The sequence below is a fragment of the Myripristis murdjan genome, chromosome 10 (assembly GCF_902150065.1).
Source record: "Myripristis murdjan chromosome 10, fMyrMur1.1, whole genome shotgun sequence".
Taxonomy (NCBI): Eukaryota; Metazoa; Chordata; class Actinopteri; order Holocentriformes; family Holocentridae; genus Myripristis; species Myripristis murdjan.
The window spans coordinates 27,123,142-27,195,230 of record NC_043989.1 but is presented as its reverse complement, the minus strand read 5'-3'; the positions used below and the strand labels follow the sequence as shown (position 1 = coordinate 27,195,230).

The following is a 72,089-nucleotide window of genomic DNA, read 5'->3' as shown; positions in this document are numbered from 1 at the left end:
AGGCCAGTCTAGCAAGAAGAACAAGATAATCTCAGCTGACACCATGTTAATAATCAGTGTTTCCTAGTCCTGATGCATACTGTTCTCCTGGCATCACTTTTTGGCATCTTTAAATCACTTGGCATCTTTTTTCCCCACCCGGTAACTTCTGTGGAAATTTGAAATGCCTCTAGTAATAAAGGTTTACGCTAACCAACAAAAGTCTGATTACCAAGAGAGAGCGCGAGCGAGAGAAGAGAGAGGAAGGGAGTTTTTCTGTTTGTTTGGTTTTTTTAAACTTCATGTTTAATTAAATGAGATGTCTTTTGGCTGAGGCCTGGTGAGTCAACTGTCCTCCGTTGCTCGTCCTTCACCCTGTCTAACCCTTTGCTTCCTCTCTCCTTCCCTTCTGTCTTTCTGCTCCTCCTCATCCATTTAATTCTCCAATGTCCCTACTTCTTCCCCTTCCTTTTCTGTACCTTATTTGCTCTCCGTTGTCCTCTCTCCCACTTGCCCATCTCTGTTCGTCCTCCCCTCTCCTCTTCCACTTCTATCTTCCTTTCCAATGACTGCACTCCTCTTCTTTCTGCTCTCCTCATTTGCCTTTCGTGCACTGTCCTTTGTTTTCTGTTTCTGCCTTTCTCTTCCTCCTTTCCTCTACTTTCTTTCCTCTTCTGCACTCTGTTTTCCTTCTGTCTTTTTACTTATGCATCTCGCCTCTTTGGCTTTGCTGTGATCACCACCCACTCTTTTACCCGCTTCCGCCGCAGAGCAATGAAGTGGAAGTGGATTTCCGCCGAAAACTGTCTGCCCAGTTACTGCACTTGGGGAACAAACAATATTTGTCTTGTCTTGCACTCTCCTTCCCACTCTCCCAGCTCTTTCCCTGAGTTTTATAACACCAGGAGTCTTAAACTTACCAAATCATTCTGGATTCCCAGCTGGGACAGCAGTTGAGTTTCTGGTCATTGACTGATGAGCTGGAAATACATAAGCCAGACCTAATTTTCTTAGCTGCTTTTGCAGCTCAGATGTAGCTTTTCATTTCATAACAGTAGCAGATGTCATTGCAGTCTTCTGAACTGATTAGGATTTTTTTTTTTTTTTTTTTTTTTTTTTTTTTTACTGTGACCCCATGTTCATATCCGCGGAATCCACTTTGGATCCCTTCCCCAATGTTATGGAAAGCTGCTTAATGGGATTGCACTTTTTCTGAACTCAATCTTCAATATTACTTTCTGCTGAAACTTTTCTGGAGACCCTGTCATCTTTTACCACACAGAGACATTTTGCCAAATAATTGCTTACAGCGACACAGTAGCTCCACATGAGAAGTGCGACTGGTAAACATTCAGTTAGTTGTTCCTGATTAGTTGTACCCCAGATGCTCGTCCCTAATTGGCTGTTTTGTCCTCAAACTGTCCCATGACTGGTGATATGTCCCAGAGCATCTTGACACAATGTCTGAGAGGAAGAGGAACTTTATAAAACTCTTGTCAGTGTCAAGGTGAAAACTGACCTTTAAAGCCCTATGAAGAAGGAGTAGAAGAAGAAGAAAAAGAAGAGGAAGAAGAAGTCTGTCTCATTTGGAGGAGGCTTCTCATCACCTTGCTGAAAGGAATATTCCTTATTTCACTTATTTGTGAAAATACCTCCTTAACTGAATCTATACTGACAAATTTACATTGTAACACAAGAACAATAGCTGGTCTCATGTATGTACATTTCATAAACTTTAATTCCTGACTTTTCTTTTAGTGACGTTTCTGTCCACCATCACAACAACAGGCTGTAATGACTTTTGGCTCACCACATGCTCTCTTATGGGATATCCTACACGGCAATAGAACCACCTGATGTTTCTACATAATGCATGTTTTTTTTTTTTTTGTTTTGTTTTTTTTTTCACAGTAAAATGACACCTTGTGATGTGAGAGCCATCACTGTGGGTCTTCTTTCTACCATACAATTTACAGCCACCATGTTGTCATTTCCTGGTTTTAGCTTTCTAAATTTCTGTAACAGTCTCAGGAATCGCCCTCTGCCCTCCACTTGACCCCCTGGCCGCTTCAGCTTCATTCAAAGTGTCTCTGAACCCGCACATTCTGCAGATAAACATATCCAAATTTCAGATCAGTTGCAGTGCTGATGAAAAAGTACATTCAAAGTAGCTTACCTTGCGGATGAAAGTCTGCAACTTCACCACTTTTTCAAATTGGAGGTCAGAGAGAAATCAATCAGTGACAAATGCATCCCTCATTTCCATCCCAAATCACATTTTTTCATCTCTACTCTTTTGTTTTGTACATGTGATCTGCCATGAACCCAGAAGCAGGACTGATTCTGTTTGATTACAAAAAGAGTTTGAGCTCTCAACACCCTCTAGTGGTCAGAAATCGCTTACTGCAGCTTTAAAACTTTGCCAAATCAAAGAATCTTGCTAAGACATGTCCTATGCCTCCTGCTGTAATGAAACCTGAGGCGGATCTATGGGTGGGCCTGGATGGGTGTAGGCCCACCCAGATTGACAGCTTGCCCACCCTATCAGATTCAAGACCAAAAAATAACTAAATAAATAAATAAATGTTTTAATGTCCTTTTTCCAACGTGTATTTTATGCTCGTTTACAACCTCTCGGCTCGTTTACTGAGAGTTTTTCTTTTCTTTCATCATATCATTTTATGCATGTCTATCTAAAAAAATAAACAAAATGAAATAACAGGCCTATCCAGATTTTTTTAGGCCCACCCATTAGCCATGTTCTGTATCCGCCACTGAATGAAACAGTCCCAAAGCTGCCATGATTTTTGTGGCTTTAAACATAAAATAACTTAATGATCAAAAGACCACTCTCTGTGTGTGTGTACACTATGGCTGCTTTCACACAGTGTTATTTATTTATTTATTTATTTTACTGAACTCAGCATGGACGAGAGGGCTATGGAAGAGATGAAGCATGAAAGGATCAGTTCATGTGTTTAAGGTAAATTGGTGCCAGATTAGTACTGTTCTTGCAACATTATTTAGATTTATTAATTTGCATAAATTAACCTAAGGCTTTTGTCTTGCAAAATACTTACTATAACTTATTTTTTTGCCTGCTGCATAATTTCACATAGTTTCATCTGTAAGATTTGATTAAAATGACTCCCACCTTCAAATCAGACTCTGTGTGCACTCAGTTTACAAGCAGGGTAATGTGGAGTAAAGGACATCCTACTCTTGATAAAAAAACAAAAAAAAAAAGTCATGATGGCACTTTCCTCCTCCTGAGGTACTATTCGTCCACCTGTGTGTGTGTGTGTGTGTGTGTGTGTGTGTGTGTGTGTGCATAAGTGTGCAGTCACAAAACAAACTTCAAACTTCAGTGATAAGAGGTATTACACATGACTGGATATGTACGCTGGTTTGAGCTATGCTTTCCTAGGTTGCATTTGTCTTTTGGGACAAAACTAAGGTGGTCTCACGAAAACCAGGATTATGATGAGCCACTCCATCTCTTAAGCAAACCACATCCCTTTGTTAAAAAGAAAAATGCCCGAATTCAAGAGAATTATCCTTTCTTCTCTTTCGTCATTTCATCTCCCAGCTTGCTTTCCCTGTTTAACTCTCATCTCTACTGCATCTGATATTTAACAAACAGAACGGAGGCTCATACACCTCTGCAGTCTCTGCCCCGCCCTCCCAGAGCATTCCACACTTTAATGTGCAAGTGTGTGTCTGTGTGTGTGTGTGTGTGTCCCGAGTTGACAGGGTACATGGATTCTCCATCGTGGCCTCATAAAAGGAACTGAAGGCAACAAGCTCTGCCTGCTTCACTTATATTCACACACACACACACACACACACACACACACACACGCATATGAACACACCAGCGCTCACTGTATTTTCTTCTCTATGCCTCTTTCTCACTTTTCAGCACACACACACACACACACACACACACACATATGCTCATACACACTTGGCAGTGTGAGGGTTAAATGCGAATGTGTCATCAGGGCAAATCTAGGAGGGTTGTTACTCCCTGCCTGTCTCAGCTGGGAGTTCACCTCCTCAAGTGAACTGAGCCTGTTGGCGAGCGTGTGTGTGTGTGTGTGTGTGTGTGTGCATGTGCGTGCATGCATATGTGTATGTGTGTGTGAGAGATATTTATTTCATGGGGATTTCCCCCTTTGCATGCTTGGTGACTGTTGGCCATGTCATCATGTTCTGAGCTGTCAGAGGCCATCACTGTCACCCGTGGGACCTGAAGTGTGCGCATGTGTGTGTGACAGAGAGAAAGATAGTGAAAGAGAGCGACAGAGACATAGAACTGCTGCGTGTGTGTGTCTGTGTGTGTGGACAGGCGGAGTGGAAATAGCGCAGCATCGGGGTCTCCGAGGGAGTGGGAGCGTCAGGCGAAGACTTTCCATTTGACACATTTAGGCACAACTGAGGAGAGGCAAGCCGGGAGGCAGAGTGCATCACATGGAAGTGTGTGTGATATATACACACTGTGTGATATATGCACACTGTACATGGACAGTAGGGGCCTCTGGTCCTCCTCCCAGTCTGCTGGATAATTCCCTCTCCGGGGAGCCAGTGTGAGCCATGAAACAAGGAACAAAGTTGATGAATTCACTCCCCAAACTAGAAACATTGTCATTGCTGTCATCAACTTATGTGGCATGCAGCTTCAGTCCAAAACAGAGAAATGAGAAAAAAACATGCTACTTACTGAAACAAAGTGAAACCTAATGAATTCTTTTGAGTTCATTTTTCAATTGAAAAACTCGCACTAGTAAACATCTTAGGCAACCTTAAAGCCACGTCCTGTAGGATTATCTATCTTCAAATATTGAACGACGGAATTCAAAATGTGGATTATGAGAGGATGCAGGTGTTGTGCTTTCTGCTGTTTTCCCCACACAGTGCTGTACTAAAGCTCCTGCATCGTGCAACATTTTGAAGGGTTGGTGAAGATCGATCTGTCGCTGAAGTCAGTGTCACAGCCACAGACTACTATTCCAACATGCCACACTGTCAAAGTTGTTTTGAGGGTTTTAACAAGCAACCTGCATGGTTTGGTTGTAAATGAACTCCTGCTTTATGATTTAGAATTAAAGACATTATTTATTGTGTTCTCTGTTTATACTGAGCCGCTGGAAAGAGGTAATGGCAGCCAAAGCTAGCAAAGCTTTCATCAGTTTAATCCCTGTTTTATTTGAAGAAAAAAATAAGTTTAAGTGAGTTATGTAGATAATATCTGTAAACTAATAGTTAGGGTGCCTTCAGACGCTCAAGGAAGAGTAAAAAAAAGTATGGAGTGCATCTGCACTATGGTAATAAGTAACATTAACTTTCGGCAACTGTTGGAGTTTAAATTAAGTTAAGGAAAACATGGACTAAATCAAATCAGCTCTAACTCACATGATGAATGCTATGGCTCTAAATCCTTGCCATTTTTAACCGGAACAATCTTAATAAACGATCTAAGTTGTAGTGAAGTTGTTAGTTTAGTTAGCAGTTATGTTCGCCTCAATAGTCATTGCAGTCATTTTTAACATGAAATAGCAGGGTAAACACTGATGATATAAACTAAGGTTTAGAGCCAGTGTCCTACTATTGTTCATGTTGGTTCACTGGAGAGGCTCTGCTAAACTTAGCTGGAATAAATTCTTAATTAATGTCATTAGTTGCAAGTATTTACCCTGCCATTTCATGTCAAAATGGCTGCTGTGAAAAGTCTGTTGGGACAACAAACTGGCAGCACTTCCCCACTACTGATTCCAATGCCATTATTCAGTAAATTAATAATAATAATAAACAAGGCGTCTAGCACTGATGTGGTCTTGCTGGAGTTGCTAAACCCTCTCCTGGTTTTCCCATGCTGTATCCAAATCTGCCTGTGGACACAGAGGAGAACTAAAAAAAAAAAAAAAAAAAAAAAATTACCGTAATCCTGACCCTACCACTTCTACCCTTACCACTAGGATGGTTGTTCATTCCAACTCTCTAAAATGACGAACAGGGGTGTTTCCTAAATTTGTAGTGCATACAACCCACAGGACCGTCTCTAATACGACCCACGTGAGCTACAGAGCTAACGTTTCCTAACGAACATAAACCTAGCTGGCTGGTTCACTAACCACTAAAGGTACTTGGTTAACGTTAGGCAAAGGATCATCATAATGGTTAAGGTTAGGAAAAGGTCAGGGTTAGGGTTACGAAATGTTGGATAATGTCGGCTGAGTGGAAGTGATGTTGATTGATTCATCTGCCACTCCACCAACCTCCTTACACAGACTTTGCTGCTTCTGTAATACTACATCACAGTGTCATTATTTACAGGACCACTAGAGGTCACTTAACTTTCAAACGTACCTATAGGTCATACTGTATTTCACCAATTAATCGCCAGGCTGCAAATAGCCGCCTGGTTCTTATAAACGCCTGGGCTCTGCACCCATTTTGCATATTAAACGCCCACCCAAATAACCGCTGGAGCGATTATTTGCATTATATTGAGGTAAACCCAAAGTAAGGCTATTCACCTTATTTTGCAGAAGTAAACAGTTAGCCACATAATAACTGTGTGGCATTTCCGTATTCTGTCAAAATAAGAGCGCTAGCTAACGTTAGAAAAAAGGGTGTACCATATTGTACCATACTGTTAGTACTTTTGTACTAAAAAATATGTTGGACAGTAACTGTCATCACAATAATGGCCTGGTGCAGGTCTGTGTAAAAATAAATAAAGGCCTGCAGCAAATAGCCGCCTGGTTCTTTTAAACGCCTGGGGTCCAAGTTGATTTTGCGTATTAAACGCCCGGGCTATTAATTGGTGAAATAAGGTAATTGGCTGATGTACAAATACCATATGGGGTCATTTTTGTCGGGGGACAGTCTTAATAGCTAACTCTGCAGCCTGGCTTAATGCAGCAAAATTGAGGCTATTGTTTTTATTTTTCTTTCTTTTGCAATTAGTGCCATGTAAAATGTAGCTGTGGCCTTGTGCTGTGTTTACGTCAAATGGTATTTATCCTACTGTAAGTACTATCCTCTAACATCAACATCCAACTCGTAATTACACAGAGGAATTTTTTCTTTTTTTTTTCTCTCTTCTGAAAGTGCCGATATATCTGACTAGCCGGTAAATAACATCAATGTATATGGAAAAGGACCACCATAAGCCTGCATAAGTGCAGGTTTATGGCAGCTGCCTATTTCTGCCTATCATTACTGAGCAGTTTTTCTTAAATGAATGGTTTAATAGTGTTACCTATTGATTTAGAGGAACTGCAACATTATGTTAGTTTATGTTCCAACAGACTTGCATATTATATTGATGAAAGTCTACTTTTCTTCCAATATGAGGCGAATGCGATATTTTTTTAACCAACATTGTGACACTGCTACCATGTCAGCTACTGTGTATGCTGTCTTGCTGTTGGACAGTCAAAAACACTAAGTATTTGCCTATCTTCAAGAAGATATATGTTTTTTACAACACCCTTACACACAGTCTTTAGGTAAGGCAAAAATAGCACCTAGATGCTTTATACAACCAGGCACAGGTCAATTCCCCTTTCTGCCCCGCTTTTGTTCTCACCCGCTTTTGCCTCCTGTATTTTCAGGTAAGCACCGACCATATTAGAAGGACAATAGACCTGCTGCTTCCTCCCATAATCCTATTCTCCTGCACTGCTTTGTGTTAATCTTTTTGTAAAGGCTCTGTGTATGTATATGTGTGTGTGTTTGTGTGTATTGGAGTGTCTGATGAGTGTGTTGCCCTACAATTTGATGAGCGTGTGTGCTGTTTCTGTCCCTCATGCTGGATGCCACTCTCTCCCTCTTATGAAAGCTCTTGTGATGTGATTGGTCAGCACGCATATGGGCCTGCCGAGAGGGCAAAAGGGCCCCCTGCTGCACCAGTGCACACAAATACTGACACGCAAGGACACACACACACACGCAAATAAACATACAAACAAATGAATCAACATAAATGCACACACATACATGTCAGTATATGTCTTTGCTGTGGCAACGCCAAACATGTGTTTGTGATTCATGCTGCAATAGAACGGTAATCTAATCCTACCAGAATCATCAGCAGTGTTTTTCTTTATATCATATTGTCCCCTTCCCCGTCCCTTTGGCCCCTGGCTATCTTTTCAAAACCTCCCCAAACCTCCCTGTATATCTCCACTGATATAATATAATTGTGTATTTGTGCTGTTCTTTATCGATTTCATAATATATTGTACACTAAAGACAATCTGGCTTGGCAATATATGTGGGCCTCATTTTTGGTTGTGGTTACTGTTGCTCTGCTAAAGTGATTGACCTGGGTAACTGTCAGCAACAATGACAAAGGGTAAAATATTCTCTTTGTCAGGAGGGGGATTGGCAAACAGGATAATGTGTGGATCAATATGGCTGAGACGGTAAACTATGAAGATGGCAATCTAATCAAAATATATTGCTGGTCATGCCTGCTGGCAAACCTGCCCACTAGCAGTGATGTTGCCCCGTTGCAGTTTGTGTCTTACCTTGAGTGAGAACCATGAGGCAGTTTTCAAGGTAGGGTCCGGGGACCCTCAGGGGTCTGTCAGGGGCTTACATGGGTCCCCCAGCAATATGAAGACTCACCATAATGTATTTTACTAAATTGTTAAATATACAAACATGTATGAGTATGACTGTATTCATCAGTTTAAGTAAACAATTATATTTCACACAGAGCAATACATCTTTTCATTTCAGAGTTCACAGGGCAAGATCACTTCAATTTGGGATCTGCAGTGTACTGAAAGTTAATGTGGGGGTCTGGAACATGCATGAAAAGGTTTGAAAACCCCTCGGGCTAAGGGACAAAGAGCACAAAAAGCTGTATGTACAGTGCACAAAGTCACTTGTGAGTGTGTGTGTGTGTGTGTGTGTGTGTGTGTGTGTGTGTGTGTGTGTGTGTGTGTGTGTGTGTGTGTTGGTGTGTTAAGCAATGTGACAGCCAGAGCCAGATGGATCTTGGAAAGTCTCAACTGGCCTTAGTGACAGAAGGCTGTACAGGTCTGTCATTTGCACATGAATACAAGTGCACACACACAGACACACACACACACACACACACACACACACACTCTGTTCCTCCCCATATCCCGCTCTCTCCTTCCTACCGTCTCCTCCCTTTTCCTCTGGAGGCTATTTGTAATGTGTTTTAGCTTGAAACAGGCAAGAAGAGACACACTCACCTCACACCTGAGGCAGAGACATACACTGACATTCAGTGTGTGTGTGTGTGTATATGTGTGTGTGCATGTGTGTCTGTGTGTGTCTGTGTGTGAGTACATGCAGAGCGAGACTATTTGCTTGTGTGAGCATTCGCGTCTGGACAAGCCTCTAGCTGAGCCTCTCTGCGTGCTGATTCACAAGTGTGGACTGAGGAGGAAGATGAAGACGAGCAGAAAGATGATGGTGATGAAAAGCAGGAGAGACCCAGCCTCATCATCGATTATGGCTCAGCATGAGGTGGTTGTGTAACAAAACTTAAAATACAGGAGATCCTGTAAAAGTTACGTAAGAGGAATGAGTTTCCACTTTGTTGAATTCAGAGAACATACTGTCCCTCCTAAACGGTGAAGCTTTGAATAATGGAAGGCTCCACTATAACATTACACCATATTGTCTTGTGAACCTGAACAAGCCCTCCTGTACGTTTACTGCATGTGCTCTCAGATAACAACATTTAGTGGTGTGCTAATTGCATGGACAAGAGCTCAACAAGCTCTCAAGAAGCACATTTAGAGCCATAACACAATTAATTCTAATACCATTCATTCTCCTGACCCTCTTATTCTTATTCAAAATCACTAAGCTGCAGCCCTTTGCTGGCATGGCACTGGAGGGCAGGGACGAGGGTTTATTCAGATATATGTCATATAACGTCTGAGTCAGTAGTGCATATTGTGTGTTTGTATGCAGTGTATGTAACACAACAATGTCCTCCTCCAGACCCCACACTATCTAACACGTAAACAATCCCTCACTTAACCTTGAGGATCATGTTCGGAGTTGACGTCCCTCCCTCTCACACACACATATACACACATACGCAGGCTGAAGGCGGTGTGTAGAGCACATACAGTTGCCTTCTCCGGTGTTTCAGTGTGGGTTTGAGTCACAGTTTGAGTATTACAGTTGTCTCATTGTCCTGATGTTCATGTCTAAAATCTGCCTCTAAGCGCTGTGATGCCGGGGACTCCCAGGATAATTGGTCCATTTGATCCCATCGAGAGGGCAGTAAACAAGGCAGCCTGATGAGGATGATGATGATGATGATGATTATGGTGATGCCAGTGGGCTTATACACTACCACCACAACACACACACACAGTGAAAAGAAATGTTGAGAAAGGAAAGTTATAAATAATTGTAAGCAGGAGGAGAGAGCTTGGCTGTTTCTGATGCATGTCAAGAGTTTTGAGCAAAACAGGCTGAAGTGACCTTTTCTAGATATTTAGAGAAGAGCAAAAATAAAATCTCTCTCTCTATATTATATATCCATCTATGTATCTCTGCCCTCTCTCTCTCTCTCTCTCTCTCTCTCTCTCTCTCTCTCTCTCTCGAATTGGGGCTGGAAGTCCCAGGGGAAAAATGGAAGACACTTCCAAAGGTGTTTGAGAACGAGAGTCAAGATCCTGTGGGACTTCCAGATCCAGATGGATAAGCTGGTGGTGGCTAATCAACCAGGCACTGTGGTGGTCGACAAACAGCAGAAGAAGACAGTAGTGATAGACAGTAGTGATAGCGATCCTGAGCAGCAGCAACATCAGGAAGAAGGAACACAAGAAGCTCAAAAAACACCAAGGGCTGAGAGAGGAGCAGGAGAAGATGTGGGGAGTGAAGGCAGCAGTGGTGGTGGAGATAGTCGGAGCTCTCGAGGCTGTGACCCCCAGACTGGGAGAGCGGCTCCAGCAGATTCGAGGGGCGGCTTAGCTCAATATATCACAACAATTGTTCATTTTGTGATAAAAGCATGTGTTGGTGGATATATTTCAAACAAATCTTGATATTGGGCCATCACAAAATCGCCCCCTAGTGGCTATAGCACGCATTTGATTTGCTAAAATGAATAAAAATATTAAAATGATTCATTATTTTAAAAATGTAAATACACATTAAATTAAAAAAAAAAAAAAAAAAGTTATACACACTCAGTTTCTCAAACACTTTCTGCCCCACCACCACAACCACCGCTGCAAGCCAGCTAGCCAACGAGCTAGCTGGCTTATGCTTCCTGTGACAAGCAGTGCAGTGGACAGTCCATCAAGGTAGGCCTAAACATTTTATTTCAACTGTAATAATTACATTTTTATAGATAGTAGGGGTATAATAAAATACTGATATTCTTTGAAATGCTGTACTGATAATGCTAAAAAAAAAAAAAAAAAGCCATGTCGTTAGTGACAGCAAACAAGCCATATTTATTTTACTGTAGCTTTGTGACTGTTTGAGCTAAAAACAAATATTGAAAAAAAAAAAAAAAAAAAAACAGTTCCTGAAAGCAAGAAACTTAATTTACTTTCATTATGCTTTTTTAGAACTTAAACATCTCCTTTACCCATGTGGTTCTTTTTTATTTATTTATTTTATCACTCCATCACTGTCACACACCTCAGGACAAGGATTTTGCCCTTGTAGAATTTTTTAAAATACAAGATTCATAGACTGTGAAGGGGAATGTGAGAGCCTATTAAAGTTTATGTTCTGTTCTGTTACATTGTAATAAAGATTTTTCCCACTTTAAAATGTCTCTAAATTATATTTGTGGTGCTGAAAACATGAAACAGCAGCTGTAGGATAGGCAAAGCATTCCATGCCAGTAACCACTGGTGGCCAGTTTTGAAAATGGCTGCCACAGTCATCAGAATAAAAAATTGCAGTGGCCCAATATCCAGATTCATTCAACATATATTCAGCAATGAGTGTACCAAATTTGGTGCTTTTATCACAAAATGAACGATAGTTTAGCGATGCCGATCTCAGATCTCTGTCCAGCGCAGTCCTTGGAACAGCTAAGATACTGCGCCCTTGTGCTCAGTCTATTAGGTTTCCCTTTTATTTGATTTTATTTATTTACAAATGTGCTCCTTTAACCAGCAGATAAAGTTGAACTACAAATTTCCAATGAAACATATTATAATGAACTCACTTTCAGCCAAAAACACACTCATGACCCTTTCACACCAAACTCCAGATATGTGTGTGTGTGTGTGTGTGTGTGTGTTTGTTCCCCCAGGCTGTGTACAGCTAGCATATGCATGCCCTTCTGACAGAAATAACAGTTTGTGCTCCCGTTTCTCTGTTTGTATGTCTGTTTATGTATGTGTCCTCACCTGTGTGTAAGTGCGTATCTGTCCATCTGTCTTTGTGTGTGTGTGTGTGTGTGTGTGTGTGTGTGTGTGTGTGTGTGAATGTGTTTGATTACGTCCATATCCGACCCTGTGGGTTTAGGCTATTTGTGCATCTGTTTGCCTTTTTCTGTGTGTGTGCATGTGTTTTGGGTGTGTCATCTGAGGACGAGGCGTTAGCTGCAGGCCATGGTGCAGTGCGAGTCAGGTGTGCTGTGGATGTCTTCAGCCACAGTCTGCGTCAGGGTGACATAACACTGTACTCAGTCTGCACTGTAACTGAACACACCCACATACATAGACACACACACACACACACACACACACACACACACACACACACAGAGTTACACACACACACTTCAACTACACATTCCATCTGACCAATTCTTCCTTTAAGGCTAGAGTTCTTAATTTCTGAATTTTCCAGCCGTCCCCACTGACCTAGTCTCTTTTTTTTTTTTTTTTTTTTTTTTTGCTGCAGTTTCCTGAAGTAGCAAAAAGAAAGAGGGCAGAGTGAGTTGTCTTCTTGCTCTAGGTTCACTGAATTGTGTTTGATTTGCCGGCAAAGAGAGGACTAATTCAACCTCTGACTGTGTTTTAACAATGTTCTCTACACAGCCAACACACAGCCAACAAAACTATATTTTCAGGACAAAAATCTATTTTATCGAGCCTTAAATGTCTCTGAACCAAAATTTGAGTTTTTCTTTATGTATTCCAGATTTTCAATTTATTTCTCCTCCAACAACTCACTCGCATGAATATATTTTTTTCCAAAGCGTACTGAAAACAATGGCATAACTGTACACTGGAGCGACCAGCCAGCTGATATTGCATATGTGTGATCATATGCCAAAACGGGATAACTTTTTCATGGATCATCTACATCCTAATTCCTCAACCACCCTAAAGCAAAGCGCCATAAGTCTGCCATGCTGCCTTTCTACCATAACTTGGACTACGGCTGCAACCTTTTCATGCTACAGCTCTGACCTATTCAATGGGACTCATGTGTGCTACAACATGCTGTATGTTCTGCCCTAGATAATTACTTCACATCCTGTTCCTTACGCTGTAGAGCAAGCTAAGCTCAACCTATATGAACGGTACTGATTTGTTTACAAATGCCCTGGCTAACATTTAAGGTTTTATCTAGGCCAGTGCCATGTATCTCACATTCATGTCAGATTTGGGCTTAATTCAAGAGGATCGATGGCAAGAGGATCAATGAGTGAAAAGATGCACAGTGTTGCATCCCATCCCAAATTTATGATGAAAAATTTAGTTTCTTGACTCAACTCAGTTTAAGTCTAAAACAGCTGACTGTCAAGCCTCTCTACCCTACAAAAAGCAATGGCAATGTCATACCAGTGAAAATGACTTAACAACCTAGGAACAACTTAATAACTTAGGAAGTTTCTAGTTATTTCTTTGTAAGGCAGTACTCACAGAAAACCTTTGCTACTGCACTCATCCAAGGATCCCTTTTCTCCCCTTAGACCGCCTCTACTGCTGTTTTGACCAGCTGCCAGATGTTACCTCCTCTCGGTGTCTCCCGTCAACCTCCGATTTCCAATCCAAGCATTGAAAACAGGAGGTGAAAATGTTGCTTTGGGCCTTTTGAATCCACTCACCTACCACTTAACTCAATTAGCTATGAGTGAGTAACCAATCCAGTAATGGAGATGGATCCACCTGTGCTGTGGCTCAGTGTTATTGAATCTAACAGTCTGGTGTTATAAAAGGACAGGAGTCACTCCAGGAATGAAAAAAAGCTGTAAAGAGCTCTGTATTTATTATTCATGGGTGCTCATGTTCATATGAGTGCACGTGATGATCTGGAAATCTAAAATGTATGGTGACACCTCCTACACAAGGCAGCTATGGCACAAGCGCACACAAATTTGTGCATGTAGACACACACACACACACACACACACACACACACACACACACACACACACACACACACGCACACATGCACATATTACCCATTGTTGTCCCCTCAAAGTCTGCTTGTGTTCATCTTCCTCCCGGTTGTCTCTGGGTGTTTCAGGGAGCGTGACTGTGTCGTGGGAACATGCTGGATTGTGTAATGCTATCATATTTCTTCCACAGTGCACTGTTTTGCAGCATGTGGGGTCCAGGCCTGTCAGATTGTTGCTGCCAGTGGATTATGTGCAGTGCTGAATCTTCTTGGCCGCCAGTAAAGATGACATGAGAAGCTTTATGCTCAGAGAGACTGCTATAGGCTTCACATAGAGTCGCTATGTATAGTACATAGGCCATGTCTCACTAAAAACCCTATAAGACTGTTTTAAAATTTGATCAGCCAGAGTATTTGCATTGGTGGTGTCATCTGATCTGAGGTGACTTTTCCAGCTCCACACCAAACGTTATGCAGCATCTAACAGTCTTAAACTGCAATACTTAAAAAGCCAGTATTTAAATAAGGAGAGCATACATATTGTATGTAAAATTTTGAAAATTAAAATGGCCTGAATCACTGGATTTGCTCACTTCAGCCCTTGCAAGCATCTAAAGTTTGGGGGCAATCCGCGGGCTCTTGCCACAGAAATCCACCTTACTTTTAACATTATGAAACACCAAATCACAGAGGATGCCACAGAGCAGCAGGGACACTCAGAGGCATTTTCAGAGACACGCTTGGAGGATGCAGGCTCCGTCAGAACATTTAATTGAGTTCAGTCAAGATAAGATTCATCCATTTTCACCGCATTTTTCTCCCACCCACTGGGAGCTCAACAGGAGATCATATGCCTGTCCGGCTAAGAGAGATGAGAGGACAGCAACAGGGTACAGTCCATGGGGGACCGAAGTTGAAAAAGCGAAAGTAGAGAGAGGAACAGTAAGAGTCAGACATGAAGCCAAGGGGGAAAAGAGAGGATGAAAATGAATGGGAGAAAGGGACAAAAAGAGGAGCGGGAGACACAGATACTGGCAATGGTGAAGAAGGCAGAGCAGCAATAGGAAGATGAGGAAGAAAAGCAGAGGGATAAAGACAGATGATGAGATGCACTCATCAGTACACATCCAGGAGGTCCCATCAGACTGAATCTGCCCCTCTGGAGTGGGACAGTGACCAGTTGTGACAGGCTACCAGTCTGGAATTAGGAAAGGCCCATCTCATCCTGTCATTCCAAGACACAAATGTCCCCTAGTGATATGAATTTATGATAATGTTAATCTGACGGGGGAATCGGCCACTTCACCGGGACACACAGTCATTGACTGGGCTGCCTGGAGGCAAACACACTGCAAGATGAGAGGGAGGGTGGCAGGAAAAAGGAGAGGAGGCACTGGAGGAGCATTTTGGATTGGAGTCAGCTAAATAAAATGACTGTATAATATAATTTTGAATATATCTGTACAGTAGATGTAGCTATTAGAATGTAGATGTAGATACAACATTTTCACGTGTGGTACTGGATAATCTCAAGAATGCTGAGATTGGGTGAGCGTGTGTAAAGTGTGTGTGTGTGTGTGTGTGTATGTCTTAGAGTGTAAAGATGTCCACTAAATGCGCACATGGTACAGCGCACAGGATAGTATGCTTAATTGGATTATGATGAGAGTGGCTTCAGATTACCAGTGTTTCAGGAAGTGAGCTGATGACCACTCAGGCACATCTGAATGTGGCTGTCCAGTCACAACACTATGGCTGCCAGACTGAACCAAGGGTATGTAAGGCTTCTTGTCCTCTTCTGCTGATGGCCTAACAAGTAGAATGAGCAAAAATCCCTACAAAACAAACAAAACAAAACAAAAATATTTCCCCACTTACCGCTAGTCTCTCTCTGTTTGCCTCAATACAATGGACATGTTTCGTTTAGTGGAGCTCAAACCATTAAACATATTCATGTGAAAAAATCAGCAGCATCAGCTTGCAAAAACAGAACTGTTACCTAATCCACATGGGGGCAAAGACTTTTTTGGAACTATTTCCTCCATCCTTGTTCTTACAGTTATAAATCCCCTTGCAAGATTGCCTTTCACTGTGAATGCATTCATTTTATTATTATTATTATTGTTGTTTTTTCATTATTGCATATTGTTTTTACATGTTGGTAACACTTTACACTAAGAGTACAACAATTAATGTTAGTTAACGTTAGTTAATGCCATAAAGGTTAATTAACTGTTAGTTAATGATTATTATGGCATTTACTAATGTTAATAATATCTACAATAACCCTTAAATAACATATAAATTAATACCTTAGCATGAATAGCATTAGTGCATGATTCTTAGACACATTAGTTAACGGTTAGTTAACTGTTACTTCATGTTTATTACCTGTTACTTAATGTTTTTTACGGCATTAACTAACGTTAATTGTTGTACTCTTATTGTAAAGTGTTACCTACATGTCTTATTTGGTTTCATCTACATGTACTGTAATCCCTGTATTTTATTCTTGTTGCAAAGCACTTTGAATTTCATTTATTTGTATAATATTGTTCTATCTAAACAAATTTGCCTTGCCTTGCCTACCTTGCAACTTGTACTTGCTGAGGGCATATAGATACAGTTTGCTGGTGTTCTTCAGCAGGAAATACTGTAGCTCTCACTGAGTGGGCTATGGACTATGTCAATTGTCTGTGTCACTGTTTCTGGAAAGAGTGGGAAACTACTTGATTTAACAGAAATGTGTGAAATAATCAACATTTTTAAATAATTTTTCAGGCATTTCTGCTTTATTTGATAGTCACACTAAAGAGAGACAGGAAAAGCAGGACAGAGAGCGGGGATGACATGCAGCAAATGGCCTGGGCTTGAATTCCCACACAGGCCCCTGCAGTAAGGACTCAGCCTTGATAAGTGGTCTGTGCTCTACCAAGTGAGCTACCAGGGTGCCCCAGACCATGACTTTTTTAACAATGCATTAAGTGGTGGTGGCACAAAATGGGTTAAAACTATGTGCCACCATCAATGAACATTGGCAAGCTAACAGACTTAAGTTGTTGTGGTTAGAGAAAGGTCATGGATGATGTGAACAAGCTAAAGTTACCATGGGAAGCAAACATGGGAAATGAACAAGCTAACGTTATTAAGCTAACTTTGTACACAAGAAATGAACACACTTTATTGAGCCACCCGCCACCCTACCATCCTCCATACACAGACTTTTTCAGTCTTTATGCTCCTGGTAATTCATGTGTCCAGCATGCCGATGGATTCTATCTGACTTTGCTCTGGCATTGCTTTTGTGGTACAGACACATAATTTTAATTTCTATGTAATACTTTGCTACTTTGTTAAGAAAGTCATGTCATGTCATGTATTTCTGTGAGACCAGGCAGGCGTGAAAATGTAAATTTTTTTTACTTTTTTTTTTTTTTTTTTTTTTTTTTTTTGTATTTGGGGTGAACTGTTCCTTTAAGTTAGAATTAGGGTAAACCATGTATTGGAAAGGATGACTTGCATTGAATTTTGTCAGTGAAAGTCATCACAGTGTGTTTGTGTGTTTACATGATATTGATCATCCTCCTGCCATCAGTCATGTTGTGTTCCGGAGCAGGGGAACAAAGTGTTTATAGATTTAAGCCTGTGTGCATGTCTGCTTGTTGGCTCCTGTCTGAGTCCTTGCCTTGATGTCCCAGCAGAGCCCATGTTCAGCTCTAAGTAGCTCTGATTAGATTTGGCCTTCCTCTGCTCCTCTCCGCTGCTTTTAGGATCCAGAGATAATGTTCATTAGGAGAGAGAGGCTGGGACATTGTGGAGTGGGATGCTGGCATGTTGCTAAAGTGCTGGTATGATTTGGAGTGATGGAGGATGGTGGGCTGGGGGGGGGCTAATAGTATTTTGCCGCAAATGGAGTTGTGACTTGGGAGGTTATTTTATAGCATGTATGCATGATGAGCTGTGAAACGTCTTGATGGGACGTGAGGTAGACTGAAACTGAAGTTCAGGTGCAAGCGAGGACACTGACACTGTTTTAGTGCAACTTCTTGGTTGAGCTCATGTTTCTCCATGTTACACAATATGTGTTTAGGAGTCAGGTGCTTTGCATATCCCTGTGACACTTGCAAAACCGTATCACCATATCAATAAAAAAAAAAAAAATCCAGTTTAGAGTCAGCATGACAAATATTTCATGGACGCTGCCTGTCTTGGGAATCAAACTGCCGATTTCAAGCTACAGGCAAACCTCAGGAATCTTGTCATCTTATTATTCATGCTGAAATGTATAACCTTCTTCAAAATATTACCCTGTTCCTCCTCAAAAACTCAAAAACTGCTTTTCTTTGCTGTGTTGCCCCTTCTCAACCTTCCTTTTATCTCCTTTTATCTTCCTCCAACTCATGCCACATTCTCTCCTTCTTTTTTCCTTTCTTTCCTTTTCTTTTCTTTTCTTTTCTTTTCTTTTGCTCTTTCCACTCTGAGAAGTAATCCTTACATGCAGTCTTTTTGGATGCCCTTCCTCTTTCCTCTGTCCATGCATCATCAGTGGGATCTCTGGTGTAGTCAGCAGCAGCTCTGGCTTTGACCGTGTTTCAGAGTGCAGGTTGAGGAAGCCTCCAGCCTTTCAAAGCCTCATTCTGTGATTAAGTTCAGGAAGAGGTAATTACATACCCCTCCCTCCTCGTCTTCCTCCTCAATAATGCCCGATCAGGCCTCTATTACCAGCTGAGGCTGCCCTGCCACATTGCGTGTGTTTATTGCTCAGTAGTAGACCTAACAGAAAGTAAAGCCTGGCATGGTTCTCCTCCACTGCGTTGACCTATTTCACTCAGACACTGCAGCGTATGGATTCTGCAGAGTTTGACAGTCCATAAATAGTCCATGGATAGTGGAGAAGCTTGTAAGGATGATAGTAGAGACGGAAAATGTTCACCCTGCTGCCCATATGCTTGAGCTGATTGGATGAGGCATATTTGGTATAAAATTACTTTTTATCCTTTTTTCTTGATCCTTTACTTGTATCAAGTCAAGATTATTATACAGTCTTTTGTCACAAAATATGTAAAGGACTTTACAGAGAACCGACCTACCTACATTTAACATTGTAGCAATCTATCACAAAAACAAAATGACAGAATTCAGTGCATCAACAAAATAAAACACAAAGGGAAAAAACACAACGAACAAAAGCAAAATAGATGGGTTAGAGAATAATGAGCCATTAGTTTTTGTATTCCTCTTAACATCACTTATATGGTTTTGAGACACTGTCAAATGAGACTGAGACTTTTACTTTTAACAGGTATAGATAATTATAGTGTAACTGTGCTTCAAATGGATGCCACATACAATCATCTTCCCTGCTGAAGTAAGTAACATCCCTCCCAGCTCTGACCTCTGACCTCTCAATAGAGAGGTGGTGGTGGGGGTAAAAGAAAAAGGACTTTCCCCAGGGACTAATAAGGTATCACTTTCAGCAGAAGATTTTTTAAAATTAAAAATGGCAGGCAGCCAAAGCTTCAGGGTTTTCATGCTTCCTATACCCCACGTCATGCCCTCCCCACCTCCACCCACCCTAAGTAAGGGAAGGGCTCCATGCGACAAACTCAACCACCCTGCTGCAATGTGCTTTATGCAGATAACAAGGCCTATATCATGCCATGCTGCCCTCCTAAGACTTGGCTGGACACAACTTCACTCTGGATTTAATGATTTTTATCTTCTCATAATTTGTGCTGACAGATTATAAAACCTATGGATGTGAAGTTTCTCTTTTGTAGTTGTTTTATCTTACACTGAAAAAACTTCCTGGGGAGGCTCCCTGCAGAGCAACATTAAAGTGGGTTTTAAGTTAAAACAAAGTATATTTTCAATGGTGGAAATCTCGTTTGATTGGAAAACATGAAGAGCGTTTTGATGCAGAGTGCTGGGTCTAAAATGCCATCCCTAGGGGGAGATTTTCAGTGTAATCGCTTCCTGTTTGTTGCCACAGATGTCAAACTCTGTCGATCAAGACGGTAGAGAGTGAAACCGACGCCCGACGGGGGAGCGCACTGGGCGGGCAGGGCGACGTGAGGACCGGGGTGCTTAAATCTTTTATCTGAAGAATGGACGGCTCGGCGATAACAGGATTGGAGTATCCCCACTAGCTCCTGACCAAAATTCCCGAGGAAAATATTGTTTGCAAGAGGAATTAAGAGGGGCTGGATTCTCTGCGGCCGGTTTTCGCCGTGCGTAACCACAGCTCCTTTACCAGCGGGGGAGTCGTAGGACGCGGCGCGCTCTGGCAGAAAGCGTCCAGCATCCGCATCTCCCGGTACAGACAGCAGTCAGTCTTCCTCTCCAAGCTTCCAAGCTTCAGCTAAATAAAACTACCGCCGGGCATCTGCTCATTGTCTTGCAATGACACCGGTATAATCAACCTCACCTGCACTTTCCCTTTTTCTTTTCTTTTTTCTTTTTACTTTTACTTCGAACTGACGGGAGAAAGGGAGAAAACGAAGCGACAAACACTTTCCATCTGCAAGTTTTCGTGTGTCGGTCGCACTGGAGGGGAGGAAGCGATGGCAGCCCCGGTGAAAGCAGCGCTGGCTCTCCTGGTTCTCACCGTGGCAAGTGAGTAAAACCCACCCGGCCCAACAGAATAGGACGGGACGGGACAGTGTAGTTGTTACTTTGGGTAGGCTTTACCCGACAAGCGAATCATTGTAAATTGTCTTTGTCACAGCCTGCAAGGGGTCTCTCAATGCCAAAAATTAACAATATTGGGTGTGGGAAGTCTATGTTAAGATGTAATCTCAATGGCATGTGACATTTGCGGCTGAATATACCATTGCCGCTCCCATTTGGTTGATAGGCCAAGTCGTCTAACGTCTATGATGACTTCATTTAGGGAAATGTTATACAGTAGCCAAATCGTTGCCTTTGTTTGTCAGCAAACGATACCGGACAGCAGACCAGTGGGAAAAGTAGTGCGCGTTTTCCGCGTGTCAGACTATTTAGCACGTGATTTTTCAGCACGCCTCAATTAACTAACGCGCTCCCTTTTGCACAGCCAAACCCACGGAGCAATTATGCGGTGGGTTTATGTGCGAGTGTGATATTTCAAAGGGGCTCTTTTACCTATAGCACACATTTCCCCAGGCTGTCCGAAATACTGAGCTTTTAAGTTAAATTGAAAATCCAATAGCAATTTTTTAACCATTTGGCACTGTGGCCGGGTCCGTCCCCTTCTCAGGAGTCATTACAGAACAAACATAATGTGGCTGTAATTGAGGACATACAGGGGGGTTTAAATTTGCTTGATGGAATCTGTAATTGTATTGTGTGGCCCAGCGCCGTGTTTAATGGCCTGCAGCCCGTGCCAAGACCTGCTGATGATAATAACAGTGGTGGCTGATTGAGCTGAGTGCCTCCTTATAGCCTGGTGACCCTTTAACTTCTGAGGAATAACTTCACGACGTTTGTATCAGCTGATTTAAAAGCCTCTACTCTGGGCTTTAATTCTGTTTATGGGGAGCTGTCTGTGGTGCTGAAATCATGTCCAGACTGATACCAGTCAGTCTGAGTGATGCAGGTTTTCAAGACGTTGGAGGGGGATTCCCGTCCAGGAGCTGTCCATGGTGCTGAAACCAGATATCTCTTTACTGGTACTATGCTCACAGTCTCTGTCAGCAGGGTCAGCCAGGGCAGACATATCATCTGCTGTCACTTGTTTACCTCAAAGACACCATTGTTGCATCTGATATGCAAGTAACTGAGATACAAATAGACAAAGTAATAGCTCTTGACCCTGAACTTTCCCTGGCCCTGCTGTGGAAAAGTGGCTATGGTTAGTCTTCACTAGCCACTTAATGAATTCAGGGTAAATTTCAGTTCACAACTTGATACGTATGAAGTGAGCATTGCAGGGAAGATGAGAAACCTTTGCCAACCTCCTGGGTAGCACAAAAATTTAACATTTGACTTAATTTGATGAGAGTTGATAATTTGAACCTTGCTTGCCGCAAGGGTTGAGGTCAGGGGGTGTAATTTTGTTCTCTATAAACTGTAAAACCATTCAAGACTATAACATTAAGGGCTCTAAATAAACTTGAAGTTAAGAGTGAAAAACAGCTCTGATGTACTGCTATATAATTGCACATAGTCATAAGTAGTTCAGTAAAACTCAAAACACTGACATCTGTGTTCTCAATGCCAGAGGCTCCTTTCCTCTCTCTGGACATGTTTTGCCTGGAAACCCATGCAGTGTAAGTAAGTAAGTCAGAAAAGTTTTTTGGTTTGTTTGTTTGTTTGTTTCATAGAAAAAGGTCACAAAGTACTTCTCAATAATAGCAGCATGTAAACTTGAACGTGAAATAAAACAACATGGTAATAAGAAGAACATAATAAGAACAGACTAAACACACAGTCAAAGAACACACAAAAAAACTTAAAGGACACAGTATGACAGTAAGGGTCAGCATGGGTAAGATCTAAAGTTAGCTGCAGTTCTAATAAAAATACTTCAAGGTTCATATTATGCAGTTCGTTCAAAAGAAGTTGATTTTTAGTTTTTAGTAGTTTATTTTGTTGAATAAAAAGGGTTAGGGTTACAAAAATCCCCATTTAACCTACTAAAAACAAAGTGGATGCACGGATTTTAGCATCTGAAAAAAACATTATTTTCAATAATCTTTTATTTTACCTGCATTACTAACAGAAAGGCCTAAAGTTAACTGAGGTGATAGGTTTAGGGTCAGGTTTCTTTGCCTTTATTTGTTTGCTTGCCTGCCCTTATCATCTTCCTTCTCTCCTCTCCTCTGTCCTTCCTGTCCCCTTCTTCAGCATTATAGCAATATACGTTTACAATGAATCAACTCCCTGAATGTGAATGTTTATTTAATGTTATTTTAACTGAGTGATTTTTTCTTACTTTGAGCACATTTGATGAGAAAGTCGAGTTTTCAGACTGGACCTCTTTCTTTCACCCTATTTCTTCTTCCTTTTCTCTTCCTTCCCTCCCTTGTTGCTTCCTTACTTCCATCTTCCCTTCATTCCTCTATCTCTGCTACCCCCTGTCTGTCATCCCTTTTATCCTCCAGTGCATCTAAGTCCCTCTCCTCTAAGGCCATTCAGCGCACCGGGGCTCTGTCTGGAGTCCAGCCGTTGCATGACTGTGACTGTCTCCATCCTATCTAGCCTCATCCTGGCCACTACAGTAAAACGACTAAAAGCAACAGTCACTTCATAGGGGTGTATTTGCCTCCTGTCTCATTCTGTCTCCTGTCTAAGTCTCCTACCCTTTTCTCTCTCTATCTCAGTCTCTGTCCCTTTCTGCATGTCATAATTAATGTTTTTCTCTATCTCATCTTGTTTCTTTTTTTGTTCCATCTCCTCCTGTCTGTTATGTTGGAGCTCCTCTGACATATTCAGTTCTTCATCACCCACTCCCTCCCGATTTCTGTTGTCATTTCTGGCTTTCTCATACTCTCTCAGTGGCAGGGCCATGCTGTAGTAAATGGTGTGTGCGCTAATGTGAGCTACAGATAACCCTGATTAGATGTTTTGCTCATTGAATGCTTGCGCAATGCCTAGGAGTGCAAGAGCGGAAATCACATGCTAGGCTTGTTTAGCGTGTTGCACGCGACCCTCACATAACCCCGACCCTGCTTCTCTGTAGCCCCTGGGTGATGGAAATCAACTGTCGCACTCCAGACTTTGTTAACAGGCGAGGTGGAAATGTGCAGGGCAGCTCTAAGTTTGTCCTGGTGTTGTAAGTGTTGTTATTTTTGGGCCGCTGCTGTTGTTTCTCTCACGTTTTCTCTCCAGTTCTCACAGCCACAGATGTGTGCTCATTCAAGTGGACCCGCCGTCAGTGAGTCAGCAGCCCGTAGTAAACTATTAGTCACTGCTCTGGCGCACTAGTTTGGAAGTTGCTTCTCCTTGAATGGGAGAGAGAGAGAGAGAGTGAGTGAAAGAGTGAGAGACAGAGAAAAAGAGATCAACATGCTCTCCAAGCCAGAAAGAGTTGCATCAGGTGTATTTAGAGGCGACCAGAGAGCATGTTAAGGCATCAGTGACGCTGAGGGACCAGAGAACAGAGGAAGAAGACTTTTCCTTTCCCTGTCATCTCTGCACTTAGCCTGCATGTGTTTCTGTCACTGGTGAGGAGGAAGAAGGGCTTTTGGAGAGAAACAAATGTTAGTGAGGATAAAAATTGGGAAAAGGAATATGTGATTATATTTACTTACATTTGAAGTTAATCCCACCAAGCCATTAACAGTAAAATCACTATGAAGCCCAAAGCAGAAGACACACCACTGACACACCACTTGAAGAAGCCAAAGCGACACATAAAAACTATCAGTCAGGGGATACGCTGCAATGAATCTCAATTTTCTTGCTGGGACTTGACCAGTGGGCCATGGAGGCAGGCGGATGGCACTAGATGGCTTCCCAGCCTGGCTGAGCTTGTCACATGGCAGTCTCCCTCACTTAGGCTGGAGCAGTTATGGCTGATGGAGGTGGGGAGGGCATGACGTGGGTTATAGGAAGCGTGAAAACATTCTACTGAATGTGATATTCTATCAATCCCTGTAGGGAGGTCATTTTTTGTCATACCCTCATCCCCACCCCTCCACACTCACCTCTCAATTGAGAGGTCAGAGGTCAGTGTCAGCTGCAGGACAGCACCCCTTAGTGTACTGAGCAAGGGCATTGACAGCTGATGCCTGAATGTTTGGGCCTTTGAAAGGCCACCCCAGATGGCAAGGCACTGAATTATTTACTTTCTGAACCTCACCACCCCAAAGAACCTACCAGGATGCAGAATTTGGACCTTTTTTCTTTCCATTTTTCTATCTATATTGATGGCAGAGCCTGTCAGTGTACCCATCAGCACCCCTCAAAAGCATCAGTGTTTAATCAGTTTTTGTGCTATATGGAAAATATGGCTTTATTATCTCCAGCTGAAAAAGAGTAAAGGAATAACCTTTGATTGTGTTTGAGTCTTGCTTGTGAGATGATGGCGTTTTTATTTTAGAAGCAATGAATTATTGAGGTTGAGAGAGTGCAGCGAGGCAGACAGGAGTAGTGTGTGTGTGTGTGTGTGTGTGTGTGCGTGTGTGTGTGTGTGATGAGATGTGCTGGTCTGGTCCCTAATGTGGCTCTACTTGCATCAACCTCATACACATCTCATTTTACTCTCATATACCTTTACAGCTTTTACTATCAAATTCAGTACATTGCATCCTCAAATCCAGCACCTTTAAACATCCTCCGTCTTTTCTTTTCTAGTCGTCACTTAAAATAATTTTTATTTCATAGGTTATTCTTTTTTTGGGCTAGTATTATTTTTTTAGTGCCTATTTTAAAAGCAGCATGACAACTTATTTCTTTCTCAGAGAGTGTGGTCTGTGTGCATGTGTACATTACTGCAGTGCATGTATATGTACATGTATGTGTACACAGATTGATGTGCGTCCATAAAGGGCTTACAAAGTAACTGGCAAAGATCATGTACTTTGACTTGATTCTTTCAGCCATTGTCACTTTGAAATGTTTGTTGCCCATCACTGATTATTCTCTGGTTAAGTAAACATTTCTGCTGAAAGGGACTTGGGAGCTGCATCTCTAATAAACAAGGAGGAAGAATGATGAAAAAACAAAAAGACTTGGCTTAAAAAGTTAGGGAGGAGGAAATTAATTAAGCACAAGTGAACACAAATGTTCATTTTGAAGCATGCTCTGAGACCTACTATAAGAAATAACTTCAATGAATGTGAAGTTTATCACCACGATTACGCATGTTTGCACTGATTTAGCCCCCAGTGTCCATTTAAAGCAGGATGTAAATGCTGCATCATTCCATGTTATTGTCAGAAAGCCACTATCATTGTACTGAGATCTTGAAATACAGTATAGGCAGATGGAAACTCAGTGGTCATGCCTGCTTTATATGCGATTTTCAAGTCAATATAGTTACAATGCCAAAATACATTTTTGGTATCTTATCTTTTTTGTAGACAATATGAAACTAAAAAACCTTATACAATTATTGAAAAAACTGAGACCTCAACAAATAAAAATTCCCCCAAAGCAAACAAAAAAGCACATGGAACGCTTTGGGATTTCAAACCAAATTAGGTGCTCATCACTTGATGGAAAACAAAACAAAACAAAAAAAAAAAAAAGCAAAAAAAAAAAAATTTCAAAGGGATTTTATATTTAACTCAGTTTTGCTTGGATCTGAATTACGATGCTCTCTTAAGACTGTAGGTATATATTCTGTTTTATTTTTCTATATTGTCATACTGGCTCCTGAGACCATTAAATCAGCACGTAAATCTGTTAGCTATGTGGCTACAGTGACTATAATATCTTCCCAGGTCATGTGGAAGGCAGTGCACTCAGTCTATAGCTTCTCTTTACAGGTACACACCACAGTATGTCTCATGTTTCAAATTTTTATACTTATCCTCCCTCATCTGTTTGGCATCTCTGTTTTGTTTATATAAACTTGCTTCTTTACAAGGCATTAATCCAGTTTAAAAAACAAAACAAAACAAAACAAAACAAAACCACAATGCAACAGGATTTATAGGAGGTGTGGTCCTAATTCCCAGGCCACCAAAATCTCAAAACACCACCTTTAATTAGTTCAACAAACCTGCATCCAATTCTGTGGCATTTTTACATCCTTATTGTATATAAACAATGAATTAGTGCCAGGCCATAATCCCCTCCCATGAACTTATAAATCCAAGTGATTTCCCATGAAAGAGCCTGGCTTATATACAAAGAACTTGTCATCACCATAATACAGCATGATCCTATTTTATTTTATCAGATGATTATACTAATCTGGTTATTGTCTCCATGCTGTGGAGTGTTTTGTCTCGTGCTCCTTGGTGTTGCTGTGGGTGAGTGAGTGCGTGTGTGTGTTTGTGTGTGTGTGGTATATTGTCCGCTGCTCCTCTCTTGTGCCTCTGTCTCCTCTCTGTCTATCTAATCCTGACAGACAGAGCTCTGTGTTTCATAGCCCTTTCAGGACGTTTGCCCTCTGGGTTCAGCGTCATGTCACAGTTGCTCAGGCGGTGGACACTTTCTCTGTCTTCTCTTCAGCTGCAGGCTTGCACGAGGTCAGGGTACAGTGACCAAATGTAGAATCTACTTCTCAGACTCTTTTTCCAAAGCTCAGCTGCTTTATCCTGACACCCCTAAGGACTCATGAAAAGATGTAGATACACTATATTACCGAAAGTATTCGCTCACCCATTCAAATGATCAGAATCAGGTGTCCTAATCACTTGGCCTGGCCACAGGTGTATAAAATCAAGCACTCAGGCATGCAGACTGTGAAACAAGACATTTGTGAAAGAATGGGCCGCTCTCAGGAGCTCAGTGAATTCCAGCGTGGAACTGTCATAGGATGCCACCTGTGCAACAAATCCAGTCGTGAAATTTCCTCGCTCCTAAATATTCCACAGTCAACTGTCAGCTCTATTATAACAAAATGGAAGCGTTTGGGAACAACAGCAACTCAGCCACGAAGTGGTAGGCCACGTAAAGTGACGGAGAGGGGTCAGCGGATGCTGAAGCACATAGTGCAAAGAGGTTGCCGACTTTCTGCACAGTCAATTGCTACAGAGCTACAAACTTCATGTGACCTTCAGATTAGCCCAAGTACACTACGCAGAGAGCTTCATGGAATGGGTTTCCATGGCCGAGCAGCTGCAGCCAAGCCACACATCACCAAGTGCAATGCAAAGCGTCGGATGCAATGGTGTAAAGCACGCCGCCACTGGCCTCTAGAGCAGTGGAGACGCGTTCTCTGGAGTGATGAATCACGCTTTTCCATCTGGCAATCTGATGGACGAGTCTGGGTTTGGAGGTTGCCAGGAGAATGGTACATTTCAGACTGCATTGTGCCGACTGTGAAATTTGGTGGAGGAGGAATTATGGTGTGGGGTTGTTTTTCAGGAGCTGGGCTTGGCCCCTTAGTTCCAGTGAAAGGAACTTTGAATGCTTCAGGATACCAAAACATTTTGGACAATTCCATGCTCCCAACCTTGTGGGAACAGTTTGGAGCGGGCCCCTTCCTCTTCCAACATGACTGTGCACCAGTGCACAAAGCAAGGTCCATAAAGACATGGATGACAGAGTCTGGTGTGGATGAACTTGACTGGCCTGCACAGAGTCCTGACCTGAACCCGATAGAACACCTTTGGGATGAATTAGAGCGGAGACTGAGAGCCAGGCCTTCTCGACCAACATCAGTGTGTGACCTCACCAATGCGCTTTTGGAAGAATGGTCAAAAATTCCTATAAACACTCTCCTCAACCTTGTGGACAGTCTTCCCAGAAGAGTTGAAGCTGTAATAGCTGCAAAAGGTGGACCGACATCATATTGAACTCTATGGGTTAGGAATGTTATGGCACTTCAGTTCATAGTATGAGTAAAGGCAGGTGAGCGAATACTTTTGGTAATATAGTGTATGATGGCCAACTTTGAATAGAATTATAGTGCCAAAATTGAGAAATTGTGGTGATGTTGATGTTGAGGCGACGTCTTTAGCTGATATCTGTGATGTTTGTGGAACTGAGAGCTAAAACATTTCTGTCATCAGTTTGAAAAAATTGTCAAAGCTGTGTTAACATGAACTTTTAACATGCAATGATGTACAAACAACCCAATATTGACAACTAATGTTGACCCACCTCTTTATCCCAGGGTTGAAGAGGTGGGTCACCTTTCTGTTGCTGTTTGTTCAAACCCACTGAACTTTATTTTAAATTTAAAAAAAGATTCAAAAGTTTCCAAAGATACCAAATATATCCTGCTTAATTACAGAGGAATGAGTATAACATGATGCACAAGACATCTAGATATTTTCTATTTGATGTAACACTGCCAATGACATTTGCGGTTTGAATATTTCACTCAATATAAGTTTGATGTTTCAATGAAGCACTGCAACCAGCAGATATAGAATATATATATGCCATTGTTGTACAATACCGAAAAAATGTTTTTATTCCTTGTGAAGTCAAATTCAGAGTTGAAGGAGTTAAAAGCAAAAATTTATATAGCAAAGTAAAAAAAAGAACACAGTTACATCTGACCTTTTCCATGTAGTTTTTTAAAAAAATGTCAGGACAGTCCATAAAGGATCATACCAGTGATGTTTGACCAATTTACCACAATTTCTCCACATTTTATATCGCAACAAACCATTTTGCAAATCATACAGGGGTACTAAAATTTCACAAAATATTATCAAAATCCCTTGATTTTCAAACATGAATTTTTGGCTGACACCCATCTTATAATGTTCTGCCTCTGTGGCTGACAAATTCGTCACCATTCACAAACCACAGGACTGATAACTGGCTGTGTAAAGCAAATGTTTCACTGGGGACTATTTTTCTGGGCAGAGAAACCACATCACTCCACCCAATTTGAAATCATCAAAACACAGCAGTGCTGCTGCTTTTAGGAAAACTAAAGCAGCAGCTTTATTATGGTGATGGAGTACTGGTCTGTCTTCTGTTTGTGACTCTACAGCGCCTGCTGGATCAGTAGTAGCTAAGCACAATATTTATATGCCAGCTGCTCTCAGTTTTAGGATTTTTTTCCTCTTCCAAGCTTGGCTCTGGACCTCTCATCTATTTCTCCCCTCTCCCTGCTAGTTTTCCTGTCTCTATAAACATGAGTGCTATAGCCATCAGTCCATGCTGATTTTATTTATAGAACACTTTTTAACAAAGAGAGATTGTAAAGGACATAAAAACAGATTTAAAAAATCACAGAAACAAGATAGATCAGGTACAACACAAATACAAGAGATAGGGCCAGATTCTGTGTGTGTGTGTGTGTGTGTGTGTGTGAGAGAGAGAGAGAGAGAGAGAGAGAGAGAGAGAGAGAGAGAGAGAGAGACTCTGGGTGTGAATGGATATTGGCAGGACCAGGACAGATAGCACATGAGACTGGTGAATAAATGCATCTTAATCTTTAAATGGTTGTACTTTCACCTCTTTAAAATGGTTGCGGGGATTCGACTGCCTTAAGAACTTCTCTATGACAGGCGAACAGCAGAGAGGATTATGGGAAGGAATAAAAACCATAGGTAAAAATTAGAGCCTCAGTCGCACCAGGGATTTGTCAGCAGCGTTGAGAGACAGTTGCCCTATAGCCTCGCCGACCGCCGCTAATTAAAGGACAATGAAGACTTGTAAATCATTTATTCCCCTATTCCTCCACTGGGAGGTCAGAGGTGAGGCTCGGTTACAGAGCAGAGGAGCTGGGCGAGGATTCAGTGTCTCGCCTAAAGGAACAGTTCACCCAAAATTCAGAAAAATCTGTCTGCTTTTAATTCATAATTGCTGGGAGCGCGTAGATACAGCTTCCTGGTGTCTTTAGCAGGAAATAGTTCTCAATTAAACTCTTTTCCCTCAAAGGCTGTGGATTATTTCAGGTGTCTGTGTCATTGTTTTTGATAAGTGGAAAAATAGATATTTTTTGTGTTTTGGGTGACCTGTTTCTTTGGTGACACTGGCAGGGAAGGTGTTAGAGATGTGATCATGTGGCATTTTCTCTAATCGAATACACACCCCAGTACCCCAGCAAGTACCTATTTTTTTTCTTTGTTTTGTTTTTCTACATCTCTACAGACCACAGTATATGCACGGTGGTGCGACTTTACATTTAATAGAATGGCACACACTGTTTTGTTTCCTGGCTGACATCGTACCAGGACAAAGACCTTGATTCTATTCAGATCTGGTAAAAAAAAAAACAAAAAAAAAAACGCATTTTGCGCTCCACAAGGGGGGCAATGAAAAAGTGCACAGCAGTACTGGGCAGCGACACATTCCAAATAGCTTATAATGTTGAATATACTGACCCCTAAATAAAAAAAAAATCATAATCGTTTGATTTGTTTGTCAGGTCAGTGTAGTGCTATGGTGGTTATTGCATCAGTATCATGTTATAGTGATCATGGATGGTAGATGACAGGTCATGTTTGATGACTGACACGCAGTCATGGTATAGTTTTTTGACTTAAACTGTAAGGTTGGCTGACTCGGGAGAGTGTACACAATAAGCAAAGAGAGCGATGAAAACATAATTTTCAACGATGGAGAATGGTTGCATATCTAAGGCTACCATTTCTGCAACGAGGTTAGTGATGTTGTTATTTTGTGCCTTGTCACATTTCTTTTGGGTGAAAACAGCCGTGGGCTTTCAGTGGGTCGGGTGGAGGTAAACTGGATCAGCTGCTTCCACCTCAGATGATTAAGCATTGATGCTGTATTTTTTAGATACTTACTACCTGATACTACCTGACACAGTTTATATTTCACTTTATCTCCTCCTTCATCTGAGTCAAAATAACACCATGCGATAGCCTACTGCCACACTTGTTTTTTTGTTTGTTTTTTTGCAGTAACATTGTCAAATCTGTCAGAGTGCCGTGATGAAACACTTCAGCCAGAGTAGACAGAGAACAACAATGGATGATCATGAATTTGAAACAAACAAAAATAAACATATCCATAATATATAGACTTACTCAACATATAACATGCCTATAAAATGTTCGGGGGGAAAGTGCCAACAAAACGATTTTTGATTAGAATGATTTTTTGGTATATGTTTTAATGGTCTGCTTGAGGAGTACTCCACTACATGATCGAGACAACTACCTTAACCTTTCCTTCATTAAACAAGTGAATTTGATGAAGTGTGAACTCATAAAACTGCACACAGGTCGAGCCGCTCCTCACACCACTGAAAACAAAACACGATGCTTCTCAGATCTGGTTGGAAACTGAAGCGAGTGGCGAAATCTAACTTCAGATCAAGCTCTGGTCGGCTGCCTCTGCAGGTTGCAGACAGCTAAATTCAAATCAGAAAGAGTCCCTGATTCCCATATAAATAAACCCCTGTTGGGTGTTAGATCTCTTGCAAACCAAATGTGGAAAACCAGATGTTCTTACGAGTTTAAACTACAGCGATCTCTGACAGTTTCCTTTTTTAACCCACCCACTATCGTTTAAAGCTCTGTGACCCAGTCAGACATTGTTCTGTGTCAAAGGCATGGGTGAAAGCAGCCCTGCGGAGGCTTTGTGTGTGTGTGTGTGTGTGTGTGTGTGTGTGTGTGATCAATCGTGATTCATTATTGTCATATGAACCATGGAGATTGCATGCATAACTAACATGTGATATCACACTGTATGCACAAGGGCGTGTGTGAGATGAACTAATGTATGTATGTGTGTGTATGTGTGTGTATGTGCAGGGGGATGGGAGCAAGCAAGGTGCATGTCTTTGTGAGAGTGTATGTCAGGGTGTGTATATGTATGTGTTTTTTGTGTATTGGGCTGTCACTAAATAGACTATTACATCTGAACTGCTTGTGTGATCAGAGAGAGGCATAACCTATTTCCATACACACAAACACACACACACACACACACAGTCACATATGCACACACTCACACACACTACACTCATTACAGCTGGGTATAAGCAGCACTGCAGTACCAAATTGGTGAGACCTCATAGCACGATATTTAAACATCGGTTCACCAACCTCTGCTCTCTCTCTGTATGTGTGTGTGTGTGTGTATGTATGTGTGTTTGTGTGCGTGCGTGTGTGTGCTTGTGCCTTCAGTCAGCTATACTGATGATCAAGAGTGGGTCAGCTGTGATGAGAGACTGGCTGAGTCAGCAGCCACACTTAACACACACAAACTCTGGTGATGTTTCACTGTTTTCTGCATCTTACTTGCATCTGTAATGAAACGTGAAGAATTGCAGTGTTGGTGCTTATTGCTGGGGCTTTTCATCAGCTGTGTTTCAGGCTTTATGGACAACGAGGTGACCCAGGATTTTATGCTCAAATCAAGGTTAAAGAAACATCAAAACAGGGTAAATGAATGCACAAGACTTTTTTACTGAATGGTCAGGTGTGATTCAGGGAGTCTTACACTCTGTTAAAGATATCAGCAATTAGAATTATAATTAACAATTAATAATGAAATAATAATTAATAAATAAAATTGCAAAAACGAGGACTGGACTGGACAATTTATAGAGTCGCCAATTACATTATGTGCTCATGCCATGCATTTGTTAGTTGAATTTTAACAGTCCTCACTTAAAGAGTCTCTTGGCAGTTTTAGTCCAGTAATTTCAGGCCAAAATTGGGGTCAACCTAGGACAAATTGCAAGAGAAGCAAACTCAACTGATTTTGTATCCTCAGTTTGTCCTGAGTGAGGGGAAAAAAGTCCCAAGAAATCCCATTGGTGGAAAGTTTTGAAAATCACCTATATATGACCATATAATACCAAAAAAAACACACTTTTTAACACACAGGGGAAAGGGGTTCAAAATTTTACTTTCAGATATCACTACAAAAATTCAGAAGATGATTACACACACAAAGACAAGAAAAAAAGTCAGTTACAAGTTCTTTGAATTATTTTGTTTACACATGCATATTACACATGATCTGATTTGATATGCGCTAATAAGGAATATAAGGAATAAATGCCAGAACAGATATTTAAACAATGAATTAAAAGGTTACTATAATATATATATATCTATATATATATATATCTATATCTATATATATATATATATATCCTATATATAACCTTTTAATTCAAGGTTACTACATATGTGTAAACAGAATAATTCAAACAGAATGTGTAAACAGAATAATTCAAAGAACTTGTAATTGACTTTTAGTTCTTGTCTTTGTGTGTGCAATCAACTTGTCAATTTTTATAGTGATATCTGAAAGGGAAATTTTGAACCCCATTCACCTGTGTGTTTTTTTGGTATTATATGGTCATATATAGGTGATTTTCAAAACTTTCCACCAATGGGATTCCTTGGGACTTTTTCCCCTCACTCAGGACAAACTGAGGATACAAAATCAGTTGAGTTTGCTTCTCTTGCAATTTGTCCTAGGTTTTTTCATAAAATGACTGGACTATTTGGTTACTTTGCCTTTATGGTGTCAAAGCTACAGACAGAAATGTGAATACCAGACAAGTCTTCACATTAAAAAAAAATGTGTCTATTTTTGGACCGTCAGGGTTGGCAGGTATGGGTCAAAGTGCCTCTTTTGAGACTAAGCAGTTTCCAAAGGGAGCTTCAGTCCTCATGAGTCCTCTTCACTCCTTGATTTTGTACTTGCTTTTGACGTGAAAGGGCTGTTTCACCCTTTCACTCTTACTATTTGCACCCATAGGAATTGGGTATATTTTAACATACTGTGCTGTCATGGTAGATATAAGGTTTTGGAGATCCTGGTGGCTTAGCTTGCAAGTCTGTGTATCACGTAACTGTGATGTCTGCGTTGATTGTAATCTCCCTGTGTCTATCCATTAACCTCTTCAACCTTGCTGATCCCATTTAGAGTTCCCATGATTTCCAAAGATAGGGGGAAACCAGGGTTGGTTGTCACACATTTTACTCTCGTGTGAATTGCTTGTGAATCATCAGCCATGTGAACAATAGCCATTCATGCACAAGAGGGAAACTCAAGGTCTTGGTTGAAATGGGTATCCCTTTCATTCTTATAAATTATTTTAACAGCAGGTTATTAACCATCAAAGACACTGACATATTGTGACGGCTAACCCTATCATGGGGTTGGTTACATTTATCAATGGGGTTTCAGTAAAAAACAAAAATGTGATTTTAACATTTATAAAGCATTTATACCTATTTAGTTGTGACACCAAATAAGTTTTGAAATGAATAGAATCACCATCTTTATTATACCATTCAAGGCACTTTGTATTTGTCTATTTGTTTAAACCATCAATGTGAACCCTGATTGGTTGGTGGGACCTGGGAGCGGTGTTGCCTGTAATAAGTCAGACATGGACAACAAACCCCCCTGAGCAGTGAGACAGCCATCCTCACCTGACCTCTCGACAAAGGTTTTATGCCAGCTACCTCATCTTCAGCTGGCAGCTGAAAAGAGCTGAAAAGCTGTAAAATTCTTGCTCACCTCAATGTTTTGTGCGCCTTCCACAAAATGGTCAGATGGAAATGAGCATGTCATCACAGCATCATCAACAACATCAGCAGCATGATGAAACAGTGCCCTCTAGTTTGGCTGTAATAAGCTAACTGTCTCCTCCACCAAACACGTGCTGCTGAAATTTGTATAAAATGATGCACAAGACATCTATATGTTCTTTCTTTGGTGAAACAATGGCATCTTGGGTATGACTATTTCACTCTATAAGTGTAATGTCGATTCAGTGAAGTGTTGCAATCAACAGATACACAATGTGCTTGTGACATTGTCGTACAATATGGAAAATATTATGTGAATTTTGAAGCTACTTGAGAGAAAATTCAAGGCATAACCAAAGTTTAAGGGGATACAGCAGAAACGCCATAGAAAATATTTCAGAAAAGGAATCTGAATGTTAAACAGTTTCAACAAATATTAACATCCCTGGTGAACATTCAGTGATTAGTGCCTTCCGCCTTTTGTACAGTGCTTTTTGCCCTTCATTTTTGCCCTTCATTATACTACATTGGCTGCTCATTACAATATAATGTACAGCATCTATACAGATGTATGTCATGCCATTTTCATATAGGATAACATCAAGCTGTAGAGCTGAAAAATGCAACCCAAGGTCGCATCATGTCCAAGTTCTATAAATAACCACTCTGACATGGACTTGTACCTACGCACGTTTGTGAGATCAAATCCAATCAGTCAAAGATCTCCTTTTTAAATGTGGCCGCAGGTGTCTAGCCACCATGCCTAACAGTTTGAGACACACGCATTATGCAATATGAGGCACCCTCAACACTCTGCATGGCTTGATATGAGTGCGTCATTTCAATACTCACTCCACTGAGATGATGAAATTAGGGAGGCTGGGCTCACAACACTGGAATGGCTTTTTGAGGCGATTGTGTGGGCCGTGGTTTGACATTTTTGGCATGGCATCCAGCATGATGAGACTACATCATGGTGAGAGAATAGAATAGAATACAATACAATACAATGAACTGGATTTTTGTGGGAGTAGGAGTCGTCTTTCATGAGCCTTACATTGTTGCATAAACCCAACATTTTGTAAATGTGGCCCAAATTCACCATAGAGAACGACAGCTAAGCCTTCGAAACCCGGGTGAATGTCAGATTTCTTATGTTTAAATGCTTGTGAAAGATGTAGCCTAGTCATTTTGCTGAGGACCCCCTGGAAGACCCTCAAGGCCCCTGGACTCCACTTTGCAAAACACCAGAGAGAGAAAATTATTAGAAAGAACTTGACTTTATCACCAAAAAACTCACCAAAACTATAAGGTATTTTGCTGTTTTTCATTTTTTCTTTGATTTCAGGACTTTTTAATTGCTTAATTTCAGATCATTTTGTTATTTTGTTTTGTTTTTGTTTTTTGTTTTTTTTGGGGCAAATTTTTGGGTCATTCTCTTGTAACTTTTTACAATATTCTTGCAAATTTGTGTCTCATTTCTTGATAAGTTATTAATTGCGTTTTTCACATGTTTTTGAAAGAAACCAAGTGGATCTGCTCAGGTTTCAAAACTTTAAACTAAAAAACAGAAATCCTCACTTAGTGAACTGACTCGATAAACTACAAACAACATGCTAATCCACTCGACCACTAACACACTGAAACTTTTGACATTAAAATAATTACTATCCCAGGCGTGATACTGTGTGTGCATGCACAAATCATTCTTTCTTTGAAACTGAAATGATGTAAGAGATATTTTAAGAGCGTACAGCTGGGTCATGGTTATCAGTTGCCAAAATGCACCAGAAAAAAAAAGAGTGAAGTGTAGCAGTCAAGGGTTGTTCAAAAACATAGGCATCATTTTTTAAAGTTGCTGATTTTCTGCATTTGTTGTCTGCTTCTTCAACGTCTGCTCCTGCAGTACAGATGCTGGTTGGGCCTGGAACAGACTAAGATTTCTGACATAGGCTCACTGGTGGCGAGAACACACATAAAGACAATCTTTGCTTCTGTTCTGTGAGGAGCACACACTTGACAAAGTCATGAGCTCAGCACACCAGACACTTACAGAGAGTCAGACCCACCCGAATGTCACAGAATACAGAAACCAGATTCTAGCCTCAAACCACAACAGCAGCACCAAGGCGAGAACAGAGGGTCAAAATCCGATTTTATTCCTTAAGCAACAGACTAAAAACAAGCATTAGTTAAACCAAATTTAAAAGCTCTTATAAAAATCCTCTTAAAGTCCTCACAGAGCCTTTCTGCAGTTTGGTCACTTCCCTTTTTAGTACAGAAAAGAGGAGCTCATCAGTATTAGCTGCATGTTGTCTGGTCCTGAGAGCAGACAGCAGCTTTCTGTCTCCTCTCAGAGACTGAACTTACAGGAGCTTTTGTACTTGAACTGCGGTAATTCTGTTTGTAATGAATGTTCTGAATTGATGCACAATCTGACTTTGACCCTCTAATCATACTTTGTTGTTGTTGTCATGGAAAACTATTCTTCTTTGCAAGAGCCGCCACCCAAGCCGAGACCATAAATATCAAACAAGTTTGATGTAAATCGAAGCGGCTCTGAGCAGCTCAGCTTGACTCGGTAACCCCCTCACGTTACACTATTCTCGGGGCAGATTCTCAGTTTGGTTCGACCTTGACCCAGAAACACCTTATTGTTAGAGAGTCTGGAATCAGCACTGATAATACCATAGACATCTCATGAAAACAAGTGACAAGAGCTCGGGCGTGACAAAAACATATTGTGGCTTTAAAGCTGCACAAGGCAATTTTATCTGCCTGGATCACAAAGAGTGGCTGCAACAGAGTTGAGCAACTCAGCCCAGCAAATTGAGACCGTGTAGATTTGCAACTCACATGGAGTGACATATTGAAAATTCAAGGCAAAATGCAAACTTTGCATTTACTAATTTTCTGTCTGAACTGCTGTAAGCTTCAAATCTTTGCCTTTATCATCTGTGCTCTCTCATTTTTTGGTATGAAGCATCACAGAGCAGCTGGTTTGTTAAACATGAGAGTGCTGTGTGGGGGTTATTGACAACCACGTTGTATAATGTCTTGGTCATTGAAATTCAGATTTCTCAATCTGTTTCCTCTGGCTTATGTGAGAGCAAGAGGAAGAAAGGTCCCAAACTCTAGCAGTTTCTTATCAGTGTGTGTGTGTGTGTGTGTGTGTGTGTGTGTGTGTGTGTGTGTGTGCGCGTGCGCGCGCGCGCGCATGTGTGTGTGTGTCTACAGCTGCCTTGTGCGCTGAGGTGGAGGAGCGTCTGGTGAACCACCTGTTGGCTCCAGAGCGCTACAACAAGCTGATCAGACCAGCTGTCAACAAGAGCCAGCAGGTCACCATCTATATCCAGGTGTCCCTGGCCCAGCTTATCAGTGTGGTGAGAGCATACACACACACACACACACACACACACACACACACACACACACACACACACACACACACACACACACACAGACACCTGCCCCAAATCAAACCCTGCCCTGTGGCCCACATTCAGCCCAGTCACCAGGAAAAAATGTTATTTTACATTTCTGTAAACACAGGATAAGCTGAAATGTCACATTTTCAAATTTTGTGCAGTGGTATAATAAAGTAAGTGTGTAAGTATCTGAGGTGGCAGACACAAACATCAGGACTTTGCTTCTGCAGACTGGAGTCCCATGTCAAGCAAGAGCGGTGTTTTTTTTTTTTTTTTTTTTTTTTTTAATATTGGTGAACATTAACACATTAACATTTCATAATGTTAACCATTTTTAATGTTAACCACCTTTTCCTAACCTTAACCAAGCAGTTTTGGTGGCTAACAAAAGTAATGAGGCAAATGAAAGTGGGAAAAGCAGCTAAGAAGCTAAAGTTAGCTAGCTAATATTTGCTAGCTAATATCAGTGAACCTTAGCTAATGTTTCCTAACCTTAACCGTGACCTTTTCCTAACCTTATCCAAATAGTTTTGCTGGCTAACAAAGCAAATGAAGCAACATGCCTAAACCTCCTGTCTGTCTGTTTCAGAACGAGAGGGAGCAGATCATGACCACAAACTGCTGGCTCACTCAGGTTTGTGTCATCCTCTTCTTCTACTTGTGTGTGTGTATGTGTGTGTGTGTGTGTGTGTGTGTGTGTGTGTGTGTATCAGGTCACATCAAAACAACACCTCTCAGTGTCTGACTCATTCTAATTGTTACATATGTACACACAAACAGATGTAGGCCTGTGCCCTCATACACACACAAATCTGGGTGTTTATGAGTTTATTTGGCAAAATATGGAGAGACAGTTCAGCTGGTTCACTGACTAGTTCAGCTCAGTGCATGGAGGGCAGACACATCAGGACTCTACTGTTTAAAATGCATTTTTGTCAAACAGGGACTGACTAAGTGTGTGTGTGTGTGTGTGTGCATGTGTGTGTGTGTGTGTGTGTGCGAACTCGCATGTTTATGTGGGTATTTGGATACATATTTATCTTTGCGTGGTTTTGTTTGTGCATGTGCTTGTCTGCAGATTAAATATTTTTATTGCGTGTGTGTGTGTGTGTGTGTGTGTGTGTGTGTGTGTGTGTACACTCCTTCATCAGGTATGGAATGACTACAGGTTAATGTGGGATCCTGAAGAGTATGAGGGCATCAAGAAAATCCGCCTCCCATCACAACACATCTGGTTGCCAGACATCGTCCTCTATAACAAGTACGCCAGCAGTGTGAGGGAAGGAGAGAGAGAGTGTATATGTGTGTGTGTGTCTGTGTGTGTTTATGTGAGCGCGCATTAGAAACTAAGTGATGAAGTGAGAGACAATTTTAGTTATAATAGTTACAAAAGCTCCATTTTCCCAAAGTGTGTTCCTCACATCCTCTTATTCTTTCTCCGATCCTCTTATCTCTCCATTTTATCCCTGTTCTCACTCTTTCAGGATAATAAATACAACCTGAAAGCTTCTGTTAACACTCCCAGTCTCATAATGAGAAGTGGTCATTCAAACAGCGGCTGGCTGGAGCCACTGTTTCCCAGACGTAACGATGCTGTACTAATGTAAGGAGATGGCAGGGATTACAGAGGGAGAGTGAACGGGAGGGATTGGAATTATGAAATCTTCCAATCAGGTCACATAAAACAAGGCTCAATGATGATGTACAAAATATAATATAAGTGGAATATAATATATTTATTGTGTTTTCCCTTCCATTTCATGGGTGCTTCAAGGAGCTGCTCACCCACCATAAAGAGGGTTCATGACTGATTTTATTTTATTTTATTTCTTTTATTTTGGTTGGACACATGGTCTTTCAAGACTCCAGAATTGAAGATAAATAACCCATCTTGCCCAAATGAGGTAACTTAAACACATTAAAATTAAACAACCATTCCATTTTTTCATCATCTCTAAGCCAAAACATTGGAGGATTTTGATGAGACGCTTCATGAAACAGTCCACATCGTGATGTGTCCGAGACGAAATGAGACTTGCTTTCCACTTCTCCCGAATCACACAACTCACACAATCTATTTTCCTCTGGAACATTTGTGGATCTTTCAGCCTCAGTAGCTACAGTTTCTTAAAATAGGTTTCATTGTAGAGTTTTAGTGACCCATAATCTTCAGTGCTGTCTCGGAAGTTTCTCCTCCCTGCCAAGAATATCATTCTGGGAGAAACGCTGATCTGTAGATGAGATCCATCAAAGACTGGACCACTATCAATATTCTGTTTATGTATTCCATCTGTTGTCTGAGCAAAAAGCTGGATGTGAGAGGATTTTCACTTTATGTTTATACCAAAAAACATCTTGCAGCATTCCAAAATGCCTGCAAGGGGAAACTCATTACACAAGAAGTTGGTAACAAATTCAGCCAAGGAGACATTCGCCCCGCTGCCTCTATCCACTGGAGTGTTAGCTGGCAGACACGAAAGCTTTTGGGTCTCACCTGATCCACAGCTCATATAGGTCAACACCTGGGTCTGTTTGCCTTCTGCAGTTTGCTTGTTGAGCATTAGTTGACTTTCATCTCAGAAATATAGCTAATATCGAAGTCTGTGCCCTTCGGGAGTGACAAATTGCAGCACTGACAGAAAATTATGCTTCTCTGAGTTAGAGATAAATTTGATTTGCCTTTGGCTTCGTACTTGTTCTGCATGTTGAAATGGATCTAATTGATAGTATGTATTGCTCTCTGGGTAGCTGAAAAGTTAGTGGCCTAATTGGGTTATATTATGTAGTCAGGGACATTTAAATGAAATGCATTACTATGATTATTATCTCTGATATTTGGGGCAGTTTGAATACTACTTCTGTCTATAGTAGTCATTTCTTGGTAATTTGCTTGTATAGGCTTGAATATTCCATATATTCATAGTTGTCACCTGTTTTATACTATCAACTAACCCATAAAACACACTGGAAAGATGGTCATACGAAGTCCTTTGTCAAACAATACACAAAAATGAAAGTTGAGACAGTTGGGACAAGTGGTCAAGCAGCCATAGCTGCTTGACCACTGTTTATGAAATTGGTACAGAAATATCTCTGATATTGTTTCCAAACTTTTATGAAATGGATTGTTACTGTTCCATAACAAAATATTGCTAAGTTCTGTTGTAATTTTGGCTGATTTTGAACGCGGCCAAATCTTGCATTTTGCTGTGTGTGAAATGCTTGCTGGGCAAGACTGCACTGCAAAAGTTGGATAATGGGATTGTGCTAGCAATCAGGTTGTAAAAATACATTATGTGGTATGTTAGAGTGGGTAGTTATTCAGTGTAATTTAACTTCTCAAAATGGTGTAAGTGAAAGCAACCCATTGTTGCTATAGGCCTAGCTGCTGGGCTAAATGCAAAGTTGTTAGGTAGGTTGACATATAGTTGGACGGGCTCACCGTTATGTGGCCACTAAATTATACAGCATTTGACATCTGTTTGGGTCAGCAGGGCTACCCAACCATTTATAGGTGGCTCATAGGCATTAAGCTTTTAAGAACACAGATTGCTGGTCAGCCTACAAGACCACATAACTGGCATTATGGCTTAAGAGGCAAAATGATATCAGACGATCAGCACTCCTCAGCAACTGTTTGACCATGGGCCGAGGTCTGTAGCCAAGTCTGGAGGATCAGAGGTTGCAGCAGGCAGGTGGGGCCTCTGCATATTTAACCAGTCTGCATACTCACAGCAGAGCATTAGAGAGCAAGTGTGATGGCTGGAATCCTGACCTGCTGTATAATTGATAGGCCATCGATGTATAATGCATTACCTGCAGCCTTCGTGAGAAGACAGGGAAAAAAAAAAAAACATAAAAATATCAATCTCAGCAGATTTGAGGTGTGGGTGGGCAGTTGTCACCATCTCCTCTGGGTGTGTCAGTTTCAGATACAGAGATATTCCCCTGGGGTGGACACAAATGCAAGCCTCCAGCTTTTAACTTTAACTACACATAATTGTTGTTGGTGTTACCTCTGCAGACACACAATAATGATCACCAATACATTTTCTGTAAGCACTACCACTCAACACACCAATTGGCCCAGATTGTCCCAAGTGAGCAGGCATGTGGACCCAAATGCAGATAACGAAGGTAAATGTAACATTTTGAAGTTTTTACTGAAGAACAGGTCAGCAGGTAATCACAAAGATGCCATGCAAATACAAAGAAGAACAAACAACAGGTTCGGAGCAGGAGTCAAAATCATAGACGACAATGAACTTACAGGGGGCAAAGACAAGACTACAGGTATAAATACACAAGGAACTAATCAGGAAGACGACACAGATGGTGAGGGACAGATATTGGTGGGAAAACCCTAAGACACTGGATAAGACAAAGAGCAGGTAAGACAAGAGACTAATGGGAACTAAACTAACTAACTGGCAGAGGTGACAATATTAATGGGACTAAACAGCATGGGTAGAGAAGAAGACAGAAAGCAAGAGAGAGAGAAAATAAAGCAAAGACAAACAGTATTGTGACAGAAATAAACCTTTCTTGTGCTACAACATGTATTCTGCTAGCAATTAATTCTTAAATGCATTTAAGAGGAAAAAAATGGTAGGGATTTCAGCATCAGCCTTCACCAGTTGCTTGTACACAGTGTTCCTGTGGGGAGGTTTTTTTTTGACTAAGTGTGTTCTTATACTAATGGTGGTGTTCCAACTAATTTGCATTAATAAGATTTATGATTGTAGAGGTGGTAGTGATGTGTGAATGAGAGATAAATTCTGATGTGATTTGGAGTGATTTTGCTGAATTATCAAATATTTGTGAGTGCTCTGAATCATTAAAGTGTAACTAAACCCCAGAGTGCAGACTGACCCCTAATGGTGAAAAGTAGGGCGCCTGGTCTTTGGTAGCAGGTGATGTCACTACCCGTTCCCTCTGGGTAGTGACATCATCTGCTGGGTTTGTGGTTTACTTACTCCTCAAAGAGTAACAAAATCAGCAAAGCCAAATCTGAGTAAAGCGTGGCATCTAATGGTGACAACCAGGGTAATGAATTGGCCTTTTGCTATTGGCTGATCTTTGGTGCCAGGTGATGTCATCACTTGTTGTATATTTTGTGCCACATCACCTAGCACCAAAGATCAGCCAATAGCAAATGGTCACTTCAGCGTCCTACTTGTTACTAGATGTTGGGCTTTACACAGATTTGGGTTTGAGATTTGGTTACCCATTTGATCTTTCTTCACTCCTTCTGATTGTCTCCAACCTTTTCTTTCTTTTATCCAACCTTTGACTTCTTAGTGCTGATGGGACCTATGAAGTCTCCTTCTACTCCAATGCAGTTGTCTCCAACAATGGTGAGGTGGCCTGGCTCCCACCAGCTATATACAAGTCAGCCTGCAAAATTGAAGTTCGCGATTTCCCCTTTGACCAGCAGAACTGCACCCTTAAGTTCCGCTCCTGGACCTACGACCACACTGAGATCGATCTCATCCTCCTCAGTGATTTTGCCAGTCGTGATGACTTCAAACCCAGCGGTGAGTGGGATATTGTTTCGCTGCCTGGACGCAAGAACGAAGACCCTGATGACATCACGTACCTCGATATCACTTATGACTTTATCATCAAGAGAAAGCCGCTGTTCTACACCATCAATCTGATCATCCCCTGCGTCCTGATCACGTCGCTGGCTATTCTGGTATTCTACCTTCCGTCAGACTGTGGTGAGAAGATGACACTGTGTATCTCCGTCCTCCTGGCCCTAACTGTGTTTTTACTCCTGATCTCAAAGATTGTGCCACCTACGTCTTTAGCAGTGCCTCTCATTGGGAAGTACCTGATGTTTACCATGGTGCTGGTCACCTTCTCTATCGTCACCAGTGTTTGCGTGCTCAACGTGCACCATCGCTCTCCCAGTACACACACCATGCCTGCCTGGGTCAAGCGTGTGTTCCTGTACCAGCTCCCCGCCTATCTCTTCATGCGGCGACCCGGTAGCTCCAACATCCGTGAGCGGTTCCGGAAAAAACACCAGCAGCGATCTTACTCAGACCTGAAGCAGCGAGGGACGGACGGGTCACTTGCATCCGGAGGGGCCGGGAGTTCCTCAGGAATGGCAGATTCAACCTCCTCCTTTTTTGTGAACGAGGAATCGGCCAAGCGCTATGGTTGGAAAGTCAGCGACCTGTCAGAGAACACAGAGTTCAGAAAGAGGATGACGCTCAAGTGCAACATTGACGTGGAGGAGGCGGTGGATGGAGTGCGCTATATTGCTGAGAAGATGAAGAGTGAGGATGACGATGAAGGGGTGAGTGTTTGCAGACAGAATGTGTGCATTTTGGTGTGTATGTGTGCGTGATGTATAGCATGATGTACATGTGAGACATGCTGCAGCAAACTTAGGCTTTTGATTCATGTGTTTGTTGTAGGGCTCTTTCTTAATTTTGGCCATGGAAGTTTTTTGTGTGTGTGTGTGTTTTTTTTTTCCATTAATCTTTTTCTCAAAAGCAAGGTTAAAAATGTAAACTATGGGCGTATATTTATTGTCAGCTGTACTGAGTTGGCTCATTAAATTAGTATAATATGGAAAGCCATTGGGACAAAAACAGTCATACAAAATGTCATCACAGTCATTTATTACTTCTTAATATAGTTTATTCTGCTTACATATGTGATCGACTCTCTGTGACAATACGGCTAATAAAAAAAGAGAATTGGCTAATAAAACTAATTAATGGCTTTGTTGACACATATTTTGCAAGATGGTTCTTGTCCCAGCAGCCCTCTGCAGGGTAAAGATGAGTGTACTGACCTCTTAGGTATTTATTGTGCAAATTACACACATAAATGTTTGATAGTTTCTTAGTGGTGTGGAGTCAGTCTACAATTAATTGAAAAATGTCTAATCAAAATCTTGCAAGCCAGGAGTAATCACAGTTGTGCATCAGTAGCTCCTATTTTCTGCTGCTGAAAAACACACTTACCTATCAGATCTGCAATGAAACAATGTGAGAAAAATGTTTTCAGTGATTTTCTAGGTTGTGCCAGTTATCTGATGCATCTGAATTATTATCTATTTCCATGTATCTATATGTGTGTGTGAATGTGAGTGTGTGTGTGCTTTTCTGTGTGTTTTAGAACAACTGAAGACTATGTGAACATGTATTTGTATGTGTAATACCTGCTTACTCCGAATTAGGGTTGGGGATGGAGCCTATCCCAGAATGCATTGTGCAGAAAGCAGGAAAACAGCCTGCACAGTTCACCAGTACATCACACAAACAACCACAGTCATACCTATGGGCAGTTTAGACCAATCAGTTCACTTGACATCATGCAGAAAGGAAAAGGAGACAAACTGCTACCCACTTTGCCACTTCGCCACCCTTAGTTTGATTCAATTCAGTTCTATCCGGCTTACATTCAGCACCATTCAGTTTCAGTTTCATTCTATTTAATTCTGTTTAATTAATCAGAATACATAGATTAGTATAGCCTTACACTTTGAACTCAGACACAACATATAACATCTGTTTTCTCTCTCCCTAGATCATTGAGGACTGGAAATATGTGGCAATGGTGATTGATCGTCTCTTCCTGTGGATCTTTGTGCTGGTGTGTGTGGTCGGGACGGTGGGCCTCTTCATGCAGCCCCTGTTCCAGAGTTACAACACCCCCACTATCGATGAGCTGGACTAGAGCTGAAATCTCATACCTAAACTTTGATCTGAACATGAAACCCTGAACATGAAAAGAACCTTGATTCCCCCTCCCCTCCCCCCAGAAACAGAGCTCTGAAAACATTTTGACACTTAAACTCACACCTTCGCCTCACACCGCACTGTCACTGAGTCCACCCCTTTCTCTTGCATCTCGAAAAGCGAGAGAAATGACTTATGTGCTCTACCATCTCCTCCCTTCCCTCCTTCTCTTACCCCCTTCAACCTCCGCTTCTCCTTTTTACTTCTGCTCTACTCATCTGTTGTTCACAGAGGAGTTGGGATCAGTTCACTTTCAGTGATTTCAGTTCAAAATGTGAGGTGAAACAAGCATTCAGGGTTCATGCTGTTTGGGATCAGAAAAGTTGTTTATTGCAATTTGTTGGTGGGATGACAACAGGCAGAATCAGAGGTGACCAAATACACATCGTATACTGTACATCTTCCAGGTGTTGGCATTTAGTTACAACCACAGGGGAAAATAAATGAACACTGCACATTATCTTCAGTGCTCTCTCTATTATTTTAATGACACTGAAAGTTCCCAACTAACATCATTTTATGGTAACTTTTCTGTGCTAAATTTAACCCAAACTACCATAATCCCACATTTCATTGTACATCCTACTGTGTTTCATTTTTTCCCCAAATCCTAGAGCCAGGAATAAGTAAAAACGACAATATGTAGGTCACCATAACCACAAATAGTTAATTTCAGCCAAACTACCATGATGCATAGGTTCCAACAATCTTAACTCTTCAAAACGCCTATAAATATACTGCAATCTTGGGTTATGCACTGATTTAGGCACTCATAGATTGACATGAATTATTTTATATCAAAAGTCTTCATTTAGGCCCATTGGTCAGAGAGTGTTTCATCTATGATTTCAGTATGTTTTTCTCTTCAGAAGCTGACCAGATGTCTTGCTTGAGCAACATTTACTGCCGTAAGGCCTCTTTTGTCCCATGTGTGCATGTTGCTTCGGTGCTCACTTATCTTTGATTTCAGGCATTTGTTGTTTTTCCTTGCATAAGACTGACCTCATAGACATTTCAACATAATATATCAGATCAGTTGAGTTGTTTATGTTATTATGTTTTCCTACATGAGGGTGAATAAATGAGCCACGTTTATATATACAATTACATTGAGCAAAGATAACCACAACTGGGTTGTTACTCAAAAATGTTTGCTTATTCCCAGTTTTATAATTAGATTTTAGTGGCATGTTTTTTTTTTTTTTTCCTTTTTCACTCCTGAACAGCAAATTGGGGTTGGAATTAATTATTTATGTGTGGATTGAATTATTTTGTAAAGTCAATGCCTTGCCAGATGGAGAATATTGGACCAAAACATCTGGGTTTGGTTTGGTTTTGGTTGGTTATATTCGAGTTACTCCTTCCTTTTTTAATCCCTATTTCCTTTCCATGCTTTCCTTCAAGCCTTTTGTCTTGATGAACGGGTGAGGGTGAAAAACTATTTGCCCTGAGCAAGGAATTCCTGTCACACAAATGTGTGGGAAGAAAGGTCTCATATGTCATGATCATCACATCCAGAAAGTTGGTGTAATTGAAACTGAAAAAGAACCATGGAGGGGAGGTGACACAGAGGGGAGGTGACATTAATGAACAACTTTTTCAGGTAGAAACATACTGGATCAATAGATTAAGCTTTTTCCTAAATGAAAGCTGTGCCTAAGATTTTATTTAAAGGGATTTTAGACATTAAAAAGGTTGTCCAAACTAATGGATCATGGTTAGTTTGGGTTAAACTAAGAACATTTTTGCCTATGTTGACCTAAATATGAACTGTGTTTGCATTTTGTTACTTGTCTTGTCTCTCTTGTCTCTCTGGGATTTTAAGTTTTTATTCCACTGTTGTGAAAGAGATCCTCCTCCTTAATTGGTTGAACTGAAAGTGCATTGATCCCCCGTGTGATTCACAGAGGTTCACCTGGCCAAGAGCAACTCAGGACTTGTTTTTGTTTTTCCTGTTTAGACTACAATTGGTTGTGTTCTTTTTTCCATTTTAGCTCTCTCTTTCTCTCTCTCCTGCACAGCCTCGGTTATATTCAATCACTGCTCAATTATAATGGGCCTAATAAGACAATATGAGGCCTGGCATGCAGAAAACAATGCTCTGTTCCATCTTTTTTTAGTTGATACGAAGAGAGAGGGAGAGAAAGAGGCTGAAGCAGGGCACAGATTTTTATCTGCATTATTTTAGAATTGTTTGCTGAGCCCAAAGATACACAAACCCACATAAACACAATCATGAGCAGACATACATGTGCATACATGCATACATGAACACATGAACACAGGACAATATGCCCCTGATGAAGAGAAGATGAATCCCTGCTGCAGAGAGACAGAGAAGAAGAAGATCACCTCCCCGTGTCCCCTTGCCAGTAGCACACATAGGAATTTTCTAATATTTGCCTTGAGAAGGAGAGCAAGAAAGGACAGCGAGCGGTCTTAATGTTGCGCTGTTAAAAAAAAATGGGAAGCCAGTCTGTTTTTTAGCCTCGTACCACCCCGTGTGGACACTTCTGTGTCTGGCAATAGCTTCTGGTCTGACTCGACAGGCTGATCAAAGCGATAACAAACAGTGCTGCTTTCCCTCTGGGTGAAACTGTATGTGTTGTGATGTTCAAAAGCAGCTGTGGGTTGAATAAGGGAGGTGGGGTGGGGGTGGGGGGTTACAGTAGCAAGCTATATAGCCCTAGAAAAAAACAAATAAAAACTAAAACCAACAACCGTAAGGCTCACCATGCTTCTTTTAAAGGTACAGTATGCTAGTTTTGTCAAACCAATGCTCATTAGCATCCATCACCAAGGAAACCAGCAGCAACATTGTACAGTATTTTCTACACATTGACCTTCTATAGCAAATTGGCCAAGCAGTATCGAGTCTGGCTCTGCACTCGCTATATCTTCCATATCATATGTCTGGAGTCTCAGAGAAGTTATTTGAATCTGCTATAGAACGTATTGCAACTTCTTGTCACTGTCATATTTCACTTGTCTGTCACCGCTACCAACAATAGCCAAGGAAAAGGTGTACTGTACTAATCCAGCTGTACTGATTTCTTTCATCTTTTGTTTTCTCAGTGGATGAAATGGAACATACTTTTTTTTTTCTCTTCCCATTGCCCAGTTGTGTTTTTACAGTTTTTCTCAACTGATTTGACACATTTCTCCAAAATACTGACCGCATTCTCGAAACTGTTAAACCTTTGATGACTTTGCAAAAGTAACTGTACATTTTTGTTTTTGTGCAAAAAATACAAAACTATATAATTTTTCCAACTCACGAAATACCCAAAGCAAAGGCCCATGCTCTCAAAATAGTTCACCTGGCTGTCTGAACTCTAGAATTTTGCCAAAAACACAGTTCACTTGTTTGTGGTTCCTTGTGAAGCAAATTGTTTTCCCATCATGTTTAAAAATGCGTCTACCTCTTTTCTGTGTCCGCTATATTCTGTAGACATACATGTAATCACCAAAATGGACATATGAAACTGTGAAATATTACATATTGTATTTCCAAAATGTGCGAAGCAGACATAGAGTTCACTGCAAAGTAAATGTTTCATTAACAAATTATGTGAAAATATCCATAAAATCAGATTATCATCAGTATTCTTGTGTGCATATATCTGAATGTATTATCAATAGATTGATGATGTGTGTTGTTTTGATATCAGTATCTGATTTTTATGAAGATGCAATCTGAAATGGAAACGGCACTTTATTTTGCAGTGGAGTTGGGCTGTTGGATGGACATGGTCACTCTTTTGAGAGCATGGATAAGTGTGTCAAATCATCTGAGAAAAAAATATACATGACTTGTTGAATTTTGTCTGTATGGACAGTTGCATTGTGGGCACAAGCTGAGAATAACAAGATGGGACTATGCTGATGTCTTGCTTAAATGGATCAATAAAGGGAAATGAAAGTGACAAACAGGGGTGGTGAGTCACTAGAACAGCAAAAGCAAATTCTTGAACTGCACATGCAATGTCTCTGTATTTCACATTTGTTATATTGATTATCAATTTTAGGCTACATTGTTTTTTTTAATATTGTAAAAACTTCTAAACATATGAGATAGACATTTATTTTAACTCTGCAAGCATGCATACAGCAGGTATGTCTTCTTTTTGATATATGAAGCCATTTGAGGCATCATACCAAAATATAGACCCCCCCCTCCCCCGCCCCACCCCTTTCTTTCTCTCTTTCTCTCAATGTGTCTTCAAGGAATTATTTGACCACCTTCCTTATGAGTGCTGACCAAGTAAAAGCCAATACATCCTTCAGGCTCTTTTTTCAGAGTCCAACCTCGCAGATTATTCAGCTGTGTTGATGATGACTCAGGATTGAGCAGATTCTCCTAGCAGCTGGCATTTTGGACAGAAGTTTCTGGAGTGCATGGCTGTGGGCGCTGCGTGCGTCTGTGAAGTGTCTGGGGTTGGGGCTAAATGTTAGTCAGCTTACTAAGGCTTGATTAGAAAGTCTTGTCTCCCCAGGGTCCTCACTTCACCTTGTGTTAGCCTAAGATGGCAGCAAGGAAAAAACGCCCGCTAACTTGTGCACTGAAACACGCAAGTGGGTATTAAGGGACATACATGCATGAGAACACATGCTCACACACACACAATACAGTAATAAGACGAGAAAATATCAACTCTTATGATGCTGTTTTTTCTTCAAACAGTTAAGCTGCTTGATGAAATGTGGTGTAAAAATGAGCCAGCATCATCAGCCATCATTCATTTCTGTACAACACTGATATGGACCAGTTGTAAGCTACATGACTTGGCTGTGTTTTTAAAACTGTTCACTTATATCTCACTCTCTACTTTCAAAAATGCATGCACCCGTGAACAAAAGTCTTTGGCACACCCAGATCCATGCAAGATCCTTTATTTCACCTTCTTAATGTGTTAGTCTTAAGGTCTCAGACCTTTATGTCTTCATGTTCATGCCCTGATAAAAGAGGCTGAAGGCTTGGCACAGATAGTGGTTTAAAAAAGCATCTTGCATAGATCTGAGTGTGATGAAGACTTTCTTCTTCACAGTTGCACACTTTAACTGTTGTATTTGTGTGTAGCAGAGCCAGTGAGCTAACATGAACAACACCAGGACTCTGTTACACTTACATTAGTAACACCTGTGTTTACCTGCTATTTCAGGTCAAAATGGCTGCTGTGAAAAAGGTCTGTTTGTTTGTCTTTTTTTTTTTTTTTACAGGTGTAGTGTTAGTGTAAGTGGTAATAGTAGCAATAGTTGGTAGTAACATTGATAACAGTAGTAGCTGTTATAGCAGCTGCTGTTGCTGTATTAGTAGTAGTACTAGAGGTAGTGGTAGAAGTAGTAATAGGTCTGGTAGTAGTGGCAGTACTTGTAGTAATAGTACTTGTAGTAGTACTGTAGTCGTAGAAATACTTTTTGTATTAGTGGTCGTAATACTAGCAATAGTGGTCAAATTTGTAGTAATAATAGTTGCAGTAGTAGTTGTTATAGTAGTCATTTTAGTAATAATAGTAGTATTGGTATTAGTAAAAGTAAATGATGAAAGAGTAGATAAGATATCTGATGAGACTGCATTTATGGAGCAGAAGAGCTGAACTGAAGAGATCATAATCTTAGCCTAGTCACCATTTTCCATAATTAGATCTAATTTATTGTCTTTGGAGGCTTTGGAGTGCCTGCATGGATTTTTTCAGCTCCTTGGTGATTTTTTCCCCTGTGCATGTTCCACTGTTTTCCAGCATCCAGCAAAGATACTACAGCATCATCATTTTCCAGAATCGACTGCATCATGTCACACACACACACACACACACACACACACACACACACACACACACACACACACACACACACACACACACACACATGCACACACATGCACACACACACACACACACATGTGACATAATCCCACAGATGTACAGTAGTGACAACCATTGAATTGGAGTTGGGTTCAGCAATTATAGCTCATGTTTATACCCCCCGTTCTATGTGGATATTGGTATGACTCATAAATTACATATTTGACATCTGCATCAATTTCCATTAAGAGAGGCTACTGTAGGATGAGGAGCACTGTAGGGGTGGAGTGGGTCAGTGGGTGGAGAGTCAGCTTATCGATCACTTGTTTCTGCTTTTTAAACATCTCATAAACCCTCCACACAAATATTTAATGAGTGATTCCATTTCCATCTTTTCCTGTACAACCATGACGTCGTCAACCATGATGACAAGTTGATTCTCAAAGCACTCCCAGTGCATTTATATCATGTGATGCTGGATTTTTTTGTGGAGCAAATGACAAGTTCACCATATTGATGGCAGATGAATTTAACTGATTATGGTCTGTGCAACTAACAAGTTTTGAACAGTCAGATCATGCATGTTTCCTGTTTTGGTACTGGCATTCACAGCTTTAGTTTTTTTTAAATGAGCTGACAACAAACAAAGTCAAAAAAATGACACTTAACTCCTTTAACCTTAGTTTTCTCTTAAATTTCCTTATAAAATTTCCTTCAAAGTTTAAAAAAGCTTTTTTTCCATATTGTAAACAATGTCACATACTCAATCTGTATCTGCTGGTTTTCAACGCATCACTGAAGCAACATCACACTTATATTGTACTTATATTGTATTATACCAACCAGCCCAGTTACCCCTGGAACATGTGGATCAGGGGGCTCACAATACACCAGCCTCCCTCAGCATTGCACCTCCTAAAAAACCACAGCACTGCTGCAAACACAACCATTTTTCAGGGTGAAAAATGGGGGAAAAAACATTATAGAAAGTCAGGCAGAGAGAGCTGGTGTTATGGTCTCTCACCAGGTCTGACCGGGAAGCGTGACAGAGGAGATGAAACCAGCAGATGAGGGTGGGTTGGTTGGGGGTGATAAAGAAGGACAGAAAGACAGGCATGATAGAGGGAGAGAATCAAGGAGAGGGAGAGAGGGGTCATAAACCAGAGACACCAGACTACTGCAGCCGGTTAGACCGAGAGAGCAGCCGACATCAATGGCCGTTTCACGCTGCAGGCAGAGATCAATATGCTTTTATAGTTCTCAGGGAGGCACAGAAACACACATAAATATATTATGTATGCATATATGCACGCATACACAAACCCACTCTTACCCATTCACACAAAGCATTTGCAGGCACGTAAGCAGCCACATACAATTGAAATGTTTTCAGATATTGCATTGAATAATATATACCCACAGCATGCAAAATACACACAAAAAGCATTATTTCCTCAGGTTATGAATACAGGGTGGATTCAGCTCTGAGGCACTTCAGCTGAGGCACCCAGTGCACACACAGAATACTGAAAATCCTGTGTCATTTTTTTCCCTTTGCAGCTTTTAGTCTGACTGATGCCTGTCTCCTGTCTGAATTTAGTTCAAGAAAACTTCAAGATGTGTTGTATGTATTTGCAATTTATTCAGAAGCAGAGTAAAAGGTACAAGGACGACATTTCCACTTTAATCTATCCTGTTCTGTGCAAATCTACATTATGTACAACATGGCTGTCAACAGCCCTTGATCTGCTCCCTGGAGCTCTGTCTCCATTATCCTCCACAGGACATTCCTTTAGGATTTATACCTGTTCTGTTCCAGCTCTGCAGTCGATATTTATGAACTACATTTCTGCATTACAGAATCTGTAACTGCTTTGGAGGTGAGTCCGGGAGCCATCAATCCTTCTCTCCGAGCCACTGGGCATCAAAATGCAAGACAGCGGGGACAGACACAGCTCTCAGTCCACACGACTTCAAACTAGGCCAAGGGGTCGCACTTTTATGTCACTGGTGCAGCAATAAATATCTGCATGTCTGCTCGGGTCTCAGGTAGTTTAATTAGCAGTAAACAGCTTTAATCTGACAACAGTGATTCCAGCAATAAATTTTTGTTGGTCTGCTCAGGTCTCTCACCTGCTGTCAGCTGCTTAGGATGCCTGCTGCTGCCAACTAGTGGTCATATCAGACATTGCCTTTGGATTCACAGGGTTCCGTGCTCCTCTCAGTGACAGCTGCAATAGCAGTGCCGCTGTAATGTGGTGAATACTGAATGCATATTTATCAATGTAAATCTGGCAGTTATATTACGTTGTTGAACTCACCTCTAAAAACCCCTTTTCTGGCCATGAAATCACAATTCCATGACCAAGGGAGAAACACTTGAACACTTAAACACTTATGCTGAGTGGAAATACAGCAGATGTTATGTTCTGTGCATAGTCATACACCAGAGCACACAGGTTTGTGGAAAAAAAGATGAAATGATAATTGTAATCAAAAATGGAAAAAAATAGCTAATAAAAATTGAAAATTGTAAAACATTTAGACATTGAGAAACAAAAGCCCATAACATCACCTAACTGCCTTAAAACTCCTGATTAAAAAGTAACTAAACCTCAACAACAAGTGTCTGTGAAGCCTGACCTTTAATGGAGAAAAGTATGGTGGGTGGTGACATCACCTGCCTCCAAAGACCAGGTACTCACTTTTCACCAGCAGAGGTCAGACTTATAGTAACATTTTAAATTTACGGGACCTCTAGTGGTCAGGTGAATAATAACGCCATTGTGTAGTATTAAGCGAGCAACAAAGTATCTGTAAGTATGTTGGTGGGGTGGCGGATGAGTCAGTCAACACGACTTTCACTCAGTTGGCCTGACTTCCAATCGAGCAAGAGATTTTTTTTATTTTTATTTTTTTGCTAGCTAACATTAGTTACCCATATATATGCATTTCGTAACCTTTACCCTGACCTTTCTCTAAACTTAACCATTACAGCAAACCTCTCTAACCTTAACAATAACCTTTTCCTATAACCTTATGCATTTTTTTTTTTTTTTTTGTCAGCCAGCTCACTCTTATTAGTTCACGTAATGATCTTTTGGGTTGTATTAGAGACACTCCTGCTGGTCGTATTAGAGGGTTTGAACAAACGACCTGTGGGATCATATGGTTGGAGGGCTTGTTCGAATTTATCCACAGACACCAGCTTTGACATGTGAGTTTTGTCGGTGGGTTGGTCATCTGACTGAATGTAACAATTTATTTATCTTTATTTATGTGTAAAAGTTCTGTACTCTCTATCTGTAAATGATTACAGCATATTTCAGTGTTTACTTTATCATACACAAGCCCATGATGACACTGATGACATCCGCTTTAATGTAGGTGGCATTGCAGTTGTCATGCTTGCCTGTACTGTGACTCGTAATCTGAATGTACTGTACCATAAGCCCTGGGTGTCCCCCTAGTGGAGGGGTGGGGGGAGGTGGGAATGAGCGGGTGGGTGGAAGCATGGCAAATGCACACTGTATGTGTGGTGGTCGCTTGTGGATTCATCTGTGTGTGTAACTGTGTGTGTGTGTGTGTGTGTGTGTGTGTGTGTGTGTGTGTGTGTGTGTGTGTGAGAGAGAGAGAGAGAGAGATAGAGAGAGAGACAGGAAGAGGGAGACCAAGAGAGAGACCGTGGGAAAAACTAGGGAGCAGAGAGCTGGCAGTTTAATTAGCAGCAAATGACTTTAATCTGATAACTGTGATTCCAGTGGGCGAAAAAAATAAAATAATAATTGGTTGCTGACAGCTGCAAGAGGCCGCAGCATGACCAAGCACGGACCATATAGTCGAGACAGTACTGTGGAAATGGAATAGGGGAAGTAAACTCTTTGGTGTGAATAGGTAATGGGAGGGATAAAAAGAGGGGCGATGTGTGAGGAGTTGGAGTTGGGGGAGTCGAGGGATGCAGGGCTGAGAGGGGTTGAGGAGGGCAAAGGGCGGAGCATCACTGTCAGGACAAGATGAGCGGTGAGAGGAGAGGGGTCGCTGAGAGCTGGTAAAGGGGATTGGAGGGTAGAGAATAAGGGAAGAAGAGGATTATGGGAGCAGGGCTATAGGGTTCAGATGAGGTAAAAGGGTAAGTTGGTTTGAGGCAAGGGAGAAAAAGTGGTGAGAGGTCAGAGTGCTCGCTCCATCAGTTTGCCAGCTTGCAGATAAAAATTTTAGTCATCTTCCCATGAGTCAGTAAAAATGAAATCTGGGTGGGTAAGGTTTGAGTTTATAAAAGCTGAGAATCCAGCACCCATACCAACTTTCACATTCAACTCACAATGAAAGAGCATTTTCAGAGCCTTGTGTGTCCTTTAAGCTGATTGTTGGGATTGGAGGGGTTGAGGTCAACATGGAGAGGCATCTTTCAAAGGTTTTAAATTAATGATATATAGGAACTGTTACCTGTTACTGGCTGCGTGTTAGCATCACTTCTTATTCCCTGAGAGAAGATTTCCTGTGATTCCCAGAGAAAATGTGAGAGACATGAGAGATGGTGGGATGGTGACAAGAAAGAAAGAGATAAGATGTGTTTACCAAAGGAGAGGAAGAAGAAGAAGTGTGTAGCGTTGACGTGGATGAGCCGGGACAGTGCTGTCTGACACACAGCGCTATAACTGCTTTTGCCCTTTTCCTTTTCCTCTGCTGTCTCCGCCAGGCCCTCGAGGCCCCTCTGCTTTGTCTGAGCTGTCTGACCAGATGCCTGCTGTTATTTAACAGCCCGACTGGCTGCGTGATCAGAGGTAGGACACAGGGAGGGGAAACAAAATGAGCAAGAAACGGAGCAGAAGACAGAGTGTATGTGAGGGCGAGAGAGTGTTTCCCTCCCTGTCGCCTGCTTCAGTGGAAGGTAAGCAGTGCTGGGATGTCATCTCGGTTGGGGACGGTCCCACGACACCAGCCGACCAACTGTGACACTCCAGGGCGATATTTTCCTCCTACAGACCTGACTAATTCCATTCCTGCCTTGCTCTATTTGCTTTGTCCCTTTCTACTCATCTTTTTTTGTCTTTCTCCCTCTCCCTGTCGCTTTCTGTCTTTCTGTATTTGTGTGTGTGTGTGTGTGTGTGTTTGTGTGTGTAGACTGTCTGATCATCTTGGAGAGGCATAGGATTCTGACATTGGCACACAATCATATCTGCACACATACATATGCATGAAAACACACACGAACATACACATGCACAAACATACACACAGCTCACCCCTGTGTGTGCATGCATCCAGACAAATGCTTTCTTGCATATTGCCCATTCAATAGGCTGTGCCAAAAAATTCACGAGACATTCAACAGTAACTGACACACAATACTCTTCCTAGGAGTGAAAGCGACTTGATGGACATCCGGCTCTTCAGACGCCGCATCATACGCAGCACGCTTCTCTTCAGCACCCAAAGCTGGATCATAACACAGCATTAATCCTCCATGGACTGTTATAAAGGTGCTGGTGGTTGACTGGACTGAGATAAGCCTTTGTTCTGTTTTCATGTTTGCATTTTCATCGAATAGTTGCGTTATGTGTTCCCGTCTCGTGCAGTGACACAGGCTGTTTTCTAAATCTGGGTCTACTGATTTAAAATACAATGCTGCACTAAAAAAAAAAAAAAAAAAAAAAAAAAAAAAGGATGAGAAATCTGTTTTTCTCACTGTGCACAAAATATCAGGAAGGCTTACTCTTTGCATGAAGAGCACTGCTAAAGCTTTTCCAGATGAAAGACATTATCCTGTGTTGATTTCCATTATTAAATCTATACCAACCACAAAGGAGGGGATATAGGTAAAAAGAGGCAGGTGAGTTGGAGAGTGAGGAGCTTTGAGGCAATTTACATGTGGTTTGTGCAAAAAAGAGCTGCAGCTCAGCGTTAGCAAGATGATGCCTCTCATATTTTGTATGTTCAGTGTATACTTAAGAAACTATGAATTAAAAAAGTAAACATATACCCCTAGCCATGACCCAGATGAGTCATACGTTTGCTGTTCATCTTGCATCTTTTCCACGTCAATTCTCTGTCTGATTACATGACAGTTACTCATATATATATATATATATATATATATATATATATATATATATATATATATATATATCATATTTCACAGAAGCCGACTGAAACTATTATGAGAATACAGATGATTGATACTAAACCGCTGCTGTCAATCCAACTTAGATGTTAGTTGTCTTGTTTAAAAACATACTTTAACTGTAGGGCAATACAGTCACAGGCAAAAATCATGCAATAAAGTATTAAATTGGTAACAAATTGCAAGAGAGATCACAGTCTGATCTTTTGATGTTAAAGCTTGCTCTTATGGGAAAAATACTTCCATATTTTCAAAGTTAGTTTTGATTAATAAATTAATTTATTATTTGTTTGGAACTAGGAAAATTGTGGCAAAAAGGGACAGGAAGAAAGGGGAGAGAGGAGGAGAAGAAGAGAGAGAAAGAGAGGACATTACAATAGCAAGCAAAAAAGCAAGAGGAAAATGGAGAGAGAGAAAGAGAGAGAGCGAAAACTCCCAGTGTTTCTCTCCAGAGTGGGCCGGTGGGTGGAGACTCTTCCTCAGCTTTTCTCTGCATCTTGCTGAATCAAAAAGGAAATTTCCGGAAATAGACGGCTGCTGGCTCTGTCACACTGAAGCACATCATGCAAGAAAAATTGCCTTCCTGCTTCTCTTCTCTTCTCTTCTCTTCTCTTCTCTTCTCTTCTCTTCTCTTCTCTTCTCTTCTCTTCCCTTCCCTTACTATATCTCATCTATTCTGGAGGCTTTTAACATTTCATGCTGCACTTATGTCAGTTAATCTCTCCCTCTATTACGTCTCTACATCTCATTTATTTCAGCCACTGTTCCCTCCCTATGTCTCTTAAACCTCTTTTTACTCCGCTTCTCACCTTCACACTCTCTTTTCTTCCTCTTTAACTGTACCCTGCTGCCTCATGTGATGCACTTAATCCCCTCAGTCCCTCCTCCAGGTCTCCATGATGACAGTGACTAACGTCACATCTTGATGATAAAACTAACTGAGCTTAAAACTGCTCCTGACCAAACTCCAGCTGGTAACACCCAGTAAGGCACTTTGCTTTGTGCTTTGAACAAGTGCAGCATCAGTGCTGCATCACGCGTTGCATCAGAGCAACTGGTCCCACTTTTGCATTGCAACTGTTGTGAGACCAGTTTTTGTTTGATGTGGAGTATGTGATGTGCAGTATGCAAGCATGCCCACAATGTACAGTAAACGCACAAGCGCTACTTCAAACATAATGAAGGTTATCTAATCTTCATGAGAAGCATAAATAAAAAGAAATGGCAGGGCAGATGGTATCCTGTGAGTTGCTTCTTATGAAGAGAAAGCAAAAATGTCAAATCTATCTCTTCCTCTCTCTCTCTTCCCTGGTGTGTATGTGGGTGAGTGTGAGTCCACACATGGGTGTGTGTGTGTGCAAACTCCTGGTAAGAAGCATATATATATATATATATATATATATATATGTATATAGTCTGTGCCAGGTAAGCGGATTAAGACGACAGAATGCATGGCAGACGAGATACAAACACATCTAATGCTGCTGAATACTCAGATGTGCAGTGTGCAAACACACACTCACACACACACTCACACACACACACACACACACAGAGAGAGAGAGAGAGAGAGAGAGAACACACAGAACACACAAACATAAGGATATACAAGCATGCATATACACACACTGTCTTCAAGAAATATTAAGGGACAAATCAATCAAAACTGAAAGCTATTTCTGTTTGTTTGAGTTAGAGAATGTCACATTGAGCTGCTTCCTACAGATGAAGGATTTTAGGTAGGCTATTTAGAAAATAAGAACAAATAGAAGGCAGTTTGCATTTTGACTACTTTGCTGCAAATATAACGAGCTCCATGTTGTTTTCAGTAGGTGGGTGGCTGTGGGGAAAAAATCCTGAGAGCTGATGGCTTTGAATGTGATTCCACCTGATTTAAACACAACAAGATACATGACAAATTCCTGTCAGACTTTCCACTTAATCATGTTAAATAAATTGTAAAACATTTAAAATGTAGCTCTACTACGTTTTTTTTTTTTTTTTTTTTTTTTTAGTGATGTGATAGCCTGAAGCTGGGCAAAGCATGCCGTGGAATCATTTTAAGTGCAGTTTCATGTAGTGCTACTGTGCATTAATAGCTTCCCATTATTTGAAGTGGGTTGACTCTGCTGCCTTCAAGACTCTATTATAGAGCGGCTAATGCTTTAAGCTGCCTGATCATTGTTATGCATACAAAATCAATTAAGTACCTAAATAGGTCATTTTCAGCTCAGCGGTACAAATATGTCCTCGCATTGTATGTATGTGTGTGGATGTATGTAGGTGTGTAAATGTCGGTAAGTGTGTCAGCCTTTAACTTTCGTGTATTTGAGGAGAAATGAGGAAAAGTTTGGCTTAGACATATTTTGTTACAGTTTCTGTGCTAGTTCTCCTTAGTTTCTGTAGTGAAATGCAGAATCCACGTCACCATTATGCAAACAGTACTCACTGATTCAAGGGCAGATAGATAGATAGATAGATAGATAGATAGATATAGGAAGATATTTGTTGATTTAATATTATTTTAGTCATTCTTATAGATTTGTTGTATCATTTCTAATTTTAGACTGAAATTAAAGTGTTAGTCATGCTGCACTGCAAAAATAACCACGCTAACAAATCATTTTATCTAGCATTCAGTGAATTTAACTAGTTTCACTTTTTATTGAAATACGTATTTTTATATTAATGGGATGACCTTATTCAGTAGGGCAGATATTGGATATTGACAACTGGCAGATGACGCCGGTGAAAACGCAGTGACAAAATAGGCTTTTTTTATATTTGCTAAAAAAAAAAGTTTTCAGTACTGACTATGACAGTAAATGATTTGTTTTTAGTATGTGGAGCGCTTAACTCTCCTAAAGCGGAGGCATTGACGTTCAGTTAGTGCTTTATTAAAAACTGAACAACTTTGTGTCCAAACAGGGATTGGGTCGGGGAGTTTTCGCCTGTGGGTGGGTGAGTGTGGCCTGTGTAGGAGGGATGGAGAGGAGGGACAGGAGGGAGAGGAGGGGAGGCGCAGGGCGGGACGTGCTGAAGTTGTCCATGTCGAGAGAGCGCACGGCGACTCCAACCTCTCCATGCACGGGCGCGCAAGGGGAAAATGTCGCTCTAATCCTCGGCATCTACAGACTTTGCACCGAACCAACTGAAGGTCACCCACCGCCACAGCATCATCTTTTTCCTGCAAAGAGCGTCCTCCCAGCGCCGATGTATCGATGAATTTCCCCGGGAAACTAACAAACGTCCTCGTGCTGGTGCTCCTCGCAGCGCAAGGTAAGCCGCGGTGCGCCTCGAACCGTGCGTGCTGGAAAAAGCAGTGTATTACTCACTGCTCGTTCCTTAAGACGAATGCTGTCACTTTCTGGGAGTTTCTGGGAGCGGTAATTCGTTACAAGCCGTTACACCACTTTCCGTTACCCTCAGCCACCCCCACCTCCCCCACATTACCGATTTTCTGTGAATGAGTCCCATTAATAGAATCAAACGCCACATAAAATCACACAGCTGGCAATGTTTCCAGCTTTACTGGAATTTTTCATCTATGATGGTAGAGTGGAACATATGGCTGTGCATTTCATATTGAAGAGCCTTAAAATAACCTAAATGCTGATATATTTTTTTATTGGTAACTTTATTATTATTACAGTGGGTGTCACCATTTCTTAAAATAAAACTTGTTTACCCGTCAGCATATGTCTAGGTGCGCACAACCCAGAGTCACACAAATGAAAGCAGTTCGGACAGACTCGAGACGCATGTTGTGCTGTTTTAAAATTTAATCATGTGCTCTCAGCCTCTCTGTGCGCCCTCCTGTTCGAAAACTTCTGCCTTTAACGGACGGAATACTTCGCCTCTATTGCCCTTTCTTCGCTGCCTACTTGTATTCATGTGTTTTGACAACAAAGAGCAACATATCACAGAAATATTCTGTTCCGTTTGCTTTCAAAAGTTGTATAAGTCAACGTTGCTGCCGGTATAGACAGCCTAATGTGACCTGGTTTCACTGAATTATTTAAATGACATTTTCACGTGCATATTGGAGGTCGGTTTTCCCCAGAGATGATCAGTGATTATGACATGTCCTATTATTAATACCAGATACGATCAGCCCTGCAGCTACCGGGAAGAAGCCATCCATGCACAATGATCCAACGCATGGATGGCATACGTTTCCCCAGCCTCTCGTTGACTGTCAATGCCGATTTCATCCTTGGCAAATTCCCCCAGATGTTCTGCTATAGGCCTAATTGAGCTGAGTTAAACGGGACCCCGAAGTGGTTCTCAGTCCTTACAATATTAATGTGACAATACTTATTTAATCCCCCAAGGGCAATTTTTTCTTGCTCTCTCCACAAGGAGGTCAGAGGTCAGGGGCACCTATAGAACAGGGTCTGATGCTGGTGTCTTGCTCAAGGACACTTCAGTGGGGTGGATGCAGGGTGGATGCCTGCCGCTACAAAAAATCTTGCTATTAATCATTTCGTCTCATATTGGTGTTCAAAGTGAAAAATTGGCCAGTGGGATGGGATAATCCCAAAGTACAAATATGTAGAAACAAGGCAGAATAAGGCAGATCAGCCTTTTAGTATCAAGAAAATGACACCTGATTCATGCACTGGGATCCAAGTGTGTCAATCCATCGGCAGATTTTTCTTGTTTTAAGAAACAAAAGATTGAATATGAGACTAAAAGACTAATTGCAGCTTGGCTCTTCTAGTTGAAGGATAGGTTCTTGAGTACCAAGGCCAACTTGAAAACCATAAGTAACACAGTGCAATCTTCCCTACGGTGTGATTTAATTGTACAAGTGAGGTAACTGCTTTTACATTTTGTTTCGCTCTCTTTGCATGCTTTCTGTGTTTGTTTCCTCTTGTGTCCAAATTCACCTGTATACTAAAGCCTCCAGTCTCTGTCTAGTCTCCTGCGTAGTCCAAGATAGAGGTTTTTGAAGTGGAGTCCTTGAGTGGTTCCCAGGAGATCAAAAGCAAAATGTAGTGCTGCGTTCACATGCAAATGAATGGTTATTTTAATCCTAAACTTAAATCTAATTTTGTGTTTCCCGACCAAATGGTTTCTTGGGATGTTATCCTCACTGATGGGGATAATGTGTCTCTTTGAAGGATACAAAATAACTGGCTTTTAAAGTGGTAATCTGTGAGATCTTTTACTTTGTATATGTGTTTTTATTAAATTTAATTTTGAATCAGTGATATCTTTGATGCTAAGCACTGACTGCTGCAAGATAATGATTCAATCAAAAGGTGTGTGTCCTTTTCCTTGGATTTTTGGTTGATGAAGTTTGAGTTGCTGTAGGTGCCGCTCTTTTCTTTGTCTGTTCAGTCATGGTGGATGTCATTGCTCATGCTAACTACCCAGTTCTTCCTCTGTTTATTCTAAATAAAGCACTATCACTGCTACTGGATGTAGCAGGCATCGCTGCTAAGTGTTTGGAACAACAAAAACCTTTCTTGAACTAGCTGTAAGTTATTTAACTAATTTGTTATACTGATTGGCAATAGAAAGCCAAATGGACATTTAGTTGTATGAAAACATCAGATTATTACTTGCAGGTGTGAGTTTGTCCCAGGACAGGCTGCACAGCACCCACGCTGAGTGACAGCACTAAGTGCCTTCAAATTGTCACAGTCCAGTTGCCACATTAGAGACAGAGACTTCACACATCCTTTATCTTACCACAGACGCAGAATCAAAGGCAAGTACGTTCAAATGACCCCAGGGATGGACTCTCTTTCTCTCTTCTCTCCCTGCCTCTCTCCACTCTTGTCCTCTTTTGTGAAAGAGATTTGCCACAGTCGACTGTTTTGTCCTTGAACTGAGGTGAACTTTTAAAAGGAAGGCAAGAAAATGGGCTTGACAGTGCCGGCGCTGGTACAGTTGAACCAGATGTTGGCTCTAAAGGCAAAAAATTTTACTCAGATCTGTCGCTATGCAGAAAAATAATTAGACATTAAAGGACTCTTCTGTCACCTGCCTCCTCTATACCCAGTTCTGTCCACACCTCCACCTCTCTTTTCTTCTCTCTTCTATCCCCCAATCCCTTAGTGACTGTGTGGGCTTTTGTATGATGCCGAACAGGGCTGTGCATGCTGATAAGTGCTTGGAAAAATATACAAACACAAACACACTCCCAGCGGAGTCTGATTAGTGGGCTACATAAGGTATTGTCTCCTGCCATCGAGGACTGGGTGATTTGTCTCTATAAAAGAGGAACTGCTGATCCCGCAGTCCATGGGATTGGGGTATTTTTAGTCAAAAAGGGAGGATCTGCATGGAGGAGTTTTGAGGTTGCAATGTGCCTAAATTAAGGAATCATTACAGCATAAGTCTGGTAGTTGCAGTTATTCAAAATGTTCAAGGTGCAGCTTAAAAATTGAAGCAGCAGCCTGGTGGGGCAGTTCATGGAACAGATCTGCATATTGCAACACTGGACAGACTAGATTCTGTGCTGCTGCTTGAGACATCTGTGAGAATGACATGCATTAATACGCAAAATACCTTGAGCGATTAAAATGACTGTTACTGCATCATGCTTTTCCCCACAACATCCTGTCTGCATCACCCCCAACTCTTTAAGTAGAGGCAAATGGAACCGATGTGCATCCACTTCTGCAATGTGCTGAATGCTTGGCCCGTTACTTAACTTTGCTGCACATTTAAACAGGCTGCAGCTGCATGTTGACATTATAAAGATCTTTTTTTTTTTTTTTTTTTTAAAGTAAGATTTGGCAGGCAAAGCAGCTTAACCAACACAGGTTGGACACTTCATTAAAAAAATATAGCCTACATAACTACAAATTTAGAGCAAAATGCCCCAATAACTAAATGACTCAAATGAGACAGAGTTCCACGTAGGGCCACCCAAAGGCAGCTGTCTCTCTTTCAGTAGCATTTGAAATGGATTAAATGAAGCCCCCATAGCCTTCATAGTCTACTTACAGTGGTATAAATTTGTCTGCCTGCATCATCCAGCGTTGTCAAGCATATTTGCTCCTCTGCTGGACCTAAATGCTCTTTCCAAGCTGGGAACCACTGGTTTCCCTCCTGGTAGCAATATAGCTGCGTTAAAGTTTGACGGCCCCTGCGTGTGTGTGTGTGTGTGTGTGTGCGCACGCATGTGTGGGGCTTAAGGACTGTATGGCTTAAGGATGCTCTTAACACGATTGTCATATGATTATTGCAACCAAGCTTTGCCTGTCCACACACACTCACACTCACACACACACACACACACACACACACACATAAACACAAAACCACTGCAGGCTGAAGCCTTATTTCACCCCCTATGGATTGGCTTACACACCCACCTCCCTTCAAACCCACACGCACTTTCTCTCTCTCTTTCTCTTTCTCTCTCTCTCTCTCTCCCACACACACACACACAGTCACACACACACACACAAACAGGTCTGTTTCCCTGGGACATCCCAGAGTCTTCAGCACTGGGACAGGCTGAGTCGTGCTTATTGATGGAGGGAAAGAGACAGAGAGAGATGATGGAGGGAGATAGTGCACACCTCATAGATGGAATTGATGTTCAAGTGGACAGGCCTCTGTTTTGTCCGGTGCCAGAGAATACACATTGCTGCGGTTTATTTTGTATTTAGTGTTTGTCCATTGCCCTAAGTGCTTCAGCCCTGCCAAGCGGAAAACACACACAGCATGGGCACTGATGGCTATTACCCTTTGTACTTAGAGCATACCATGGCATTAGAGTCATTACCTCTCCTCTGTTTTACCCAAGGCTTTTATCACTTAAAGCCAAGGTGATAAATCATGCTTAATGTACCTCTGTCATATTTATGAACAGATTTCAGGCTCTTGCAACACATAGGCAGTTTATGTAGAAGTCCCTCCACATGCCTCCATCCATCCTTCCATCCATCCATCCATCCATCCATTTTTGTATCTGGATCAGGGTTGTGTTGGAAAGACATAGTTTTCACGAGCAACATCCTCCAGCTCTGACTGGAGGGTTCCCAACAGCTCCTCAACCAGCTGAGTAGACACTCCCCAAACATCAGCTGTGCATTAATACCCTGTCCTGGGTTACACAAACAGGAGACACTTTTGTTGGGCTTGGAACAAGTTTAACAAGCTTGATTTGATGTGCAGAATGTGAACATTGTACAGGGACTGAATGGCTCACAACAGTGACCTTGACGTCCCACACTCCCTCAGCACCTCCCACAGAATACCTTGTAGGCCTTTTCCAAAACACAAGTACATAGCACTGATAAATAAAATAAACCCATGATCCCTTGAGGTTCTGGACAGGGTGAAAAACTGGCCTCCATTTTGTAGCCAGGACAGAATCAGCATTGTTGCGCCTGGTAAATAAGCGTAAGTAAGTAGATATGCATGCCTATTCCTGTGTCTCTCATGTATTCAGTTGCCAGGCTACTCTTGGTGCCTTTACATGGCTGCAAGAAGGGCAAAATTTAAGTTTTCCAAATATTTTGGGGGTGTTGCAGGAGTATACTGTTGCATGTAAAACATGTAATGAAAGACTCCTGCAAATGAAACATCTATAGCTACTTCTAAACCTAAATATATTCTATCCTAACCATAAAGGATCTATCTGTCACATGAAAACATGAGGTGTAATTGTCATTCAGAGCATTCCTGTCTTTGAGAAACATTCAACTCGGAGGAGTCTAATATCTCTTTTCCCACCCTCCTACCTTTTTGTTTGGCTGGTAGGTTATCTGTGCTGCATCCGTCACTCTGTACATCTTAGCACCGTTTACTGAATGAGTTCATAAGCAGCAGTTCTCTACTACAACTGCACACTAGGCTGTGCTTTGAAGTGTGTGTTTTCTCTCCGTCTATCTCTTTCTCCATACCATGATATGACCATCTGAGATTTGGGACATTGAGACTGTGACAAAATTAATGACTGCTTTCGGCAAAGTCACTGTTGCAACATCTATCAACATTGCAAAGACCCAAAATACCAATGGTTTGAGCTGGAGCAGGAAGGTGGTGACAGTCTCTGGAGTGATACTTGTCACTTTTCCAGCTGTGCTGCAAGGAAAAAACTGTGCAGGAGGAAACTTCAGCACATTTCCAAGGACATGTTGACAATAACTATTGCCAGGGCCATAAAGTTCTTAGAAAAATTTGTCTTTAAGACAAAGTACTGCCATTGCAAAGAGCTGGCATTGTGAAAAGCTGGCATAATGCAGAACTGACATCATGCACCAGTGTTGTGGGGAGTGACTTGGGGAAACAGTGACTTGAAACGACTATACAGCCAGCTTAAGTGGAAGATCTTTGTGGGTCTAAGGGAATAATTTGGCTGCTTGCAGTCTTCAGAATAGGCCACACCTAGAAACCTGAAAATGTGATGACCCCTGTACATGCAGGACAGTACAGGACAAATATGAAGTTTGTAAGTACAGTAGAAAGAGTACACTTATATACTTAAAATGTCTGAAATATCCAAAATCTTCCCCAAAAATAATATAAATATAATAAAATAAAAATAAAGTTTTTATGGGTAATTTGAATTGAAATCTCCATGTCTTGTCAAAAAACGGCTACTGCTTCTACTGCTAACCACCTCATTCTGTTTGTCAAATTATAAAGGTATTTGTTGGGAATGTATCTGTACTGTTCGTTGTGATTCTAATGGGAGAGCCGAGTCCATGAACACATACATAAGCACAAAGGAACATATGCATACACACAAGCACACACACACATTCACATGTATGGACACAGGCAAGACTCCATGCACATGAGGACACATACAGGCTAAAACATGCAGGCACACAGGCACCCAGAAGCACACATGCAGCACATGAAGGCCATATGCTTAATTGGATGGTCACACCACATACAGTAATCACTCCAGATCCTCTTGTGAATCATGCAGCATGTCAGAGTCAGGCTATCAAAAACCCTGGAGAGCAAAGACACGCTATCTAGCTTTTCTCTGCTGTCTCTCGCTGTCACTCTTTGTCCTGCTATCTCTGCCCTCCCCATTTCCTCACTCTCTGCCTATCTCTGTGTCACACACTCACAGTGTTTCAGCAGTGTATTATTGGAGGGTAATTAGTTCCTTCAGAGTGTCTAACATGTGCTCGTAGGCCCATCACATCAAGCACATGCCTGATCAAAGGGCCTCCCCATCGGCCGCAGGGCTCTTTGGAGCTTTAGGCCCCTGTAGCCGCAAGAGACAGAGATAGATGCAGTCCTTGGCTCACTAATTCTAAATCAATGTCACTATTTAAGGGAGTAATGCATGACTGCTTGACTTGGCTTTCTCTGCGTCAGCTGTCTAGAATAAAGGCTTGTCACTTTGTCAGCACATCAAGGAAGCAAAGAGTGCATGTTCAGTAAAGCAAAGTCTGACTCTAAGACTGAATTCATGCGTGATTCTCATGATGTGGGAGAGTTCGGTCTACATATGTGAATACATTTCTTCTAAAGGTCAAAACAATGCAGCTGATAGACTTGTTAAGGAACATGTTGTGGTTGGAAATGCATTTGAGAGCAGCCGTTGAGAGTCCAACATTTTCTGATTCCAACTTACAGTATCTCTGTTATTCAGTAAACCACATTTGACTATAAAAGCTCAGTGCAGTTGCATTAATTTGCAGTTGGCACTTTCACTTTAACCAAGACTCTTAGAGGTTGGATTGCTTTAAAGAGCACTAATTTATTCTTCATAAAACTAAATTACATATGTTTTATCACTCGCTTTGGCCTACTCTTATACTTGTACACTGTTGAACTGTTTTGGTGCACAAATTAAATCCTCACAACTAAGATCCCGGGGTTAAGAGCCCAGGCGCACAGTGAATTGTAACAGTAACTCATAACTGAAAGGTCAAAGGTTATAATTAACTTTCTTTAGATTAAGAATCTGTCGCAGAAAGAAGAAAGGGAGTTAAGGGAGTGACGGTACCAGCACAGAAAAATGCTTTGCCTTCAGTTTTTCACAATGAACAAAAGGTCCAATTAATTGACTGATTATAATTGCCCTCATTTCCCCTCACCCAATTAGAGGCTTAAACGAGGTTGTGGGAGTGAGGCGAATCAGGGAGCTGCAGACAGTTTTTTAAGGCAGGTACCAAGAGCTGAAATTACAGAGGGGGTCTCAGGAGAGGAGCCTTTTCATTAAGCTTGAAGACTCTAACTTGCCTCCGTCAGTGACCTCGGGAAACTTCTTGAAAGTTTTGAAGTCACTAAATACTGTAATACTATATTAAGTCTTGTTTCCTTTTCGACTTGTCAGAGTGCTTTGGTTACAAAGCCATTTGGTGAGCAGTTAGTACTTTGCCATTGGTGATTAAAAAAAAAAAAAAGAAAGCAATGTGTGACTAAATGAACAGTTGCTTGTGTCTCAGAGTCAGTAGTTCTCCCATCTGCTGCCCTCTGCTTTTAGTTTGGAGTTTTGTGTCAGACTAATGTGGACAGCAATTCTAGTGCTGTCTGTAAGTTCGTATAAGTGTGTGTTTGGTTACTGTTTTCTTTGCACCAGATTTTGTGTTTATGTAACTGGCATTAATGTGTTCTTGATTGGATTTTTACCTCTGTAACCCTGACGCTATCCCTGAGCTTTGTCTGGCCTTTGCAATGTGAAAATAGGCTACGGAATTTTTTGAGTTTCTGAATTATCATTTTTATACTCACACACATTGACACTCTTCAAGCCTTTTCTGTTTCAGGCTGATCTTAGCTTCCTCAGTGGAACCAATGGTGGAACCTGTGGAATGTTCATATACTAGGGATCCCAGTTTTTCATGATCGACAAATCAGTGGGCAGTATGAATTAATAATCAATTATTGGTTTGTGCTGGCATTCACAAAGGCTTTAATATGATTGTGGGCAAAACATCAAGTACACTCTTGAGGGCAGTACAAAAAAGCAATATTATGAAATAATATACTCGCCCAAGCATTTGTCCTCATCAGTTACTTACTGCTAATAGGCAACTTTAATAACAAATCCAGTGTAATAAAGGGAAAAAAGAGTACATTGTATCATTTGGCAAAATTGGAAACAACAAGCAAAAGAAAGAGCTGAAACATATTCAAGTTCAAGTCCACATTTATTTCCCAAATATTCAGATATATATACTACAAAAAAACAGAATGATGTAAATGGAATGATGCAGAATCACCACAAATCAACACAAATTAACAGTCTTGTTTGGCCATCTTGAACAAATATTCAAATCATTTATGAATCATGCGCATGCCTATCATATACAGCCATTTAAACAAACTAAAACTAAGGAATACAGCGTAATTAATACATTTGACTGGTCTCAGAAAGTTTGAATTTGTTCACAAGAGCAAGTAAGCAAGTCTTAGTGGTATAATAATATTACAGAAAGCTCATCCTGGTTTGCTCCCATTGAAAAGTAAATGGAATAATGATGTTATGACTTTATGTACATTTTAAATGTTTGAGCATAGCCTCCCAAAAAGTAGTGAACATTATTGATACAAACAGACAATTGCCACAGGGTTGACTTATTACCCCTACACTCTAGGCGTATTCCACTTCAACCAATTAACCCCTTAAATACTGATTTTCTCTGAAATTTCCCCTTAGGTAACTTTAGTCAGAAAATATCACAATATTACAATATCTAAATTCCCATACGATATCTACCCTCAAATCATGAAATTGATGTAATATTGATATATTGCCCAGGCCTACTTGCTACTAATCTATAAGTTAGTTAGATGGCTTTTCAAGTTCATACTACTAGCTTATGGCCATATGTTTGTAAGATAGTAACTGGCATTTATATTTCATATTTAGGTTTGTGGTTTCATCAGAGTTTCTCTTGCCACTCCACTTCTTTGCCCCTATGTATTGAAATCTAAGCCCACCAATGAGATTATTTAAACCTGAAGAGCAGCCTTGTCTTCTAGAAAGTCTTGCATAGCAAAATTTCCTATGTAATTGAGGTAGTATTTCAGATGTTCCTTCTTTTACCTGTAGATGTAGCTGTAACAGTTTCAGTAATGATATAAAACATACAAATTAGTGAGAGCTGATGATGATGCGTTCATGCACAGTAACAGTATGTCAGTATCTGGTTGGCAGGCGATAAATATTGCTGGTTACAAGAGGGTTAACTGAGTCACAGTGGGTGAAAGTGTCCCATTAAAAGGCCATGTTTTATTTATTTGTTGCCAAAGAAACAAACCTTAGAGTGTTTGCGTGTGTGCCTATTTGGGGTGTATGTCGGTATTAGTTACCCTGTTTGCCCTCTCATAGAAGTGCATTCTTCCTACAAATAGCTCTCTCAGTTCGGTAAGAGCAAGTTTGATGGTTTAGGAACATGTTTAATGATGTGTGCCCCCCTTCTTGACTCGGGAGGTATGATGGGAGTGGTTGCTCTCAAAATAAAAGTTTTGTGTGCCCAGAAAAGGTGCTGGTATTTTAACTGGATGACTGGTATCATGCAGTTAATGGAGGACAGAGCCAGACGTGGCCTAAACACTGTAAACACTGAATGACATGTTGTATCTTTATTGTTAAAGAACAATACTCTTTGGTGTACCCGGGGCTTGTTTGTCAGGTACATCTGCTATATTTGCCAGCTGTTTTGTGTTGAGCGTATAAGATGATCAAATCATTT

General features: G+C 41.1%; 2 protein-coding genes across 3 annotated transcripts in view; both read left to right on the top strand.

Moving 5' to 3' along the window:
* The first annotated feature begins 20,703 nt into the window (after positions 1-20,703).
* chrnb5b (cholinergic receptor, nicotinic, beta 5b) lies at positions 20,704-46,740 on the top strand. Its single transcript, XM_030062480.1, has 6 exons — positions 20,704-20,922; positions 38,574-38,719; positions 39,354-39,398; positions 39,916-40,025; positions 44,066-45,071; positions 46,313-46,740. Exons 1-6 carry the CDS (start codon positions 20,871-20,873, stop codon positions 46,460-46,462), a joined length of 1,509 nt encoding a protein of 502 aa, XP_029918340.1. The 5' UTR covers positions 20,704-20,870; the 3' UTR covers positions 46,463-46,740.
* Positions 46,741-57,148: 10,408 nt separating this feature from the next.
* Positions 57,149-72,089, top strand: part of LOC115366843 (neuronal acetylcholine receptor subunit alpha-3-like) — a 24,101-nt gene continuing 9,160 nt past the window's right edge. The window contains exon 1 of one of the 2 annotated variants that reach the window (XM_030062493.1): positions 57,149-57,219. Coding sequence is in view for 1 of the 2 variants with exons in the window: in XM_030062492.1 (XP_029918352.1) it covers positions 61,674-61,731 (58 nt within the window). In the remaining variant the exon portion in view is untranslated. Of the gene's footprint in view, positions 57,220-61,540; positions 61,732-72,089 lie in introns of those variants that run through there. The other variant, XM_030062492.1, reaches the window with a different exon arrangement.

Excerpts from the sequence above, each read along its gene's own strand:
- chrnb5b (XM_030062480.1), top strand. The coding sequence starts at position 20,871 with ATGGCAGCCCCGGTGAAAGCAGCGCTGGCTCTCCTGGTTCTCACCGTG. Across the intron at positions 38,720-39,353 it reads TGGCCCAGCTTATCAGTGTG|AACGAGAGGGAGCAGATCAT; the intron begins GTGAGAGCATAC and ends TGTCTGTTTCAG. Across the intron at positions 40,026-44,065 it reads GACATCGTCCTCTATAACAA|TGCTGATGGGACCTATGAAG; the intron begins GTACGCCAGCAG and ends TTGACTTCTTAG.